The sequence below is a fragment of the Brachionichthys hirsutus genome, chromosome 19 (assembly GCF_040956055.1).
Source record: "Brachionichthys hirsutus isolate HB-005 chromosome 19, CSIRO-AGI_Bhir_v1, whole genome shotgun sequence".
In the NCBI taxonomy this organism is placed as follows: Eukaryota; Metazoa; Chordata; class Actinopteri; order Lophiiformes; family Brachionichthyidae; genus Brachionichthys; species Brachionichthys hirsutus.
The window spans coordinates 4,270,988-4,338,693 of NC_090915.1; the positions used below are offsets into that span (position 1 = coordinate 4,270,988).

The 67,706-nt window shown below is 44.0% G+C and overlaps 9 protein-coding genes across 11 annotated transcripts in view; 2 read left to right on the top strand and 7 right to left on the bottom strand.

Annotated features, from left to right (window-relative positions):
• Positions 1-2,252, bottom strand: part of fgfr1b (fibroblast growth factor receptor 1b) — a 6,220-nt gene extending 3,968 nt beyond the window's left edge. Inside the window, exons 1-3 of the mRNA XM_068752660.1 lie at positions 2,141-2,252; positions 149-241; positions 1-62 (exon numbers count right to left, since the gene is read on the bottom strand). The exon at positions 1-62 is cut by the window's left edge and continues 111 nt beyond it. Of these exons, the coding sequence (XP_068608761.1) occupies positions 1-62; positions 149-241; positions 2,141-2,252 (267 nt within the window). The remainder of the gene's footprint in view (positions 63-148; positions 242-2,140) is intronic.
• A 3,996-nt stretch (positions 2,253-6,248) lies between these two features.
• LOC137908151 (sodium- and chloride-dependent GABA transporter 3-like) lies at positions 6,249-13,110 on the bottom strand. 2 transcript variants are annotated; one of them, XM_068752505.1, is made up of 14 exons: positions 12,954-13,110; positions 12,708-12,842; positions 11,914-12,051; positions 11,636-11,726; positions 11,390-11,522; positions 11,183-11,317; positions 9,776-9,879; positions 8,715-8,839; positions 8,536-8,648; positions 8,316-8,453; positions 8,119-8,221; positions 7,299-7,399; positions 6,619-6,771; positions 6,249-6,371 (listed from the first exon to the last, which is right to left on the bottom strand). In XM_068752505.1, the coding sequence occupies exons 1-14, from the start codon at positions 13,108-13,110 to the stop codon at positions 6,249-6,251; spliced, it is 1,749 nt and encodes a 582-aa protein (XP_068608606.1). The 2 variants fall into 2 exon arrangements, with proteins under 2 accessions (XP_068608606.1, XP_068608605.1); XM_068752504.1 differs by having other exon boundaries at positions 6,249-6,356; positions 6,592-6,771.
• Positions 13,111-15,120: 2,010 nt separating this feature from the next.
• LOC137908656 (sodium- and chloride-dependent GABA transporter 3-like) lies at positions 15,121-21,151 on the bottom strand. Of its 2 annotated transcripts, none has more exons than XM_068753077.1 (14): positions 20,995-21,151; positions 20,749-20,883; positions 20,054-20,191; positions 19,774-19,864; positions 19,466-19,598; positions 19,252-19,386; positions 18,688-18,791; positions 17,623-17,747; positions 17,444-17,556; positions 17,224-17,361; positions 17,027-17,129; positions 16,208-16,308; positions 15,513-15,680; positions 15,121-15,228 (listed from the first exon to the last, which is right to left on the bottom strand). In XM_068753077.1, the coding sequence occupies exons 1-14, from the start codon at positions 21,149-21,151 to the stop codon at positions 15,121-15,123; spliced, it is 1,749 nt and encodes a 582-aa protein (XP_068609178.1). The 2 variants fall into 2 exon arrangements, with proteins under 2 accessions (XP_068609178.1, XP_068609177.1); XM_068753076.1 differs by having other exon boundaries at positions 15,501-15,680.
• A 9,924-nt stretch (positions 21,152-31,075) lies between these two features.
• Positions 31,076-35,113, top strand: LOC137908175 (sodium- and chloride-dependent GABA transporter 3-like). The gene is made up of 14 exons (XM_068752532.1): positions 31,076-31,232; positions 31,344-31,478; positions 31,773-31,910; positions 32,064-32,154; positions 32,281-32,413; positions 32,485-32,619; positions 32,864-32,967; positions 33,311-33,435; positions 33,514-33,626; positions 33,708-33,845; positions 33,928-34,030; positions 34,200-34,300; positions 34,707-34,877; positions 35,009-35,113. The coding sequence occupies exons 1-14, from the start codon at positions 31,076-31,078 to the stop codon at positions 35,111-35,113; spliced, it is 1,749 nt and encodes a 582-aa protein (XP_068608633.1).
• A 574-nt stretch (positions 35,114-35,687) lies between these two features.
• LOC137908450 (sodium- and chloride-dependent GABA transporter 3-like) lies at positions 35,688-40,294 on the bottom strand. The gene is made up of 13 exons (XM_068752855.1): positions 40,138-40,294; positions 39,925-40,059; positions 39,391-39,528; positions 39,200-39,284; positions 38,822-38,954; positions 38,608-38,742; positions 38,162-38,265; positions 37,823-38,060; positions 37,595-37,732; positions 37,403-37,505; positions 37,224-37,324; positions 36,420-36,590; positions 35,688-36,171 (listed from the first exon to the last, which is right to left on the bottom strand). Exons 1-13 carry the CDS (start codon positions 40,292-40,294, stop codon positions 36,064-36,066), a joined length of 1,746 nt encoding a protein of 581 aa, XP_068608956.1. The 3' UTR covers positions 35,688-36,063.
• Positions 40,295-45,608: 5,314 nt separating this feature from the next.
• Positions 45,609-48,693, bottom strand: kctd9b (potassium channel tetramerization domain containing 9b). The gene is made up of 12 exons (XM_068752909.1): positions 48,471-48,693; positions 48,170-48,291; positions 48,052-48,095; positions 47,885-47,978; positions 47,741-47,799; positions 47,529-47,657; positions 47,379-47,446; positions 46,852-46,947; positions 46,626-46,775; positions 46,441-46,546; positions 46,205-46,338; positions 45,609-46,122 (listed from the first exon to the last, which is right to left on the bottom strand). The coding sequence occupies exons 1-12, from the start codon at positions 48,516-48,518 to the stop codon at positions 46,006-46,008; spliced, it is 1,167 nt and encodes a 388-aa protein (XP_068609010.1). The 5' UTR covers positions 48,519-48,693; the 3' UTR covers positions 45,609-46,005.
• Positions 48,694-48,909: 216 nt separating this feature from the next.
• On the bottom strand, positions 48,910-52,660 carry marchf5l (membrane-associated ring finger (C3HC4) 5, like). The gene is made up of 7 exons (XM_068752875.1): positions 52,566-52,660; positions 51,629-51,699; positions 51,335-51,537; positions 51,083-51,213; positions 50,829-51,000; positions 50,125-50,291; positions 48,910-50,007 (listed from the first exon to the last, which is right to left on the bottom strand). The coding sequence occupies exons 2-7, from the start codon at positions 51,655-51,657 to the stop codon at positions 49,843-49,845; spliced, it is 867 nt and encodes a 288-aa protein (XP_068608976.1). The 5' UTR covers positions 51,658-51,699; positions 52,566-52,660; the 3' UTR covers positions 48,910-49,842.
• Positions 52,661-53,172: 512 nt separating this feature from the next.
• actr1b (actin related protein 1B) lies at positions 53,173-57,714 on the top strand. The gene is made up of 11 exons (XM_068752529.1): positions 53,173-53,335; positions 54,578-54,642; positions 54,745-54,820; positions 54,922-55,047; positions 55,142-55,266; positions 55,347-55,563; positions 55,649-55,741; positions 55,824-55,998; positions 56,228-56,289; positions 56,398-56,438; positions 56,561-57,714. Exons 1-11 carry the CDS (start codon positions 53,288-53,290, stop codon positions 56,661-56,663), a joined length of 1,131 nt encoding a protein of 376 aa, XP_068608630.1. The 5' UTR covers positions 53,173-53,287; the 3' UTR covers positions 56,664-57,714.
• Positions 57,715-62,415: 4,701 nt separating this feature from the next.
• npy8ar (neuropeptide Y receptor Y8a) lies at positions 62,416-65,656 on the bottom strand. The gene is made up of 4 exons (XM_068752886.1): positions 65,348-65,656; positions 64,936-65,177; positions 63,626-63,772; positions 62,416-62,866 (listed from the first exon to the last, which is right to left on the bottom strand). The coding sequence occupies exons 1-4, from the start codon at positions 65,654-65,656 to the stop codon at positions 62,416-62,418; spliced, it is 1,149 nt and encodes a 382-aa protein (XP_068608987.1).
• Positions 65,657-67,706: the final 2,050 nt, after the last annotated feature.

Consider the following 67,706-nt stretch of genomic DNA (forward strand, 5'->3'; position numbering starts at 1 on the left):
GGCAGGAACGGCGTGGAGGTGCTTCTCCATCTTCTCTGGCATCACCCACTGAGGCGCCAGCTCTAACAAAGCAAACATCACCATGTTGCATCCTGTCGTGTTTGAATTGAGATTTAAAAGCAGCGACGGAGAGAAACCGGAGCCTTACGGTGGAGCTTCTCGTTGCTTGTCGACAGCTCATTGGACAGTTTGTTTTCCTCTGACGAAGACTCGTCGTCTTCTTCATCTTCGGAGGATTTAACTGCAACAGAGGACCGTTTTCTAAGACGTGAAAAGGCTTCTCAAACAGAACGGGCCGGCCCGTTCTTTCCAGCGGACAATGAAACCAGTGTGTGGTTTAACCTCTGACCTCTGACCCCGGCTCAGTGAATGAGGCTTTAAGCCTTCCTCCTCCACAGTTCAGCGCTTCACGCACCAAACAGCGACTGAAGGACAGAGACCTCCTCAGTGCCCGCCCTCGACAGTAACACCACGCGAACACAGACTTCTACACTTCTGGACATTCTGTGAAGCCAAACTTTTGAACCTCTTTGACCGACACGAAAGGGAGTCAAATTAAAGTCTGTTTAGAAAGAGGGTAGACGAGTTCAAGTACCGGTATCTGGGAGTACTATTTGAGTCAAATCCAACTTTCAAAAACCACGTAAATCAAATCTCCAATATTATCTAATTTAATTTGGCAAACATTAAACATATTAAACTTTAAACAAAACAACAACACAAAATGTAGCTCTTGTGCTAACTCTGGCGTTTGTCGAAACTGTATGCATCGATTAATATGCATAGTCCTAAATCAAATCAACAATAAACAAACAAACAAACGCACTATGAATGCATCGCAACAGCTTTTAATCACTGATCGCTTTTCACGTGACAGGCAAAAGAGAGCTGAGCAGCACCTAAATTAACTTGCACATCCATTTCTAAGTGCAACCATCTGGTGAGGAGGAACGCCCCCCCCCCCAACCCTTCGAGGTTTGCATTCACCAAATTTTATGGTGCAAAAACTACGTCCGAGACACACGAAGCTCTCTTAAACTCCTAAACTCTGTGCTGTGGTGCTGAGAAAAACACACAGTGACAAATGTGCAGTTTCTGTTAAACACATCAAACAGGATATAAAAAGATCAGCATGCCTGGTTAGACAGAATCCGTGGCCCTTACTGGAATACTTATCCGGTTTTCTCCTCAGACGGCAGAGGGTTTGATTTCCAGAGACGCAACATTCATTTCGAGACATCAGAGAGGTGTTTACCAAAAAGCAGCAGAGGATAAATACGACTGTTTACTGGAGAGACAAACAAGAATTTACAGGCTTAAAAAAAACAACGAACTCCCGTCGACTCGCTCTCAGGTGGAGTCCAGATGGTTGAAATCAAACAGGGCAAACATTGAAGGTAGAGGACAGCGTGTCAATGTCTTCTCTGAGGCGTTCACGCCGTGTTCCTGCTTCTGGACAGGATGCAGACCTCCCCCCCCCCCCCACCCACCCAAACCCGAGAGCCAGACCTTGGTGACGCCATGAAAAAAAAAAAATCCCTTCAACAGAGTCTCGCATGCCTCTGAGCCAAACACAGCCGAACGTTGAAAAAGTCACTTTCCCATTAAAGAAACGCGCTCACTGGAAACCTTCTGAAGCGTTTATGTGAAAAGGCAGAGACCACAGACATGAAAGAGACCTCGAACAAAGAGAGGAGGGACGGCTCCAACCAGACGCACCAGCAGCGCCAGTAGCCGAGGTCGACCTCCATCGACCCAAGCGGGTCAACGAACAATTAAACGTCGTCTGTTCCGCTCTGCCGCAGCTGAAATTGTTCTTTGATTTTTAGAAAGTTAACCTACGTCGATGAAAGCATCAAGTATTCTACCGCTTGTGCTTAATCGGGAAAATGAAAGCGTTCACGCATTCAGACAACGTCTAGAATACATTCATTCAAATGTCACTTTAGATAAAGCAAAGCAACAGAACTCCAGATTCGAGGAGCAGAACGCAGAATCTTTGGCCGGTTCTTTTCATGATTGATCAACTCTTCGTTTCAGCACCAGTCTGACTAAAACAACCACCAACACCAAACATCTCGAGAGCACTCGATCCCAAATGAACTCCTGCGGCGCATGCGTGCATTGTGATGCATCGTACCCGTGTCTGTGTCTTCTGAGGCATGAGGTCTGGATCGGGTCAGAGGGAACCAGACCAAGAGAACCAGGAGTACGCAGGGCAGCAGAAGACGGGAGCAGCGCGATGAAGACATCGCGTCTAAACACACTGCAGAGAAACACACAACGATATCAGATTACTCTTCGGTTTCACATTTGTTTGTTTACCACATTATTCCACCTTTAATGGACTATTTCTTTTTCAATGTTTCTATTTATATGCTGATGAGATGCCCCGGTTTAAGGATACGTCTCGGCTCACTTTATCACATTGTAATAAGTCACCAAACAAACAAACTGGTTTGGTGTAGTGCAAGTTGACACCGGCACGACACGGACACCAGTGGCTGCTGGGTAAAAACAATACGACCCCCCCCCCCACCACCACGGGAAAGCATTTGCTATGCCTCCAGCCGTTAATCACACACCAACGTGAACGACCATTTGCTGCCTGTAATCACGGAGGTGTGAAAGTCTTCTGCTAAATGCATTATCATTGTATGGGAACTGAAGAGGGACACATTTAGGCTGGCAGCACTGGAAACGCAGTCATTTCTTCATTGCTCATTATAGAACAGAAATAATTCACATTTGAGATTAAGATAACAGAGAATCTAAATCTTTACTCATTGTGGAAACACAGAAGACAAAAGAAAAGCAGGAAATAATAAGATTTGAGAAAAAACTGCTGAATTCCTCACCGACAGACAGAACCAAAATAAAAAATGTCAACACTTATGTTTCTTGATCAATAATATCAGCCCCGTCTTTTTCACAACTGCTTACTTTCCTGGGGAGAAATTGGTTTAAGTAATACTCAAAAATCTCACAAGACTGTTTTAACTACTCAATAGCACCAATAAAATCCTCAACTGTTGACAAGCCGGTGAAAAAAACCCGCAGCTACCGACTCATTAAGGGAGATAATTAACTGCCTGATGATGTCACGGCGTTGTTGACGCCCCACTTTAAACCTTTCGTGCAGGGATCGTCTCTCCGTGAAACGAAGGCAGGGCTGCTGCAGATGTGCTAGCATTAGCTGTAAGGCTGGCTGCAGATGTGCAAACGTTAGCAGCTGCAGGGAAATGATCTTTCAACCTATAAAACATGTTCAGTTTCCCTCTTTTCGGATCCGACTCCATCACAGACGTTACAGCGAACGATGAACAGCGTAGCCACATACTCTCACGCGGGTGAGCTCTGCAGGAAACACGGCACCGATCGATCAGAATCATTACTGGATCGCAGACACGATTCAGTCTGCACATGTTAAAGCACACAGTACCGTTACACTGCGAGACAAAGATGGAGACTAACATGTTTAACCGTCTCGACATGCGTCTCTGGAATGAGCCTGCTCCTCCGCATCACATTTCACTTCCCCTCCGTGTTGAAGCCTCACCTACACAACAGATTCTGCAGCGGGCTGGCAGCGCCGAATAGTTGTCATACTAACACACCGACGACCAATCCGACGCCCCCACGTCTGAGCTGGAAAACAACATAGAGCGAGGGCCAAACAGGAAGGAGCCGTGCTGATCGGACGGTAAACCTCGGTGGAGTTTATGTAACAACAAGAAAAAGAAACGGGAGCTGAAGGGAGAGGAGAAGGCTTTAGGATGAACAGGATGTGCTACTGGCTCGGAGCCCAGTGGGAGTCAACGCCACATTTAATGGCGGCGTTTTAACGGCCTACAGGCGGAATACCATCAGAACACTGAGAACTGGAGCAGCTCCATTAACCAAGGCTGAGCGGAGCCTCATGCTGGGTCTTCAGCACCAACTTATTCACAATGAACAACTGGAAAATACAGCGTTGAACACATACGGGGGGGTGTTTATATTAAAGGGCGAAACATTCAGACATAATATAGTTACAAGTAAAAGTATGCATTTTCATAAATTATACTTTGATGACAAGCACTCTCCTCTTTAGCCTGAAAGATACGGCGTCAATGGATTCAAAATCCTGACTCGATTTACCACAGGACAGTTTTCCACTTCACCAAAGTCCATCGTAAATGAGCTCTGGGACGGCAGCAGCATTTCTGGATCTGGTTTTTTAAAATATGATTTCCTCTGTCATTTGTGGAAACGGCAACAATCCCATGTTCACAGCTGAAGTGCTCCTGAGCCCATGCAGAAACGTCCGTTTCTAAATCTGTGCCGTCTGAGCGCCCGAAGATGATGGAAACCCAAGATTTGTTTTGGGCCTTTGTCCCCTTGCGTAAAGATTCTCTAAATCCTTTAATGATATTGTGACTGTAGACAATGGAACCACCAAATTCCTTACAGTTTTACATTGAGAAACGCGTTCTTGAATTGCTGCAATGGTTCCGAGCGGTGAACCTCAGAAAGACCGGATGCTTTTATTTTTTCATTCCCAGACTTGTTACCAACCTGTTGAAAGATTTCTCTTCATGTATTTATTTTATTATCCTTCTGCCGATCCATCTAGAAACTTATATACTCTTTTACACATAACATTTACAAAGCAGAACGCGTTTCCCTCAAATACTCATAGGACACGTTTTACTGTAAGCAACTAATAAAAAAATTTTTCAAACTGCATTTTATGCATACGTGTTGCTAGTGATACGTGCAAACATATTCTAAACAAATTTGCAGGACTGTCACTCGTAATGGAGTGTTTTAGGGCTAGTTTTACCGAAGTAATTAATATAAAATAATACACAGCTGCGGACAGATGTGCAGTCATTTTTTCCTTTTGATGATGCAACGTTAAATGAAGTTTACTTGGAGTACTTGTGTACTTTTACCTCAGCAACGTCTTTGTTATTTTCTATATGAAGTATGTTTTATATTATTTGCACTTAGCTTAACTTTGACAAACTTCAGCGATGTTAGCTAAAAGGCGCTGAATGCGTCTACTGGAAAAATAACTCCTGTCCCATACAATAACAAATAAGTCATTAAAACCACAACAACAACAAATATAAGTACGTGAAAAATATCATTTAACGTTAAAAAGGACTTACCGGTATCCGTTCGGGCCAGAATTAGCTGTGTTATCCGAGTTGAATCAAGTGTATCTTGATTGTAAATATTAGCTTTCCAGGACGCTCCGTTAGCCTCGAGCGCGTTAGCCGCGATGCATCCCGGGGTTTAGACTGTCAGGACACGGATCAGCTTCTGCCTCAGGCGTGCGTCTGCAGGTTTGCTGCTTTAAACATCTCGCACACGGTTAAATCTCTTAAAAGCATCCCACCGAGCGAACAGAAAAGCTGGAGATATTACTCCCAACTCGCTCCTGGAGGGTCCGACGTTGGAACTATGCACCTCCCCTTCTTCTTCTGTGATTTCTGAGCAGCTCGTTGTCGGTATTGTCTCCGTAAACACAGAAGACACGCCTCCAGGCGGGCGTTTCTTTCTATGCACCAGTCAGTCACCCGCCCCCTCCTCCTCATTAGTACCCCCACACAACAGTTATTTACCCTCCCTCTTCATTAATACCCCGGTATCTGGTCATTGACTCTTCAAAGTAACCATGTGTTTTTACCTCCCTCATATTTGTTTGGCAGGAAATACAAGGCCCAGAAACAAAGTCTGAGGAAAGTGTTTTTATTTGGTTTGGTTAAAGTTTAGAAGATATTCAGTTGGTTTTCTAATGCTACAAAAAACCCGTTCAGTGAATCCAGATGCCAGAAACACGATTCTGTCCGTCTTCTTTAATCCAGAGCCGTAAGACATAAAGAAGATCCACAGAAATCACAAAGAAGACATTTCTACAAAAAAATATTCTGTCCATGTTTCATCATGTATTTTACAAACTACCAAGTATTTGAGTAACTAAACCAAAGTGCAAAGTTAAAACTGTCTTAACAATAATGGAGATAACTGAAACATTAAGAAGGAAAAATGTAATTTTTCAAAGTGGAATTCCCTCAAACCGTAATATCTGTGGAGCACATAACTATCAAGGCACGACGTCACTTACGTTACAGGACCCATGTTAGATCACTGAAATAATAAAATAAAAAAATTAGATAGTTAAAAAACTTCCCTTTTTCCATATCTGCGCTAAAATTTGAGTACTGGTATGTCGTTAAATGTAACTTTGAGGGTCGCAACTAAGTCGTCACCGCAGATGGCGCCAGTTCAACAGACATTTCCTCCTCTCCCATGTTTTTCCTCTGCAAGGAAGGATCAGCAGCAGGACGACAAAGGACAGACAAATGCTGAAAGACAAATGACTTTTTTTTTTTTTTTTATCATGGACCACTCATAATCTTTGAGATATACAGACAGTCGAGTTTGGTGTAGTGATAACCCCCCCCCCCCCCATTAAAATGCCTGCGTAAGAACCCAACCCACCCATGAACAATTACACTACACGAGTACGGAGCGCAGTACCCAGTAGTACTGCCTGACCATTGAAAGAGACCAAATGGTTGATTATATTATATTTGAGACCCGAGTGTTCACCTTTGCTGTCCTCACTGTCACAAGGATCTTTCCAGCCGCCCACAGCGGCACCATGACAACGGACGACAGCATGATGGCCCATCCCAGCGCGTACGCCCAGTCGGGGTAAACGTACCAGCCATTGAACTTAAGGTGCTGGTACTCAACCAGGTACAGGATGAAGGAAATCTGCCAATTGTGGAAAGAAAAGAGCTGCAGTCGTTGTTCACAAGAAAAGTTGTAGAATGTTTGGTGATCTCTTAATTATCATAATCATATCATGATTGGCTATAATTCCAGAGGCAATCGGCTAATAGCATAGCTAATATTTAATTAGTTCTTAATTGTTCTTCTTACATACTATTGTTTGACTGTACTTGTACTGCTCTAACATTCTATCTAATAAATATATTCATCAATCGGCTAATAGCATAGCTAATATTTAATTAGCCCACAGCTTTGCTCGTGTAAAGAGTTGAATGAACATGCACCTTTAAGACTCATTTATGTCTGAGTAACACCGACCTTGCTTTAATTAGAGAAAGCTGCAGACACAGCAGCCTGTGGCTTGTGTGGCTACAACTGACATGATGAATGGACGTATGTGGACAGTAACATATTTATCCTTTGACATTTAGGAAAATCTTTTCCCATGTGGACACGTTACTCGTGTAACACGGCAGGACAACCAGGCTTTCTGTGAAATCCTGACTCACCAGTGACAGCAGAGGAATGACGTATTTCCAACACAGTTTGAAGTAAACATTTGGTCTATGTCCTGTCATGTCCTCAATGATGTCAATAACACGATCAGCACCTGGTAAAAAACAAAATCCATGAACTGTACATAAACCTTGTAACATTAGTCATATACAAATTATTAACATTATTGTAATAAATATTATATATATATATTGAATCTAAATGCAGCTAGTCTAACCTTCTTTCTCAAAGGACCCCGCAATGTGCTGGCGATGCTTCCGGGGTGTACCCCGCCTCTTACCCATAGAGAAGCTGGGATAGGCTTCCAACAACATCTGTTACCCGCAAGGCGGATAACGCGGACATTTAAATGTTTGTATTTGCACGCCTACAGGCCGTTTATACTGCACCTATTTGTACGTATTCCCCTCATCGTGACAGCAATTCCTTGTCGCTAAACACACACTTTTACATTTCCGAAAGCCCGCCTTTACTCCAAGTCATCGTTAAATGAATACGTTGTTAAGTGAGAACCACTCGTATTTAAATCTGGCACAGTTTTACGCTGGAGGCCATTCCTGGTGCAACCCTCAGTATTTATCCGGGCTTGGGAAAGGCTCAAGGGGGACACTGTGCTGTTCTACGCTACCTCCTGCAAACCATGCTAACCAACCTAAACAAAGATATCTAAATAAGTCAAAATGAAACCACTGCAAATAGCAATATTTATGTTTTTTACCTTTTATCGTGACTCTTGTGGAAATTGTTTTGAAGAAATAACTTTTTTAAACAGGTTATATAATGAAATTGAGACGTAATAATTTTTTTACTTACCAAAACCCCAGGAAAGCGCCAGACACTCACATAGAGCCATGAAATACTGACAAAATCTTGTAGTTCCGTAATAATCAAATAGCTGAAAGATGTAAATCCCTCCCTATAGCAGGAAGAATTTTACATATTTATAACATATTTATAACATTCATGGATCATAATTACTGTAATATGGAATTGAGAACATTTTTACTCACGTCTGTGACCAACATCAGATGTAAGATGAAGAAGACCAAGCAGATAATGAAGACAAAGATTTCGTGTCTACCAGTTTTCCGAAACAGCTTCGGAAACAAATCCATTATTGAGGTGATCAAGCATTCGACTGTCACAAACTGAGATTGAATGTAATGCAGCACAGTTAGTTTCAATGAACTGCTATTGAATGAATGAATAATATAAATTTAAATATCTTACATGTGTGTCGGCGCTGAGGAAAAGGAGCATCAGGAAAAAACAGACAGTCCAGAACTGTGGCAAAGGCATCAGAGCAGTTGCCTGAGGGTAAGCTATGAAGGCCAAGCCTGGACCTGTGGACAGGAACTAATCAAGACACAGAATGGCTGTTTGTGAATAAATAAATACTCTCAGCGTACCTGACTGAACCACTGTGTCGACAGACACGCCCTGCGAGTGAGCCATGAATCCCAGAACAGAAAATATGACAAATCCTGCAACAAAACTGGTCCCACTGTTCAGCAAGCTAATCCAGAAGCAGTCCCTGGAGGACACAAGAAGACAACAGGCCCTTGTTAAAAAGAGGGTATGTAAAGAATCCAAAAACATATTGCCAGGGAACAGCAGTTTTTGGTACCAGTAGGTGGCGCCATACCCCCTGGCATGGTGGCAATTATTGTATCGGACCATTGCGATAAAGAAACTTGCATTATTCCCTTTGATTGCTCCTTGTCTATAATCCTGTCGGCAATTTTCTTGGACAGTTGGATTGCGGATAGTGTCCTCTTTCGGAATGTCAGAACTCCTGAGGATGTGGCTGCGCTAGCTTCAAGAGGCCAACATTTTAAAAGCATGCACTGGAATGGTGAAATTGGTGGATTGTTGCCTTAAATGTGTTCAAATGCACAATCACATATGGAACATGACCTCGTTCCTGTGTTTTGAATGGAGAACTGGAGAGTTGGTTTGAGTTTGTAAGAGTCTGAGGAATGATTGGAAAACGAAACATGAACCGGACAAGGAGTTCGGTTCTATGTTGGATCAAGTTCTGGGTCGTGGCCGAAAGAATGAGACTGTGAGTATTGCTTCATGTTTGTTGAATACATTTAATCTTTGATCAAATACATGTACTGAAACTCCTGGAGCGAAGCCACCAAGATAAAAAGTCTCGTTAGGAGACTTTATTTCAAGACCCCTCCCCTCCCACCAATCTCAGTAGGTCTCTAGTTGTATTAAGTTGTGTCATGCAGCCCCATTTGTCTGTATACTATACTGTATATAAATCCAAGATAAGCTTGTCCTACAATTCCACATTAGCATCCCATTGAAGATGTAGTGATCTGGAGAATGCTGATGGACGTCGGCTGTTGCAACACAATGTGACACAAATCTCTCACCCAAGTTGAGCATTTTGAAGTCATGCAGCCTTTTCCTCAAAGCTAACACACAACACTGGTTAGAATATTTGCATTTTACTTACTTGTAACAGTTGTTGTTGTAATCATTATAGCTTCCCAGGACCGTTAGGGACCCGGCTGTCAGGCTGTATGAGAACATGATTTGAGATCCTGCCTCTATCCAGACCTGGAAGAGGAGAGAGAAGATCTTGTTCTATTTACTGACAATAGAGTCCACGTTTCACTTTCATCACATTCATTTATCATGCTTTATAAAATATATAATGGTCATTTATTTTCAGAAGGAGGGATTGTATTGCGGAGATCGGACGAATGAAGGTCAACGATGCCACGCAGAAGACAACCGCTTCTTAGCCAATGGCGCAAACTCAACAGTCACCGCATATCCATCCTAGCATTAGCCCTTTATTGCTAAACATATCATATTTGATACACATGGCCTTTCGAGATTTTGAGACTTCTACTTCAGAAGTTTGATTTAATTATTTTTTCCAAAAAAGCTGATAGATACAAATCAACACATGCATCTGCATTTTCCATGAAAAAAAGATCACTTCTATAAAAATGTATGTTTTTTTTTGACAAATTCGTCAGAAGTTCCCATTAAGACCTTATTTTGCAAAAATTTGAGTGTTCTGATGATTACTTCATGGGGCAGGCTTTAAAGGGTTAAATTAATGCTCTACCGAAAAATGAGAAGTCACCCTTTATTTATTCCTCCAATGGTGATGGGGGAATGGTGATTTCTAATACATATATTTCGTGGACAACCAGCATGTCCCAGTTAAGTGTAGGTTTTTTGTCGGCAGTGTTTTTGTGTTTTCGCTTTCGGATGCCTGCCCGTCACTAGATTTTTCTGTTGGGGATAATTTTTGATTAAGGCGTTTAAGTTTCATTCAGTCTCCTTGTCTGTATTTTGTGGGTCGAGAACTTGTATGCCATACCTGACAGCAGATAGCCACTGATGTATGCAGAGGCTTACAAGTCCCCACTGAGCTCTTTGGGGTGGCCGTGCCTCACGGGGTAGAGTGGCTGTCTACATGTTGGAAAGTTGGTGATTCAAATTGTTCCTTCCTGTTTATATTTCAAAGTGTCCTTGAGCAAGATATTGAGCCGCTGGGTGCTGCTGGCAGTGCTGTCTGCAACTCCTCATGGATTGGTCAAATGCAGGGGAATACCTTTTGCTTGGCGACAAAAAAATGTAGCTTTTCTTTATTTATTAGATTTTTATTTATTAGTCTATTATGACAATTTCTCCATCTCCATCCATCTTTCAGTGAAATAATTTTCGTCACCCTGTTTCGGATGAATTACTGCCACGAAAACGTATGGAGGGACAGATGATGCATTGAAGTGGACAAATTAACGCTTTAAGATTTATTCTTTTTCATTTTTGTGTCAAACATTTCTTTCACAAATTCAAATTTGTTCAATTTGTTTTATGCTTCAAAACCAAATTGAATGTTCACCTTGACGTTAGCCAGCCGGTTTAGGTCTGGATACAGGTAGTAGTAGATCCCGTCCTGAGCACCAGGTAGAGTCGCTCCTCTGATGAGCAGGATGAGGAGCATCGCGTAGGGGAACGTCGCTGTGACATATGCTACCTAAAGAAAATGAACAGTAATATCCATTGGAGGTCATCTATGGTCAACCCTCATAATATGTTTTCTCTGGACCTTTCCAGAGGATCTGACACTTTTCCAGATGCTGAAGTAGCAGAACACCCAGCAGGCCAGAAGACACAAGGCCAGCTCCCACCTCACACGGCCCAGCTCCTCGATGCCTCCGGACATTCCCAACACCCGCCGTCTGAGGAGAGGGCAAATGTAAATAGGGGCAGATGAGATTAAACCTTATTCTAGGCTCTGACCTAGCTGTGAATAATTAGATTAGATTCATTCAAGAAAAACATTTGAACTTACTCCCAGAACTCGATGGCAGCAGAGGTGGCGTTCTTCAGTACAGTCGCATTTGATGAGTTAGAATACAAGTTGAGAAGACTCAAACAGTCATCTGGGGGAACAAAGGCAAGCTGATTTGTACATTTTTAGCCATGATTTCTACTTATCAGAGACAAAAATGTATCGCCCCCTGCCTGTTAATTCAATTTACCTCGAATTGAAATAAAGAAAAAAACAACCTGAAACTTATAATGGTACGATTTTCTTCTGCTCTAAATTTAACTTATCATGCTTCATACCTGTATTCCAGGTGTTCTCACAGGAAGCCCAGGGGAGCTGGGAGCTGAAGGAGAACACTAGGTAGAAGAGAGCCCAGGCTTGAATTATAATGAAGCCTAAGTCATATATTTTGATAATAACATATCCGTAGCCAACTCCTGAAAAACAAATAAAACAACGTTTGCAAACATTTGAAATGTGTTAGCGTGTCTTTCAACCAGTTATTCATTCTGAATAGATAAAATATGACAATGGAGACCCAGAATTATCAAGCAGCAGAATAGTTTCCCAAAATAATAAAAATAAAAATTACAAATAATAATAAAAATCCAAAACTTTGATTTATTTTTGTTGATTTACTTTGCAGTTTGAACTGTTTTGTGCCAACTCCTCAAAAAATATATATAAATCAATCAGAGATTGCAGACCCTCGCCTCCATGTGCCCTATCTCGCAATGTTAAAGAATCCTTAAATAAATTCTAGAATCTGGATCCAGATCCGGATCAACGCCATTCTCGGGGAGGACCGAGCCACAGACAGAACCTCGCAATACCCTAGCCTCCCCTTCGGCGAGGGTAATGAGTAAGCAAATGGTTATCATTTGAATAAGTCTATGAGCCTTATGTTCAGAACTAGTTGAGAAAGACAAGATAACCAGCGACGCCTCGATATAAAATAAGTAATACAGACAGTCCTCAGTTACCGATGTTCTCATTAACAACGACTCAGAGTATGTGTTTAGCGATTGATCAAATTCACCAGAGTCTTCTGATAAAAGTTCATGAAACTGAATGCATCAACACAGTCTCTCACCTTGTGCCAGAGGACATAGCGTTGTCCAGCAGGTGACAAATCCTTCTTGGGTGTATTGCCCGATGGCGGTCTCCAGTAGGAACAGAGGGACCCCAAACAATAAAGCAAACAGACCATATGGTACCAGAAAGGCACCTAAACACATGCTTGACTGTTAATGACAAATTATTTCAGGGATATCTTTCATCATTACCACCATAAATATATCACTTCATGATATACTGTAGAAATAATGATTACACTCGCCTCCACCATTCTTGTAGCACAGGTAAGGAAATCTCCACACGTTGCCCAGGCCGACAACATATCCTGCAACGACCAGGAGATATTCTGTTTTACTGGCCCACTGTCCTCTGTCCTCCGTCCTCCTCTGCCGGTCCTCCTTTCTTCTTTGTCTGTTCATCTCGACTTCAAGGTTCCAATGGGAGCCACAGCTAATATAGGAGGGAGGGACTAATTCCACTCACTTTTTAACTCTACTCTACTGAAGTAGCAGAACCCCCACCCAGCCAGAAAACACCCAGCCCTGTTCCTCAATGCCTCCAGGCAATACCGACTGAAGAAGAAGAAGTATTTTATACATGTCTTTTGCGCATGCAAGCACACAGTACACACACAACCAAATTTAATCAAAATCTGACATTTTATTATTTTGTCTATTTCTATTTTGTACATTTTTGAAAGACACGATCAAGAAGGATGCTGGCAATGTCCGCTGATGGTTGCAGCTGTGGCTCAATGTTGGCATGATGAGTAGAGATATTTAAGTGTCAGACTGTTACAGGTATAAAATCATTTGGATGTCAACATTTGAACTTACTCCCTAAACCCGATGGCAGCAGAGGTGTATCTATAACCTCTGAGGTTATAGATACATTTGGTTGATTCCATTCAACCTTCCACAAAGCCGGATGACGTAAACATCAATGACATTAATATCCACCCACACAATGTTTATTAGAGAAACCGTTGAATGAGAAATAATTAACATTGTGCACAAATCCAAAATGTAAAAAAAATCGACAGACAATGTTGACTTATGAGAAGATACATGGACGTAGTGAGGGAGGACATGAGAGTGGCTGGTGTTGGGGAGGACGATGCAAAGGACAGGGTGAAGTGGAGAAGGTTGATTAGCTGTGTTGTCCCCTCATGGGACAAGGTGAAAGTATGGTAGTATTAGTAGTAGTAGATGACATAGTTTATGATGCCCAGGAACAAAGTTCAGATACATCATGTATTAATTTGTCACCACAAAACGCACCATGGGTGCATGTTTATTATCTTTACATGTATAAACTGCTCCAGCTTTTAGGGTTGCCAGTATGAGCGTTAGCTGTGTTTTATGCTTTTTTGGGGGGGAGGGGGGGAGTCAGTTCCGTGTTTGTATTGTATTGTTTCTTTCTTTCCGCTCCTTCAGCTCATCTACCGGCAGAGTTCAAAAGACCAACTGACTCTCACGAATTAGGCCGGAACCAGAGCAATTAACTTGTATTTAACTTATGATGAAACAAACCAACAAACTTGCTCAACTGTCAGTTTGTGCGGGCATAACCGGGACTTGAGCTGGTAATGTGGACTGTTTCATTGATGATGTGGTTTGTAGCAATACTTTTGTATTATAAAATATTCCAATTATAGAATGATTTGGAATAACATTATAGCCCAGGCTTGAATTAAGATATTGGTTGAGACGTTAATGCAGAGCCCTCCACAAGGTTATTAGGAAACTGGTTCAGTAGTTTATACATGAAAAAATACAATTAAATAAATAAATAAATGAGAAAAAAAAGGTTACACAAAAACGAGACATAACGATGAAGACATTTCTAAAAATATTCTTGTTAGGTTTGTGACACTGCAAACGAGAGAAAGTCAGAACCAAGCCCCAAAGATTCCACACCATTAAACATTTACTTGACTTCAACAGTATTTTGTGACATTTACTTTCTCCCAACAAGGGAGAACGGAAGCTGCTTGCTAGCTTCGTCCTCGATTCTCAGGGAAACAGTTCTCTCCCAGCTGGTTTTATTTGCAGATAAGAATGTGTATGTACGTGCGTAAATCACCCAGACATGAAGACTCCAACCTTGAGCAGGTAGCTCTTTCTCATAACACAAAGTGTTCACTTCTTCAGTCTAGTCAGCATATAACAGATATACGATTGTCACATACTTTATTAATATATTGAGTATGATTATGAAGGAAATGATCAGAATGGCATTAAAAAGAACCATGAAATAACTAATCCTACTGATTGGTGAATTAATGATAAACACATGCGACGTCATAATAACGTTGCAACGTAGATACGACCTCACCTACGTTACAGGACCCATGTTAGATCACTCAAATAATAAAAATAAAAATAAAAATTTGAGTATGTCGTTAAATGTAACTTTGAGGGTCGCAACTAAGTCGTCACCGCCGATGGCGCCAGTTCAACGGACATTTCCTCCTCTCCCATGTTTTTCCTCTGCAAGGCAGGATCAGCAGCAGGACGACAAAGGACAGACAAATGCTGAAAGACAAAAGACATTTTTTTTTTTTTTTATCATGGACCACTCATAATCTTTGAGATATACAGACAGTCGAGTTTGGTGTAGTGATAACCATAATTCAACCCCCTGCTCAAAACAACAGTTATCCCCCCCCCCCCCCCCATTAAAATGCCTGCGTAAGAACCCAACCCACCCATGAACTATCACACTACACGAGTACAGAGCGCAGTACCCAGTAGTACTGCCTGACCATTGAAAGAGACCAAATGGTTGATTATATTATATTTGAGACCCGAGTGTTCACCTTTGCTGTCCTCACTGTCACAAGGATCTTTCCAGCTGCCCACAGTGGCACCATGACAACGGACGACAGCATGATGGCCCATCCCAGCGCGTACGCCCAGTCGGGGTAAACGTACCAGTCATTGAACTTAAGGTGCTGGTACTCAACCAGGTACAGGATGAAGGAAATCTGGCAATTGTGGAAAGAAAAGAGCTGCAGTCGTTGTTCACAAGAAAAGTTGTAGAATGTTTGGTGATCTCTTAATTATCATAATCATATCATGATTGGCTATAATTCCAGAGACAATGGGCTAACAGCATAACTAATATTTAATTAGTTCTTAATTGTTCTTCTTACATACTATTGTTTGACTGTACTTGTACTGCTCTAACATTCTATCTAATAAATATATTCATCAATCGGCTAATAGCATAGCTAATATTTAATTAGCCCACGGCTTTGCTCGTGTAAAGAGTTGAATGAACATGCACCTTTAAGACTCATTTATGTCTGAGTAACACCGACCTTGCTTTAATTAGAGAAAGCTGCAGACACAGCAGCCTGTGGCTTGTGTGGCTACAACTGACATGATGAATGGACGTATGTGGACAGTAACATATTTATCCTTTGACATTTAGGAAAATCTTTTCCCATGTGGACACGTTACTCGTGTAACAAGGCAGGACAACCAGGCTTTCTGTGAAATCCTGACTCACCAGTGACAGCAGAGGAATGACGTATTTCCAACACAGTTTGAAGTAAACATTTGGTCTATGTCCTGTCATGTCCTCAATGATGTCAATAACACGATCAGCACCTGGTAAAAAACAAAATCCATGAACTGTATATAAACCTTGTAACATTAGTCATATACAAATTATTAACATTATTGTAATAAATATTATATATATATTGAATCTAAATGCAGCTAGTCTAACCTTCTTTCTCAAAGGACCCCGCAATGTGCTGGCGATGCTTCCGGGGTGTACCCCGCCTCTTACCCATAGAGAAGCTGGGATAGGCTTCCAACAACATCTGTTACCCGCAAGGCGGATAACGCGGACATTTAAATGTTTGTATTTGCACGCCTACAGGCCGTTTATACTGCACATATTTGTACGTATTCCCCTCATCGTGACAGCAATTCCTTGTCGCTAAACACACACTTTTACATTTCCGAAAGCCCGCCTTTACTCCAAGTCATCGTTAAATGAATACGTTGTTAAGTGAGAACCACTCGTATTTAAATCTGGCACAGTTTTACGCTGGAGGCCATTCCTGGTGCAACCCTCAGTATTTATCCGGGCTTGGGAAAGGCTCAAGGGGGACACTGTGCTGTTCTACGCTACCTCCTGCAAACCATGCTAACCAACCTAAACAAAGATATCTAAATAAGTCAAAATGAAACCACTGCAAATAGCAATATTTATGTTTTCTTACCTTTCATCGTGAGTCTTGTGGAAATTGTTTTGAAGAAATAACTTTTTTATACAGGTTATATAATGAAATTGAGACGTAATAATTTTTTTCCTTACCAAAACCCCAGGAAAGCGCCAGACACTCACATAGAGCCATGAAATACTGACAAAATCTTGTAACTCCGTAATAATCAAATAGCTGAAAGATGTAAATCCCTCCCTATAGCAGGAAGAATTTTAAATATTTACAACATATTTATAACATTTATGGATCATAATTACTGTAATATGGAATTGAGAACATTTTTACTCACGTCTGTGACCAACATCAGATGTAAGATGAAGAAGACCAAGCAGATAATGAAGACAAAGATTTCGTGTCTACCAGTTTTCCGAAACAGCTTCGGAAACAAATCCATTATTGAGGTGATCAAGCATTCGACTGTCACAAACTGAGATTGAATGTAATGCAGCACAGTTAGTTTCAATGAACTGCTATTGAATGAATGAATAATATAAATTTAAATATCTTACATGTGTGTCTGCGCTGAGGAAAAGGAGCATCAGGAAAAAACAGACAGTCCAGAACTGTGGCAAAGGCATCAGAGCAGTTGCCTGAGGGTAAGCTATGAAGGCCAAGCCTGGACCTGTGGACAGGAACTAATCAAGACACAGAATGGCTGTTTGTGAATAAATAAATTCCCTCAGCGTACCTGACTGAACCACTGTGTCGACAGACACGCCCTGCAAGTGAGCCATAAATCCAAGTACAGAAAATATGACAAATCCTGCAACAAAACTGGTCCCACTGTTCAGCAAGCTAATCCAGAAGCAGTCCCTGGAGGACACAAGAAGACAACAGGCCCTTGTTAAAAAGAGGGAATGTAAAGAATCCAAAAACATATTGCCAGGGAAGAGCAGTTTTTGGTACCAGTAGGTGGCGCCATACCCCCTGGCATGGTGGCAATTATTGTATCGGACCATTGCGATAAAGAAACTTGCATTATTCCCTTTGATTGCTCCTTGTCTATAATCCTGTCGGCAATTTTCATGGACAGTTGGATTGCGGATAGTGTCCTCTTTCGGAATGTCAGAACTCCTGAGGATGTGGCTGCATTAGCTTCAAGAGGCCAACATTTTTAAAGCATGCACTGGAATGGTGAAATTGGTGGATTGTTGCCTTAAATGTGTTCAAATGCACAATCACATATGGAACATGACCTCATTCCTGTGTTTTGAATGAAGGAGAACTGGAGAGTTGGTTTGAGTTTGTAAGAGTCTGAGGAATGATTGGAATACGAAACATGAACCGGACAAGGAGTTCGGTTCTATGTTGGATCAAGTTCTGGGTCGTGGCCGAAAGAATGAGACTGTGAGTATTGCTTCATGTTTGTTGAAGACATTTCATCTTTGATCAAATACATGTACTGAAACTCCTGGAGCGAAGCCACCAAGATAAAAAGTCTCGTTAGGAGACTTTATTTCAAGACCCCTCCCCTCCCACCCAATCTCAGTAGGTCTCTAGTTGTATTAAGTTGTGTCATGCAGCCCCATTTGTCTGTATACTATACTGTATATAAATCCAAGATAAGCTTGTCCTACAATTCCACATTAGCATCCCATTGAAGATGTAGTGATCTGGAGAATGCTGATGGACGTCGGCTGTTGCAACACAATGTGACACAAATCTCTCACCCAAGTTGAGCATTTTGAAGTCATGCAGCCTTTTCCTCAAAGCTAACACACAACACTGGTTAGAATATTTGCATTTTACTTACTTGTAACAGTTGTTGTTGTAATCATTATAGCTTCCCAGGACCGTTAGGGACCCGGCTGTCAGGCTGTATGAGAACATGATTTGAGATCCTGCCTCTATCCAGACCTGGAAGAGGAGAGAGAAGATTTTGTTTTCAGAATGTTCCATTAAGACCTTATTTTCCAAAAATCTTAGTGTTCTGACAATTACTTCATGGGGTAGGCTTTAAAGTGTTAAATTAATGCTCTACCCAAAAATTAGAAGGAGAAGTCACCCTTGGCGATAAATTGTTTTTAGCTTCTTTTTTTTTATTCGATTTTTATTTATTAGTATATTATGACAATTTCTCAATCTCCGTCCATCTTTCAGTGAAATCATTTTCATCGCCCTCTATTGGATGAATTAATGCCACCAATACATATGGAGGAACTGATGATGCATTGAAGTGGACAAATTAGCGCTAATGGACAATAAACGATGGTGCATGGTGGAGAGCAGAACATGACTAGTTTTATTCTTTTTCATTTTTGTGTAAAACATTTCTTTGACAAATTCAAATTTGTTCAAAACCAAATTGAATGTTTACCTTGACGTTAGCCAGCCGGTTTAGGTCTGGATACAGGTAGTAGTAGATCCCGTCCTGAGCACCAGGTAGAGTCGCTCCTCTGATGAGCAGGATGAGGAGCATCGCGTAGGGGAACGTCGCTGTGACATATGCTACCTAGACAAAACAGGAAATCAACTGAAAGGTTCATTATAGGTCGTCGATGAACACGCCTGATTCTGCTTTTCCTCTGGACCTTTCCAGAGGATCTGACACTTTTCCAGATGCTGAAGTAGCAGAACACCCAGCAGGCCAGAAGACACAAGGCCAGCTCCCACTTCACACGGCCCAGCTCCTCGATGCCTCCGGACATTCCCAACACCCGCCGTCTGAGGAGAGGGCAAATGTAAAAAGGGACAGATGAGATTAAACCTTATTCTAGGCTCTAACCTAGCTGTGAATCATTGTTGTCAATGATTAGTGATATTTCTGTGTCAGACTATTACAGGCGTAAAATCCTTTAGATGTCACTGTTGGTCAAACAAGAAAAACATTTGAACTTACTCCCAGAACTCGATGGCAGCAGAGGTGGCGTTCTTCAGTACAGTCGCATTTGTTGAGTTAGAATCCAAGTTGAGAAGACTCAAACAGTCATCTGGGGGAACAAAGGCAAGCTGATTTGTACATTTTTAGCCACGATTTCTACTTATCAGAGACAAAAATGTATCACCCCCTGCCTGATAAATCAATTTACCTTGAATTGAAATAATTAAAGAAAAACACCCTTAAACTTATAATGGTACGATTGTTTTTTGCTCTAAATTTTACTTATAATGCTTCGTACCTGTATTCCAGGTGTTCTCACAGGAAGCCCAGGGGAGCTGGGAGCTGAAGGAGAACACCAGGTAGAAGAGAGCCCAGGCTTGAATTATAATGAAGCTTAAGTCAAACATTTTGATCATGATATGTCCATAGCCAACTCCTGAAAAACAAATATAAATCATGTTTAACATTCATTGAGTAAGCAAATGGTTATAATTTGAATAAGTCTGTGAGCCTTATGTTCAGAACTAGTTGAGAAAAACAAGATAACCAGCGACGCCTCGCAAGGCGGTCGCATAGGATCCTTGACTGGCTTTAGTTTTTGAGCGTTCATTGGATAAATCATTTTAAGGCAATTCTGAATTTTGGCCATCTTCTTTGTAGCATAAAATAAGTAGTACAGGCGGTCCTCACGTACTGACGTTCTCATTTAACGACAACTCAGAGTATGTGTTTAGCAATTCATCAAATATTCACAGGGATCGGTAGATTTGGGGTCTTCCAGTGCTTTAAGTGGCTCAAAGAAAGGAGATGGGACTCTCTTTTGCATGAGACAATATAAAAAATATATATTGTTTACACATGCATGCATAGCTCAATCTATTAGGAGCTTGCCTCGAAACAGGGTTAAAGAGGACAAGCATGCCGGCCCATTAAAAGCACCGGGGTCTTCTGATTAAAGTTCATGAAACTGAATGCATCAACACAGTCTCTCACCTTGTGCAAGAGGACATAACTTTGTCCAGCAGGTGACAAATCCTTCCTGGGTGTATTGCCCGATGGCGGTCTCCAGTAGGAACAGAGGGACCCCAAACAATAAAGCAAACAGACCATATGGTACCAGAAAGGCACCTAAACACATGCTTGACTGTTAATGACAAATTATTTCAGGGATATCTTTCATCATTACCACCATAAATATATCACTTCATGATATACTGTAGAAATAACGATTACACTCGCCTCCACCATTCTTGTAGCACAGGTAAGGAAATCTCCACACGTTGCCCAGGCCGACAACATTTCCTGCAACGACCAGGAGATATTCTGTTTTACTGGCCCACTGTCCTCTGTCCTCCGTCCTCCTCTGCCGGTCCTCCTTTCTTCTTTGTCTGTTCATCTCGACTTCACGGTTCCAATGGGAGCCACAGCTAATATAGGAGGGAAGGTCGAATTCCACCCACTTTTTAACTTTACTCTACTGAAGTAGCAGAACCCCCACCCAGCCAGAAAACACCCAGCCCTGTTCCTCAATGCCTCCAGGCAATACTGTTAGATAAATCTGCAAATGTGTTTATCATTAATTCACCAATGAGTAGCAGTAGTTATGTCATGGTTCTTTTAAGGCCATTTATCCTTCATAATCCTACTCAAGATATTCATAAAGTATGTGACAATCATACTTCTGTTAATATGCTGACTAGACTGAAGAAGTGAACACTTTGTGTCGTCTGGAAGAGCTATCTGCTCAAGGTTGGAGTCTTCATGTCTGGGTGATTTACGCACGTACACATTCTTATCTGCTAATAAAACCAGCTGGAGTGGAGCTGTTTCTCGGAGAATCGAGGACGAGGCTAGCAGCAGCCACTCTCCCTTGCTGGGAGAGTGGCTGGCACGGCTAGAGAGCAGCTCCATTCTCCCTTGCTGAAAGAAAGAATACTAGTCTCGTTTCTTACCGCAAGACATCAGGTTATTGGGTTGAATCTTTGGGGCTTGGTTCTGATTTTCTCTCTTTTACAGTGTCACAAACCTGACATTAAGTGGTCCTTCGAGCCGGATCCAATACACCCGTCTGCCGGTGGGCTGGCTTGGAAGGATTGATTGGAGCCGTGCACACTCTGATTTGCAAGACCCTTTTCCGGGGCCAATCCTTCACGGGCCAGTCCCTGGGGGATCGGGTTGACGGGATTCGAGCCAGAGAGCAGACCTGCCTGAAGGTGAGACACCCGGTATATTTCCTCGAGAAGGCGGGTAGGGACGGCGGTCCTATCGCGCGGAACGTTGTGTTTCTCCGTTCCTAACCAGGCGGGTAGGGATTAACAGCAGTCCTATCGTGCGGATGAGGTAATTTTCCATTGCGCCCAGCCAGGCGAATGAGGTATTTTCCATCACGCTGAAACGGTGTGTTTCCCGTTTCTAAACCCAGATAGGGATCAACATCAGTCCTGTCGGCGCGCGCAGAAACGGCGACGTTTCCCAACCGGTACTATTGTGCAGCACTATAATATAATATATATATATATATATATAAGATAAAAATAAAGTACAGATCTGCTTGACGTCATTAAATTTAGAATAAAATAAAGCATACAAATTTGTTGTTGCTGAATAAAAATAAAGTACAGATCTGCTTGTTGTTGTTAAAGTCTAGACTTAAAACTGTGTGTACGTGTCTGTGAATAAATGTTTCATGTGGATGAACGGAATGAGTCAAAGTTGTAACAGTAAAACAGCCTGAGACCTCATGGGATCACTGCACGGCTGGACGGTCTGGAACCTCACGGTGTCAACGCAAGACCGTCACTGGGGAAGACTTTGTGAACTCATTCATGAAGGTTAGTGGTGACCAGACTGGAGGGTCTAAAACGATATGCAACTCTGTGTTAGGACGCCGAGCGAGAAGCCGGAGCAAACAAAGGTTTGCTCTAGAAGATTGCATCTCGGGAGTTGCACTTCGCCCCATTAGGGGGATTCTCTCTGAGTTACGTCACGTGTGGAATTCTATATAGCAGGAAAGGTATTTAAGATAGAATAAGTAAACGCTAAAGAATAAATAACCTTTCTACTAAACCAAAATTAGAATAGAGGAATTTACCCATCTGCACCTCCACTCGGGAGGGGCATAAATAAAAAAGTAGCGCCCCACCGTTGTTGTCCGCCCACGTAACCAATGTCAAACCCAGACTAAATGCAAGAGAGAGAGGTGTTTAAACAAACAAAGCCGAAGTCTGATGAGGTTATTGATGACTTCAGAGCAGGACTAGAAAGAAATGTTTAAACAGAACACAGAACAGTGCCCTTTATGATGCTAATAATGAGGCCGGTCCGTACCGGCAACAATGAAAGAATGAGCTCCGTCTCAAAAACAAAACCTTTAACCCAGAAATCAGCCACTGGCTGACGAAGCATTCTGTCACCTTGCCAAATTTAACTCTGTCTGGATTTATTACATGGGGAAAACATGAAGAGTAAAGGGGAAGTGTTTTAGCGAGACAGACGTAGACCTTATCAGAGAGGTCGGGGTGCCAGAGGAGGGGGTGGAAGGAAGGTGTGAGATAGGACACCTATCTCACAAGTAGATAATCATGGAGGGAAGGACAGATAGGGAAAAATAAATCTATTTTTTTTTTTTAAAAGGTACATACACTACCAGGTCATTGATAGCACTGACATCAACTAGGACATTCACGTCTGCCTAAATCTGTCTACATATGGGCAGCAATATTGAGCCGTGGGCGTTGCCACGCCTCAAGAGGAGGGATGGTGGCACAAATGTCTTTGTGCCTTTAATCATTATAATATAAAAAAAACAAAAAAACTCCTGTGAGTGTTGTGGGTGCTATTCTTCTACTGCTTGCTTCCTTCGCTTTAACATGTCCCAGGTCTATGTTACTATGTTACATGCTAGGCTCAGAGGTTCAAGTTGATTGATGTAATATGATATGATACAATATGCGGGAACTAATTGTTTTCCTTTGCTCCACAAACTGCTCCACTGTACCGGAGTTTGGCACCCGCGGGTCACTCTGTTCCAGCCACTGAGGGCTGGGTGCCTCCTCCCACCGCCCGCGACCAGAAGACATCAATCACCATCACCATCAGACCAGAATTCATCGTCCACCTCAGGGTCCACTCCACTGAGGGTCCAGTGCCCCCCACCAGCCCACACTGCTCACTCGAGCATGATATGTGGGGCTAACAGACTGACCGATTGAATGCGCCACGTCAAACATGCTAAGAAGAAGAAAGAAGAAGAAAGAAGAAGAAAAAGACTTTCCTCCAAAGAGCATGCAACGCTCGATGTCTCAAGGCAGCGTGCCTCCCGTGAGAGGACGTCCCGTGGGAGACATCGTCAGGAACAAGGAAGAGAACGTGCTCTGATCCGTTGGAGGAGCGAAGACATATGCTTCAATTGTGGTCAGAGGGGACACCGGGTGAGGGAGTGACCGGAACCACTGAGGGACCGAGACCAGATGAGGGGTGATCAACAGCGGTGTCGTGGAGGGGGCGGGGGTCCCTCCTTCTCTGTGGCTGGCTCAGATTGACTGACTGACGGATTGCCCTCCGGTTCATGTGAGATGCAAACACAAACACACACACAGCTCAACTGATTTTTAAACTTAATGATGCAAAGAGATATGAGCTCAAACAGCAGCAATACACGTTAAAACACAAAGCTTATGAACAGCATCCTATTGTTCTGTTATTGATGAATGGGATTCATGTTTTGTGTGTAATTGATTCTGATGCTGTGACACACAAACCTCTATCTAGGCCTGTTAAAGGGACGCAGACTATTGAGGATACATGTTTTAGATTATCACAGAGTTTTTGATTTCTTCTTTATGTTCTGATAATTTTTGCTTGGTCAAGATTTCATGACGCCTTCTTTGAAATTACTCTTCTTTTGTGATTCCAATGGCGTTGCCATTCCGCGCATGCGCCATGATGTACATGTATAACTGATCACTGCACAACAATGGGGATTTTTTAATGGACTCGATGAAACAGCAGGTTTCATCACCTCATGATGTAGTTGCATTCTACAGCTTATGTTCCTGAGCAGAGATGAAGCCTTTGAATATACATTCCTTAAAGAGACTCTATTATGACCATAGATTGTTTTTAATTGTGTATGCCTGACTCCTCAGCAACCTGTATTTGCCAAAACTTTCTTCACTGGCAAGAAATCTGGATTTGGGGGCCCACGCTGGGCGCCCTTGAGGACGATTGGTCTGCCCCTGACGAGAGAATGGCGTCTCCCATTCTGAAGGATCTCAAAGCACCGTCTTTGTTTGATGTTTATTATTTCCTGTTTGTTCATCCTGTCTCAATTTCACAAGTGCATTAATTGGTTACTTTTACTTTTGCACAGAGAAGAGATTCAGTTGACTCATGGGTTTGACCATGTGTCAAAGGGGAGGAGATGTTGCTATTCTCAGGCTCATTGGTTCCAAAAAGAATATATATACACAAAAATATGATTTTGATGTGTGTTTAATTTTGATTGCATGACATAATGTTGGACGGACGCGTCCAATGACTTTTCCAATGACTTTTCCATTGACTTTTCCATTGACTTTTCCATTAACTTGCTCGTCTACCTCAGAGACGTTGTCAGCATCTGATGATGGACTTGGTGGAACGCTCACCTTGCTTTCGAATTTGGTTGAAGCACAAAGAAAAGTGCTTCAGCGATGGAGAAGATGACTTTCTCTGACAATGGTTCGACAATGATTCATGTGTTGCTAATAAAATGCTTTCAGAACTTCAGAACTCAGTGACAGACTCAAGTTGGAAATGAAGACACACTGCAGTTACCAGACACACTCTGGTGGTGCTGCAGAACAAAACAACGCCACACTCTGAAAGCCAGATGAACGAAGTTATGTTGGAATTATCCTGGATTAAATGTTTACCTTCTAACCCTAACCCACAGCATAATCTGTCGTCAACAAGTGAGGTGTTGGTTGGACGACCTCCGGACACTGGACTGGTTCCTTTGGCCAAGCACACTGTGGGATGATGCACTGACCCAATACTGCATAAATCTGACACAGGTACTGAGAGACCAAAGAGAGAGGATGTGTCTCCTTTCCAGCAGCAGCAGCAGCAGCAGCAGCAGCAGCAGCGGCGGCAGCAGCAGCAGCAGCAGATGCACCTGCCCGAACATCGGACCCAGAGACTTTGTGCGGGTAAAGAACACCCGACGAGTCCTGGGAACACCAACGGTGGCAGGCTTCCTTCCGAGTTCAGCTGATGACCCACACGGCTGAAAAGGTCGCCGAAGGAGCAACTGGGATGCACGCCACCCACTGCAGGTGCTACCACAACTAACAACGGTGTCCGGTGCAACGTGTGAGTAACCCTCGCACTCAAAAGATCACACCTCCGATCCCGAGCGACACTGCGCAGATTCAGAACTTCGCTGGCTGACAAGTAACATTGTTAGAAAACATTTTTAGCTGCTCCAGCGGTGCGTGCTAGTAACCACTTGCTGTAGGCCATAGATGAACGCCACCATAGTCTAATAGAAGAACCTGTCAGTCGACCCCTCAACACACACTCCTGACCGAAGAAGCTGTGCCAGAAGAAAAGGGTGATTGGTGAATAAAAACGCATCACTCCACCGACCCCGCAACACACACTCCTGATAGAAGAAAAGAGTGATTGGTGAATGAAAACGCATCACTCCACCGTGCACCAACCTCAGACTGTCGTTACCCCTCGGGGTCCCTTTGATTTGAGTTCCCTTGTGAAGCTGGTGATTTCAGCTTTTGTAGTGTGACAGAACAAGCTAAAGCAGTCTCTCCTACCGTACTGGGCAATATAAACTGTGACTTAAATAAACTTGAGGTTCTATGCTTTCACACACACTGATGAAGTCTGGCTGCAGGCCATGACTGTTTTGATTTCCAATCGGACAACGTAACATGCTAATAAGTGATTTTGACATGGGTAAAGGTCAAAGTATCATGTGTGCGTATGTTTTCCCTTGCATTAAAAAATCACTGCCTATTGTTTGCAAGTTGCTATTGCAGGTACGGATCTCACGGAACCTGATCCGTCCCGTATAGATACTTGAGAATGAGAATGCTACAGAAAGACATTTTAAGTTAAGTTAACATCACATGATGTTATGTTTATGTGTTCATTAATGATAAAAAGGGGGGAATTGTTAGATAAATCTGCAAATGTGTTTATCATTAATTCACCAATGAGTAGCAGTAGTTATGTCATGGTTCTTTTAAGGCCATTTATCCTTCATAATCCTACTCAAGATATTCATAAAGTATGTGACAATCATACTTCTGTTAATATGCTGACTAGACTGAAGAAGTGAACACTTTGTGTTGTCTGGAAGAGCTATCTGCTCAAGGTTGGAGTCTTCATGTCTGGGTGATTTACGCACGTACACATTCTTATCTGCTAATAAAACCAGCTGGAGTGGAGCTGTTTCTCGGAGAATCGAGGACGAGGCTAGCAGCAGCCACTCTCCCTTGCTGGGAGAGTCGATGGCACGGCTAGAGAACAGCTCCATTCTCCCTTGCTGAAAGAAAGAATACTAGTCTCGTTTCTTACCGCAAGACATCAGGTTATTGGGTTGAATCTTTGGGGCTTGGTTCTGATTTTCTCTCTTTTACAGTGTCACAAACCTGACAATACCGACTGAAGAAGAAGAAGAAGTATTTTATACATGTCTTTTGCGCATGCAAGCACACAGTACACACACAACCAAATTTAATTTACACCCTACAGTGGGCCCTTCTAAACAATCCACATTAAAGATTCAGAGAGGGTATAGGAACCAACCAACCACCTTCAGCAGTTTTGAGGGGGGTGCCTTGGAGGTAGACTGGCACCTCCTAAGTTATCAGTCCACTCTCCGTTTTTTTGTCTGGGTTGGGACTTGAACGGGGACCCTCCGGTTTCCAACCCAAGCCCCATCCGACTGAGCCACTGTCAGTCAGATGGGGCTGGGGGTAGAGGGCAAATTGAAAAAGGGGACACAAGATTAACCCTCATTCTCTCCAAGAGAGGAACTGAAGGCCCAGGTCCTCTTTATACATACCTTTTTGAGTGCCCCTCTGTAGCATACGACATTTCTGAAGCTGTCTTTGCGTTACTCAGTCACCAAAATGCCATTCCCAGTGTCGCTGCTCTGGCCTTGGTTTTGTCGGCGATGACTGTACTTTTCTTAGGTGGAGGTTTCACGCATGCCAGGTCCACCACACCAGCACCTATTGAAACGCGATACGAGGGTTAACTCCTCCCACCGGTCTCTGAGTCAGTGGAGGTTGCAGACCGTTTATTAAGCATAAAATCAGCTCAGTGCATAGGCTATTATCATGGCTTTGCTACTTATGTTATTAAATGTGCTTAACACCCTCAAAAGTTTAGTATGTAATATTTATTGAATATTTATTGACTGTTACAGGTATAAAATAATTTGGATGTCAACATTCAGGTCACAACATTCATCCCAGATCACCAAATACTCAACAACTTTTATTGGTAGTGATGACAGATATCCTTTATCCTGTACGTTACCATGGTCACACATATCATTGGACTGGGCTGCCTGCCTCAGAAGGTTTCAAGGACATCCTCACTGTGGTAGACAGGTTTTCAAAGATGGCTTATCTCATACCATTACCCAAAATATCCCCAGCCAAAGAAACTGCAGACATCATATTATTCCGTGTGGTCCACCTGCATGGGCTCCAGTGATTCCACCAGTGATGTGGTCTCCGACCATGGGCCACAGTTTAACTTTGGCTTCTGGTCCGAGTTTTGCAGTCTCCTTGGAGCCAAGGTCAGTCTGTTGTCTGGACAAGTTTGTCCATTTGCAAAAGCTGAGTCATTGTGTCCTGAGATTAGCTTTTATTCTGGTCAAAGCTTAACTCTCTCTGCTGCTGTTACGATATGTGTGAGGCCAGAGATGGCGGAGATATTTATTTAATGAATGACCAACTCAGTATACACAAATCTGAAGTCAAAGCTTCTAAGCTTGCAAGTAATAGACTAGGAATGTTTCTCGCTGAAGTCGTGCTACATGTAACAGTAATGACAAAATACAAAAAACATACAAGTACAGACACATCACAAAACAGTCAGCCAGAAAACAAAAATGGATAGTCAGATTATTCATTCATTGTCCCAACCGCTTATTCCGTTTTCGGGTCGCGGGCCAAGCTGGAGCCAATCCCAGCAGTCAATGGGCAAGAGGCAGGGGACACCCTGGACGAGCCGCCAGTTCATCGCAGGGCAACACAGAGACAGACAACCAGCCACACACACACTCACACACCTACACCTACGGGCAATTTAGTGCCACCAATCCACCTGAGCTGCATGTTTTTGGTGGTGGGAGGAAGCCGGAGAACCCGGAGAGAACCCACGCAGGCACGGGGAGAACATGCAAACTCCTCACAGAATGGCCACAAGTCGGAGACGAACCTGCGACCATCTTGCTGTGAGGCAACAGTGCTTACCACTGCGCCACCGGGCCGCCCGGTAGTCAGATTAAATAAATAAAAAAAACATCAGTGCAGGGAGGAGCTGCATGGGTGCATGTTTATTATCTTTTCATGTATAAACTGCTCCAGCTTTTAGGGTTGCAAGTATGAGAGTTAGACGTGTGTACGCCAAGGAGAACAATTACATTTAAAACATGTTGAATTATGATGTGACATCATTTTGAATTGACTTAATAGATATGTTATAGAATATTTATTTCTCCTCAGGGTCATTACTAACATTTTTAAAACCAATAAGTCCAATGTTATGCCACTGCCATCCCACTGTGAATTTTGCATTTGCCAAGCCTAATTTTGTACCATTTATTTTATTTGGCGTTATTTATTTACACTGTTGTTTTATATATATTGTGCCAACTGTTTTGATTGGCCTTATACATAATTTACTTATTTATTGTGCATTTGAATGTGCAAAAATCAAATGTTTGTGGGGTGGAGCCCCAAGAGACCCTAGCAATGCCACTGTATATATTAACACCTATTTTGTTTGTTTTTGTAATAAATTCATTTTGGAGCAGTCATGTGACATGGGACGTTGCGATGTGTGCCGTGACATTACTGAACTCACGTCAGTTAAATAAATGTTTTGCCCGCACTGACACAAATGTCAAACTCCGCCCATGAGAGCCAGAGCAATTAACTGGTCTTTAACTTATAATTAAACAAACCAGAAAACTTGTTCAACTGTCAGTTTGTGCGGGCATCATCGGGACTTGTGCAGGTAATGTCCTCTATGGACTGTTTCTGTGGTTCATTGATTATGTGGTTTGTAGCACTATTTTTGTATTATAAAATATTTCAATTATAGAATGATTTGCAATAATATCAGAATCAGAATAAGAATCAGAAAAACTTTATTATCCCAGTGAGGGGCAATTCGTTTCACAGCCAGCAGAGACACACCGCAATTCAGTCAACGCACAAGCAAAACATAAAAAGTGCACAAGTGGAATAAAAGCCGGTCATAAAAGGCCGTTGATAAAACCAATGGATGCAGGAAGAAATGACTTTTGCAATCTGTTTGTCCTGCACTTTGGTACCATGTACTGACGGCCTGTATTCAGAGGACAGCGGGTGCCAATTATTTAGAAAATTACTCAATACATATATACCGTATTTTCCGGACTATAAGTCGCACCTGAGTATAAGTTGCAGGACCAGCCAAACTATGTAAAAAAAAAAAGTGCAACTTACAGTCTGGAAAATACAGCTTACATATATTTATATTTATATTTATATGTATATGTATAACTCAGTGTGCGTCCATACAGTTGATTGAGAGCTTTCCCTCGTATAATTACCCTCGCCGAAGAGGAGGCGAGGGTATTGCAATTGGGTGCGTTTGCTTGTTTGTCTGTCCGAGCGCATAACTCAAAAACTAGTTACCCAATCAACTTGAAATTTTTACACAAGCAAGGTTCTATCCGTGGCTTGGTACTCCCCGAGAATGGCGTTGATCCAGATCTGGATCCAGATTCTAGAATTATTTTTACATCTGGAATTGTGCCTCTGCTGTAAACTGCCACTTTAAGAGGGAGGGACACGAATGGCATGATGGGAAAAAGAGTCCAGAATGTGTCTTGTAGAGCAGCAAGCTAGAGCAGGTTTGGCCCCTCTGATCCGGAAGCCCTGTTTACTGTCTCACAAGATCGAATAGTCTTTTGGAGGCGAGGGTCTGCAATCTCTGTTGTCGTTTTCTAGTTTGAATATGTTTAAACTGCTTAGCAGAATTGGTTCCACCCTCCTATATTAACTGTGGCTCCCATTGGAACCTTGAAGTTGAGATGAACAGACAAAGAAGAAAGGAGGTCTGGCAGAGGAGGACGGAGGACAGAGGACAGTGGGCCAGTAAAACAGAATATCTCCTGGTCGTTGCAGGACAGGTTGTCGGCCTGGGCAACGTGTGGAGATTTCCTTACCTGTGCTACAAGAATGGTGGAGGCGAGTGTAATCGTTATTTCTACAGTATATCATGAAGTGATATATTTATGGTGGTAATGGTGAAAGATATCCCTGAAATCATTTGTCATTAACGGTCAAGCATGTGTTTAGGTGCCTTTCTGGTACCATATGGTCTGTTTGCTTTATTGTTTGGGGTCCCTCTGTTCCTACTGGAGACCGCCATCGGGCAATACACCCAGGAAGGATTTGTCACCTGCTGGACGAAGTTATGTCCTCTGGCACAAGGTGAGATACTTATTTACATGACTTCTTTTGTTTATTTGTTTGTTTTTGTTTATCTAGAAAACTATTTCTCTGTTTTTGCCTGGTTGGAGCACAAAACAGTTCAAACTTCAAAAAACAAATCAAAAATTTGGATTTAATTTATTATTTGTAATTTGTATATGTATTATTTTGGGAAAATAGTCTGCTGCTTGAGAATTCTGGGTCTCCATTGTCATATTTTATGCATTCAGACTGGTTGGAAGACATGCTAACACACTTCAAATATTTGCAAACATTGTTTTATTTGTTTTTCAGGAGTTGGATATGGACATATTATTATGAAAATGTTTGACTTAAGCTTCATTATAATTCAAGCCTGGGCTCTCTTCTACCTGGTGTTCTCCTTCAGCTCCCAGCTCCCCTGGGCTTCCTGTGAGAACACCTGGAATACAGGTAAACAGGTTGTGAATTTAACATAAGGGGAGAACAGGTACTGTTGTACCATTAGTTTGTAGTAGCTGTGCAGTTTGTAGATATATATATGAATATACAATATATATATTGTGTATATATATGAAGTTTTTTTTTTGTTGTTCCCTAAACTAGGCAACTGTTTAAGTCTTCAGATTTTGAATTCTAACTCAACAAATCAGACCAGGCTGGAGAATGCCACCTCTGCTGCTGTTGAATTCTGGGAGTAAGTTCTAATTATAATCATCATATTTACAAGATTAGCAAGGTAAAGAATCAATTAATTAATCACCAGTGATATGGGCTATTTTTTATGTCACATGTAGATGTATTAAATGTGTCCTGTTCTCAGACGGCGGGTGTTGGGAATGTCCGGAGGCATCGAGGAGCTGGGCCGTGTGAGGTGGGAGCTGGCCTTGTGTCTTTTGGCCTGCTGGGTGTTCTGCTACTTCAGCATCTGGAAAAGTGTCAGATCCTCTGGAAAGGTCCAGAGGAAACATAAAATCAGAAACATATCACAAATACTTTTGTATACTACTGTAAAATACTTTTTTAGGTAGCATATGTCACAGCAACGTTCCCCTACGCGATGCTCCTCATCCTGCTCATCAGAGGAGCGACTCTACCTGGTGCTCAGGACGGGATCTACTACTACCTGTATCCAGACCTAAACCGGCTGGCTAACCTCCAGGTGGACATTTTTATTTCCCTCCAATAATAAAATTATAAAAATGTACGATTTCAATCATGATGATTCCTGAAATGAAAACTCAGTCATCATCTGCTCAGCATGTTAAAGTCAGGTGACATTTTTGAAAGCTTATTCAAGCTCCTTTGTATAACATGCTGATCCCAAATGATCATGATCTCAAATGATGGATCCATCATTCTATTATTAGACTATATATTCCGTCTTCTTACATCTTAAACTACAGGTTTGGATAGAAGCCGGATCTCAAGTAATGTTCTCCTACAGCCTGTCTATCGGGACGCTGCCTGTCCTGGCCAGCTATAATGAGTACAACAACAACTGTTACAAGTGAGAATAACACAGATGTTACTACAACTTTCACAGTACAACCATTCGAATATTTTTTTTTCTCTTTTTCTTTTCTAACTTGTCTGCGTTTGTGCTCAACAGTGACAACGTACATATCGTCAGTGACTGTTAGAGTTCTATGCAATTTTATTCTTATAGTGATTGTGGCCGTCACCTGCCCTCTTGGCAGACGAGCCTATTCATAATTAGTTTTATTACCTGCTTTCCGCCGTAGAGGGCTGTGCACACCAAAGTGAACATACAACATGGACAAACAAAAAGTGTGTTGGACTGGTTTTTAAAAGTTTTACACCATTGTTCTGTGTCCTCCCGTGTCCTCCAGAGACTGTTTCTGGCTCTGCCTGCTGAACAGTGGGACCAGTTTCGTCGCTGGGTTTGCCGTCTTCTCCGTCCTTGGGTTCATGGCCCAGTCGCAGGGCGTGACCGTCGACACGGTGGTCGATTCAGGTACACGTTAAGATTTACAGAATCATGCTGCTCGGAGACAAAGAACGTTCAATATTTTTGTGTGATTAACCCCTTCAGGTCCAGGCTTGGCCTTCATAGCTTACCCTCAGGCCGCCGCTCTGATGCCTTTGCCACAGTTCTGGACTGTCTGTTTTTTTCTGATGCTGCTTTTCCTCAGCGTCGACACCCATGTAAGACATTTTCTTTCTCATTATCGATTGATTTATTACCAATAAAACATTTAATGTTGTTTCATTCTCTTTTATTCTCAGTTTGTTACAGTGGAATGTTTAATCACCTCCATAACGGACTTCTTTCCGAATCTATTTCATAAAAAGGGAAGGAATGAAATCTTCGTCTTAGTCATATGCTTGGTCTTTTTCCTCATGCATCTGATGCTGGTCACTGAGGTGAGTTCAATATTCCCTTAAGTGTGTTCCATTAATTATAGTCACACAACGTTTATGCTGCTCAAATCTCTTTCTGTTGCAGGGAGGAATTTACATCTTCCAGCTCTTTGATTATTATGGTGCGACCAGAGCGTGCAACTATTTCATGGCTTTCTTCCAGTGTCTAGCGCTGTCCTGGGGTTTTGGTAAGCAAAGTGAAAGATTATATTTCATTTTCATTACGTGATCTGGATAAAAAACATTTTTTTTTGTTTAGTTTGGCATGAAATGTTTTCTTTTATTACAGTGCCACTGACTTTATCTCCAATCTTTAGTTCTCGTATTAAACTGTGTTTCCATATGAATTTCTACCAGGTGCTGATCGCATTTTTAACATCATCGAGGACATGGCAGGACAGAGACCAAATGTTTTCTTCAAACTGTGCTGGAAATGCATCATTCCTGCTGTGTCACTGGTGAGTCAGAAAGAGTTTAAAGAAATCAATAAATAAGCATATTGCTCTATTAACAAGATTAAAGGCTCATTTATTTATTTGTTTGTTTGGTAAACCGGGCCTCGGCTTAGAGACAGTGTCTCTGAGAAAAAGGCAGGAGGCGGAGCTAGAAGTGGCGGAGGTGAAGATGCTGAGGTTCTCCTTGGGAGGGACCAGGTTGGATAGGATGGGAAATAAGACAATAAGAGGGACAGTGAAGGTTAGATGGTTTGGAGATAAGGTCAGAGAGGACAGACTTTGATGGTTTGGACATGTCCAGAGGAGAGACGGGGACTATATCGGTAGAAGAAATAAATGAGCATTACGAGTCTAAAGCCATGCTGCCAGCCGATGACGACCTTAACTGTTTTTCCCTCTAAAACCACAGATTTCCTTCATCCTGTACCTGGTTGAGTACCAGCACCTTAAGTTCAATGGCTGGTACGTTTACCCCGACTGGGCGTACGCGCTGGGATGGACCATGATGCTGTCGTCTGTGCTCATGGTGCCGCTGTGGGCGGCTGGAAAGATCCTTGTGACAGTGAGGACGTCCACACAGGTGAGAATGTACGATCACCTTTAAGCAGCTCTAGGTCGCTGAAAAATATTTAAGCTTTCCATATCTGGAACAAATTATTTTATTTCCATGCTGAAATGTGCTATACATTTAAACTTATCCTGCTTTTCCAGCATTTGTCTGCCCTGTGCCATCCGGCTGAAGATCCTGCTTTGCAGAGGACAAAAATGGGAGAGGAAACGTCTGTTGAGCTGGTGACACACGGAGTGGCAACTTAGTGTGACCTGTAAAATCAGAGGGACACACTAATATTTGATTAAAGATATGGATGCCTTCCTCTGGAATCACACAGCGTGTGACCCTCTGACCTCCGCCCTCCTTTCGTCTGTTCATCTCGACTTCAAGGTTCCAATGGTTAATATAGGAGGGAGGGACTAATTCCACCCACTTTTTAACCTTCTAGTTTAAACAATGATGGATTTCCATTGAGTCAGTCTACTCTACAGAAGCACATTATAAGCAGGTTATTAGATGCACTTTATAAAATGATGCAAAAATTAATTGTGTGTGTGTAGAAATTATTTTATCATTTATAAATGGCCAACCTTCTTGAATTGCTCAACTACAAGTATTCCTTGAAAACTAGCAATACTGCCCCCCACAGTAAAATGTACTGCTTCATTTAGTCTATTTCACCAAGCTTCTCTTAAAACATTTACATTTTCTTAAGAAATGAAGAGAGATCTTGACAAATGGCTGTTTTTGTAAAATGAGAAAAAACAAACTCTCTTATTTTTAATAAAGCTAAAAAAAAGTCCTGGAGAAACATAATAATATCATTTAAGTGGGACATAATTTATTTCTTCCATGTTTGACACATTTGTTTGTATTTGGTAACTTGTTTATTAATTTCAATCATAAATACAATAAATGAAAAATTCAACTGTAGTTTAATCTCACATTTGTAAAGTTACATTCTATGGAATACAATTTCCATTTCCAAGTCCGTCTTATCATTCTAATAATCATAATGAAAATAATAATGCTAAAGGTAATATAATAGTAATAATGCATGTTTGAATTGCATGCAGGCCGCCACAGAGAACATTGAAAATCTTTATTGAATCTCCACCCACACAGCATTTAAAGAATATTCATGCCAGAGTTTCTGTAGATTGCATACACAGTCCAACATTCAGACACGTACAATGTAAGTGTGCAGCTCACACTAAGGTGTTGCTACAGATGTTCTCAGTTCAACAGATGTTGCGTCTTCTCCTGTTATCTTCCTCTGCGCGGTGGGATATTCAGCAGGGCGACAAAGGGCGGAAAAAAACTGGAAAACAGCAGCACAAAGGTTTGTCATTTCAGCCCGTAGTCCCTGCTAAACCGAATAAAGGATTCCAGTCCTGAGAAGTTCTCAGAAATATAATTTCCTGTTAATGTGTTTATGGACCCGCGCGACCTCTTGGGCCTTTGAAATATAGCGATTTCCTGGATGAACCTCCACGGGCAATGCTCATTATAAAATTCCATTAATTCCGAAAGCCTCGCAGTTGCAAAAAGTTGTCTTTAAGCACTCACCTGTGTGGACGTCCTCACTGTCACAAGCATCTTTCCTGCCGCCCACAGCGGCACCATGAGCACGGACGACAGCATCATGGCCCATCCCAGCGCGTACGCCCAGTCGGGGTAAACGTACCAGCCATTGAACTTCAGGTGCTTGTAGTCAACCAGGTACAGGATGAAGGAAATCTGTGAAGGTAGAGCGGAAGAAGGAGTCGAGTTTGATGCTTGGGTAATTCCTTATTTCAGGAATAACCCCCCCCCAACTCCTGTCACTCCACGTGCCTCCCGACAAAAAGGTATGTCAATTATACAGAATTGTGTTAAATGTACTTTTATTATGCTTTTGTTTTTTTGTACTATTTACACTATTATGTGTTATCTGTTGTTTAGATACACGTATTTACATAGTAATATGTACGGAACGGATTAATCCAGTTTTGATTATTTCTTATTGGACATGTAGATTTGCTTTTCCAACAAATCGGTTTTAGAACAGTATTAGGAAGCATGACAGGAAATGTCTTTTGTGGAGTCTAAGGTGATATTTCTCCTAAAACAACGAACCATCCCATGTCACAGTCCTTCGCTCATGTTACATGATGACAACCTCGTCCAGCATCTCCAAATTCGGAAGCTAAAATATCTTAGCCTGTGGAATAATCTGCTCCAACGAAAGGGTGCATGTAAGAAAATGAGCATTGAAGGACACACTGATTGAAAATGCCTTGCGTTTTTGTACAGGAAGGAAGAATAAATGAGTATTTACTCATGATCAGAGCAATACAATGAACCTGTCAGGGAAAAATCTTTCAGGCTCACCAGTGACAGCAGAGGAATGATGTATTTCCAACACAGTTTGTAGAAGACATGTGGTTTTTGCCCTGTCATGTCCTCCATGCTTTTCAAAAAACGATCAGCACCTGGTAAAATGTAATGTAAAAAATAGCCTCATGACTGATGAAACTTTTTGTTGTTGTTGTTGTTGGTTATCTGCTTACCAAAACCCCAGGCCAGCGCCAAACACTCAGCTAGAGCTGTGAAATACTGGCAAACTCTGGTAATGGCATAATAATCAAAAAGCTGGAAGATGTAAATCCCTCCCTGCAACGAGAAGAGATGCGAGTAGAGGAAACCTTTCCTGACAATAATGAATTTAATACACCGCTATGCATTTTATTTTTTTTACTCACTTCAGTGACCAGCATCAGCTGTGCAATGAAGAAGACCAAACACATGCACAAGACAAAGATCTCATGCCTTCCACTTTTACGAAACAGCTTCGGGCACAGATCCACGATTGAGGAGATCAAACACTCGACTGACACAAACTGAGGACGAATGGGACGGCAGTTATTCGTGCGGCTGCCTTGACGACGAATCAACACAAAATATGAAATCTTTTTTTTTTTTTTTCTTACATGCGTGTCGACGCCCAGGAAAAGGAGCATCAGGAAAAAACAGACAGTCCAGAACTGTGGCAAAGGCATCAGAGCTGTTGCCTGCGAGTAAGCTATGAAGGCCAAGCCTGGACCTGAATCGACCACCGTGTCGACGGTCACGCCCTGCGACTGGGCCATGAACCCAAGGACGGAGAAGACGGCGAACCCGGCGACGAAACTGGTCCCACTGTTCAGCAGGCAGAGCCAGAAACAGTCCCTGGAGGACACGGGAAAGGCAAAGACAAGGCAGAGACGCGTCCCTCAAGGAATATTGTCTCTTACAACATTTGAAAGTGGTGACATCAGAATTATACCTACTTGTAACAGTTGTTGTTGTAATCATTATAGCTGCCCAGGACGGTTAGCGCTCCTGCGGTTAAACTATAAGAGAACATGACTTGAGATCCCGCCTCTATCCAGACCTGCAATATAAGAAAAATATTAGAGCGATATTGGAGTCCGAGTTTAATTTCAATTCTTCAATTCTGAGGCTCCTTGTCAAGAGAAGCCCTGATCAGGAGGTCTCATTCAGAAATGACTATCCCACTGATAGCCGCCGACAAGGAACAGCGTGAGACAGCGAGAGAGCATCATCGACCCGGAGCAGAAGGATTTCACACTCCTCATTCCATCTGGGCTGGGACTTGAACCCTTGAGCCGACGGCTCTCTCCCAACCCAAGCCCCCCCCCCCCCCCCCCCCCCCCCAATCAGAGTGCTTAAAAATGTAATTATGTTTCTTGGAAACAAATAAAGAAAAGTCCACCTGGAGGTTAGCCAGCCGGTTTAGGTCTGGATACAGGTAGTAGTAGATCCCGTCCTGAGCACCAGGTAGAGTCGCTCCTCTGATGAGCAGGATGAGGAGCATCGCGTAGGGGAACGTTGCTGTGACATATGCTACCTAAAGAAAACAGGAAATCAACTGAAAGGTTCATTAGAGGTCATTGATGAACACGCCTGATTCTGCTTTTCTTCTGGACCTTTCCAGAGGATCTGACACTTTTCCAGATGCAGAAGTAGGAAAAGACCCAGCAGGCCAGAAGACACAAGGCCAGCTCCCACCTCACACGGCCCAGCTCCTCGATGCCTTGGGACATTCCCAACGCCCGCCGTCTGAGGAGAGGACAATAATGGGTGGTAGCGCAGTGATGTGAGGAAGCCTTGCTTTATGCTCCCATTCTAGTCGTGTCATTGTTAATTCACTTCAAAGATTTGACGAAATGTTTTGGGAATTCTTCAGATTTTGATTATGATTTAGGACTCACGTAAAAAAAAAAAAACGTGCTGTATAAAAACTATTGCAGCTATAAAATAATTTGGATATCAATATCAGGCAATTGAGCGTGCTTTAAACTTACTCCCAGAATTCAACAGCAGCAGAGGTGGAGTTCGTCAGAATGCTTTCATTTGTGGAGTTTGAAGTCTGAAGACTCAAACAGTTCGCTGGTTGAACACAAACAGCTGATAGTCAGCAAACTGAGCCAAATGAAAGCGTGATAATACCAGAGCACCATTATTTGCTCTAAATTCAACTCCACATCCTGTTTACCTGTATTCCAGGGGTTCTCGCAGGTGACCCAGGGCAGCTGGGAGCTGAAGGAGAACACCAGGTAGAAGAGCGTCCAGGCTTGAATTAAAATGTAGCTTGAGTCAAACACTCTGACTACAATTTGTCCGTATCCAATTCCTGTAAAAATAAAAATAAAAATAAATAATAATAATGATATTTACTTTTTATTGGATTTTTAAAAATGGTAATTCCCTGTCCACATGGATATAATGATTTAGGGGGTTTCCTTTTGGTACCCCAGCCAACTTTCAGGCCCAGCCCCAAAAGAGGTTTTAGAACATGCTGAGAGAGAGAGAGAGAGAGAGAGAGAGAGAGGGAGGGAGAGCTAGTTGTGGCAGGTTGCTCAAAGGTTTCTGTTTGACAGGTCCCTGTAGCCATCTCATCTCAACGTGAACACACACACAGAGTTATTGGGCAAAGATTATTATTAAATTTTATCTGTCACGTACATTTGTGGTCCTCTCATGATTGACGTTCATGTTGATATTGAACTTTTCCAACACAGTGTCTCACCTTGTGCCAGAGGACACAACTTTGTCCAGCAGGTTGCAAATCCTTCCCGGGTGTATTGCCCGATGGCGGTCTCCAGTAGGAACAGAGGGACCCCAAACAATAAAGCAAACAGACCATAAGGTACCAGAAAGGCACCTAAACACATGCTTGACTGGGTTATTGATACATTTACCAGTATAAATACATCACTGCATGAGATTACATTCTACTTGCCTCCACCATTCTTGTAGCACAGGTAAGGAAATCTCCACACGTTGCCCAGGCCGACAACCTGTCCTGCAACGACCAGGAGATATTCTGTTTTACTGGCCCACTGTCCTCTGTCCTCCGTCCTCCTCTGCCGGTCCTCCTTTCTTCTTTGTCTGTTCATCTCGACTTCAAGGTTCCCATGGGAGCCACAGTTAATATAGGAGGGAGTGACTAATTCCACCCACTCGCTTAATTTACATGAGACAATACTCCTAACACTAAGATTTGTTTTGTATCCAGTCAGGTATACGGATCGCTCTCATAATTTAATAATAATAATAATAATAAGGGCATCTTAACTTGTACGCAGTCCACATATGTGTACATGTATAGAACATTATATCATTCTATTGTTTAAAATTCCTCTTTGGGTTTCCTCTTCCTTTTGCCGCCCCCTCTGGACTTACCTCCAGTGTCGTGCTTTTGGGTTCATAATCATGAAACCCGTTTTGTTATTCAAATTAATACAATTCTGTTGCGCTTTTTCAGTATTTCCACACTGTCTGGTTCCCAGTAACATTTTGAATGTCAGATCACTAATTATGCTCAAGTGCCCCGTTATTGAGTTCAGGTTGGCCCCAGAATGTCGCAGCAAATGGGATTGAGGAAGAAAAGCAGCGCGAGGCAGAGGAGAGTGCAAGATCGAGATCCAGGCCCCCCACCCATACATGACTTAATCCATAATCATCGGCCAATAATCAACGCCGGCAAAATAAACAGTAGCCTCCTCGGTAGAAGTAATTAAAAGAAGAGAAAGAAAGGGATGAAATGAAGAGGTAAATAAGAAACACTGGGAATCACCATGGCAACAAACATGGTTTAAGGACAACTCTTGAGGTCACAGCAGACTTCTGCAGTACGACTTCCTCTTCAGTGGGAAACCTCAGCCATTAAAGCATGCGACCGCCACACTGAGACCTTTACTGGCCCACTGTCCACTGTCCTCTGTCCTCAGTCCTCTGTCCTCAGTCCTCTGTCCTCCTCTGCCCGTTCGTATCGACGTCAGCGTGTCACATGGGTGACCTATTATAAGAGGGTTTGATTAAATCCACCCAAATGTTACACCTGTTGGATTAAACTTTAACAGCGTTGAAATAACATCGATGTTACGAAATCATAATGCAAACGTAAAAAATAATAATAACAAGAATTATAATGCATTACAATTATTGAATCCAAAGAAAGGCTCATCACACGCTCAGACAGCCTCCACTGTGGATCCATTGTCTGGTGTGTGTATAAAGTGTGTTTAAGGTGTCAGAACTTATTGTTGGGTGTTGCTGGAGTCTCAATGCATCAAATGATTCTCCTGCTTTTCCTCCCAGAACAAGATGAAGTACTAATTTTCATGAATAAATAACAGTAAGACATCAGAAAAGAAAAACCTAAAACCTTAACTGAAGTAAGGAAAACATTGACTGTGTTTTTACTCTAATTAGCCCATAATGATCCTCAGAGACGGTTGAAGCACGCAAACACGCACAAACCGGCTGATCCAAGCACACAAGGCATATTGATCGTGTCCATGGTTTCCTTATTTAAGCACCATTTATCTTTTGTAAGAATTATTGCTAGATATATTTTTCACTTTCATGTGATTTTTGGGCATCATCTCTTGAGTCTTATGACGCCATGTTGGAAACCCTGGTTTAAATGATCTTGTCCTATTTGTTTAGATAATATAGACCAATCACACGCCTGTGCTTCATGTAAAGAACGTCTCAAACAAGAAGTTCCACTTCCACTAAAATGCAAAAAAAACCTAAAAGCAGGTGGGATTTCTTCATATATGTAATACTAAAAATAACACTGAGGTGAATGAAACAGGGACATGCTGAGTGTTGCAATGGTTGAACCTGCTGCAGATTTCGGCTGATTCGTGGCTGAAAACATTCCTGTGTTTGGAGTGAATGGAACGGACAGGGACGGAATCAGAACCGAATGGAAGCTGAGTCAGCATTTTCTTCGCTGAAACCAATCCCTGTTGAAATGTGCTGCTGTCCTCAGGATTTGTGGTTCAGTAAGTGTTGCCTTTCACAGTCCCGTGGTCAAAAGTCTTTCCGCAGCTTCACAAGTGGATTTCTGCAACTGATTTACAGCCGAATAAAAATCGGGACTGTTTAATGCGTGACCTCCAGAGGAGGCTGCCGGAACCACACATGATCGCTTTCGGCCGCTCACAAAGAAAACATCATTCCAACAACCTTAATGGTTAACACCTTGCTAGCTGAAAGACGATGATGATGATGCATCATCATCAAGCAAGGCCTACATGGCGACGCTTTGCTGGAAAGTGATTTGAGATCACTTTAGCAATAATTTGGTGGTTTATGAAAAAAAAGTAATCTTTTTAAAGCTGAGGAAAAAGACTTTCTCAGTTAATTATAAGATAACATTTCGTGTCATATTGCAAACTGCCACACGATAAGACGACACTCAAAAACCTGAATGTCAGCTTTTCACTAAGTCTTTATTTTTCCCCATTATTCACATTTCTACAAATGTTCATCGGTTTTTTTTTGCTTCATTAATTCCTCATTCCTAATTTCTGCTTATTCAGGCAGTTTAGAATCAGCACTTAAATGCCTTCTTTTCTTTCTGTAGAATCACTTCAAAAGCTGATCTGCGGATGTCATGAACAGGAACTGCAGAAGTCACCCCCCTCCACCCCGGCTCACGGACTTCTCAGTCATCCCTCGTATCGGACTGGACTAACTTCAAGATGGATACAGCATTCACAATATGTTTGGTCAATTTCATAAGGCTGCAGATCAACCACCATTGCTCATCACCTCAGGACTCATGAATCAGTTATGCTAAGCTTGATTTAGCTTCTGCAGCTGCAGCTGTCTTCCAGACTTCTCCAGCAGAGCAGAGTCATTATTTCGGTCAGTCCTTTAGGAGCATTGAGCAGATGTCTCTGTGAACCACAGCAGCCCCAGCCCCAGCGCTAACTGCTGACCCTGTTAAACCACACACTGTAAGAGCAGTCTGGATCCACCCAAGCCTGGAGCCAGAGCCAGAGCCAAACCCGAGACTCTGACAGACCAAAGCAGAGCCAGGACATACCAGGCCAATTAAAAAAAACAACAACACATTCCCAGTCACCAAATTCTGATTTAAGATGTAAACACAGCTGCTTTTCTCATGCATTTAATTTTTTATTTTTTTAAGCAAATGAGTTTTTAAACATTTAACATATGGATTTAACATTTATGGAACATATTCCCAGGAAATTACTCTCTGATAGGTTTTTGGGTCCAGTTCAGCTGGAAAGTCCAAAAACCCATGTTTGCAAAATTTGGAGCAATATCTACTATGTCCAAGCTACGTCCGACCAACGTTTCGTCCTCTCCCTGGTGTCCCGTGTCTTTGTCTGTTCTGGCAAACAGTATGTGGGTTTTTTTATATTCCAGGTTGAGGCTGCAGCTGCAGGAAGCTTGTTGCCATGCGGGTTGGAGTGTTTCATGCCGAAGGCTTCCATGACAATAGGTGACTGACATTTGTGGTCAAATTATGTTGGTCGTTGACTAATTGCAGGTGAAAGTATTTCCGTGTCAATGTACTGATCCTTGACTGATATTTGAATATAAACAACATTAGTAGATTGTTAATGTGACAATGGAGACCTGCGGACATGAAAATTAATGAATGAGTGAATTAGTTTTCTTTCTATACTTGCACAAGAATAGGCCATTTACGCTGTACATATCTACGTACTCACTCAGAACTTCACTGCCAGTGCGAAACACACACTTTTAAAATGAATTAAAGCCTGTCGGAACTCTGAGTCGTCAAGTTCGTGGTTAAGTGACGATCGCCTGTAAATTAAACATGCCATTTTTACCCCCCCCCCTGCCCTGGGTGCAGCCAGGTATACGTTGTTGGCTTGGTGAAAAGTTAGCCAGTTTAGGTTATTAGTTCTCAACCATATGCATTTTTGTAGAGTCCTTGTTTTGGAGTTGTTGAAGAGGCATCTACAGGACAGTCAACAAATGGTGCATGATTTTATTCTGCAGCTGTTCCCATGTATGAGTCCTCCAAAAAACCTATAAGTAGACTAATGTAAAATAAACTCCTGTTTTGCAGGCGTAAACAGAAAGCATCATCCTGCACGCAGCCCCCCCATTAGAGACAGAAACCACAAACTCAGGAATGTGGGCTCCACATGGGATGATTTATTTTTGCCTGGAGAAATATTTCTTCATTGAGCTAAGAAACCCACATCCCACACACACATCCACACCCGCCCACATAAAGGATGGAGCGGTAAATTCATAAAATAAAGTCCACGTCTTGACATTTAGCATGGGTGCCATTAGAGCAAAGCGCTTTCTCAAAGTCGTGAATCAGCAGAATTCATTAGAACTTCAGAGGAATCTGCGATTGGCCGGTTATTAATGCCTGCTGGGGAGTCAGCCCTTACCTGGGCGGAGCGAACTGGACCACTGGTCCACTCCACTCCGCTCAGGTGTGCCCTGGACCTACCCTGTTGCCCCTGCTCCATCTCATTCCCGTAGTGGGATTCGATACCAGGGCCATTTTGCCCCCCTCAACAATGCTGACAACCATGCCACCGTGGAGGTGAGGAAACTTGCCCTGTTATTACAAAGTAATTACTATGTAATAAGTTGATATTACAGAACATCGGAACATTAACTTTCTGGCCGTATGTGACCATCATTAAAAATAAAAGGGGGGCTACTCATGTTGTATGGAAAGGAAAATAAGTAAATTTTATTTTGGGTCTCTGGTATTGTTCAGGGGGCCAGGCCAAATGTAGAAATGGGCCGGATCCGGCCCGTGGGCCGTAGTTTGGGAACCCCTGTTGTGAACAGTCTGTGAGGGTTTTTGGACCCCCCCCGCCTCCCGGTAAACACAGAGAACAAAACTCCATCGTTTTCCCATAGAAGGCTCGGGTCCACAGGTGTGTTTACACGTTCATGCGTTTACCGTAAAGCCAGAAGCCATGTGTGCAGAAATAATCCAGAGGTTGCCTGGAGACAGATCAACATCTCCAGAGGACAAACAGGATGCTAGACGGGTCAGGATCCAGATCTGGAGGTCATCATTCTATATTTGTCAATGCTTCCCCTAAAAACGGTGAATGAAATCAGCTCTCAAAAAATACTCGCCAATAAATCCAGTGTATCCTTCTGTATATTTAAAACTACAGGAAAATAGTGGCACCGGCCACTAACACTGGGGAAACACTGCCCTCTGTCGGATCCCTAGCGTACAACACCCACCTTTAATTCAAGAAACAGGTGGAGCAAGTATAAATTCAGATGAAGAAAACGGAGACAAGCAGGAAGAGCAACCTTCACCATTAAAAAAAACGATCAGAGACCCTCATCAGGACAAAGGATGTGTAAGAAAGGAGGCCGGAGAAAGTTAGAAGAAAAACATTTATTAAGTATTATAAAATACTTCAGCAGATAAGACGGTTCAGCACCTTCACGTTTTAGACCAGTATATTATGCAACGGCTGCCAAAAATAGAAGTTCGACGTTATCTTCTAAAACCAAAACTACAGCAAACGATGCAAGAAACAGAGACGGTCCCTGCTTAATGGGTTTTCAAAACATCTGGAGGTACATGAAGAAAACACCCGTCAGATGTAAAAGGAAGGAGTTGGTTCAATGCCACACACAAATTATAATACAGTTAGAACAACTCTTTAGAAAAAAAAAAGAGCCAAACGTGGTACAAGCGCTTTGCTCACTAGCAGCCGGTCACAGGATGCCGACAAAGAAAAAATCTCACTTTAAGTCTCCAAAACTTGACTTTTCTTATGTGGGAGTGAACGCTGGGTGGGGGGAGGCTGCGGTTTCACCGCACGCTCTGGGACATGTGCAGCGGCGTCAGCATCTCCTCAAAGATGGCTCCCTTCACGTTGGAGCCCCTCAGGTTCGCCTCCTGAAGGTCGCACCCCGATAAGTCACAGTTCTAGAGAAAACACACGACGCCCGAATGTAACGTGGAGTCAGACTTTAAGTGTGTGTGTGCGTGTATATGTGTGCGTCCTCACCTCCAGGTCTGTGCCCGCCAGCGTGGCTCCTCTCAGATTACAATTCTTCAGTTTGGCATTTTTCAGTGTCGCGACCCTCAAATTGATCCCGGTCATCTGACTGCCCTCCATGTCCACGCCCTTCAGGTTGGCCCCTGCACGCACACACACACACACACACACACACACACACGAGCTCAACATACAATTCACTTGCTCAGGTGTGCCTGAAGGAGGCATGCGATTGGCTGCTTCACCCTCCAGGTTGGCTTTGATCCCAGCCGGATCTTCGAAGTTGCATCCTCTGAGTGACGCTCCCTCGGCGTTGGTGCACAGCATCTTCACGCCCTGCAGGTTGGCGGCCTGACATGGACACGCCCACTCACTCAAGTGACAATAAAAACCCTTTTGAATCGTTTCCAGCGCGGACGCAGCGACTCACATCGAGACACGCCACGGACAGGTCGGCTCTATCCAGGTTGGCCCCACTCAGGTTGGCGTGGCTCAGGTTGGCGCCTCGCAGGTTGGCCATCTTGAAGTTGATGTAGCGCAGATCCAGGCGCGAAAGATCTGCCCCGTTAAAGTTCAGACCCTTTGGGAATAAAACACGAGCACGTTTATGAGAGGTGTGTGTGTGTGTGTGTGTGGAGGGGTGGGGGGGGGCGTACCTGACACCGCAGCTCTGACTTGGTCGTCGTAGCCAATAGGAACCTGATGAACTCCTTGCGGGTCAGAGGGGAGTGGTCATCGGGGGGCTGAGAGGACTTCAAACAGAGAAACGTTTATTTAGCACAGCAGGATGTGTGTGTGTGTGTGTTTGGTTGGCTAGCATTAGCAATAACATTAGATTACACCACATCTGTCGCCAAGGCGACGCTTGTTTCCCTAGGAGTTCAACACTCCAACCTTTGAGCAAGGCACGCGACATCATCACACAGCTCATTCGCAGGCTGGATTGTTTTACGCCCAGATTATGAGACATCGTCTGATTGGCCGATGGATTGGCCACGCCCAGCTCCGAAGCCGAGCAGGCTGGGCTTTTTAGACCCCATTTAAGAAGTCAGAGACCATCTTGAGCCGGTTTCAGCCCCAGACCTCTAATCTTCTGCTGAAGACAGAACCGCGAGACTCCGGAACCTCCAGAGGGGGAACCGGCGACCAGATCCGTCTCCGGACCCCCGGAAAGCTCTCTCACCTTTACCAGGGCCTCCAGCTGCTCGGCGAGCTCTTCAATCCCAAAGAAGCGAGCCTCCTCCAGCACGCCTTGCACAGGAACACGTGAAGATGAAGCAGACGTGTCGATCTAAACAGCCGTTCTGCACCGGCGCCGGAACGCCCGCCCTACCCAGCGGGTTGATGCCCTCGTTGACGACGAGCCGGCCGTGTCTCAGGTAATTCAGGATCGGCTCAAAGTAGTCCGGACTGCGGTCTATCAGGTACGCCCCCCGGGCGTCCCGCTTGTTCCCCCAAACATCTGAGAGAGCAGAGGCAACGTCAGCGGCGAGCGTCATGAAAAAGCGAGAGCATGGCGAGGTCAAGCTGGGGGCGGGGCTTCACCTTTCTCTCTGAACATGTGAGCCAGCATGCTCTCCGGCTGTTTACTGACCAGCGTGCTCCTGAAGAAATAAAGAAACGAAACACTTTAGAGGAACCTGCGAGACTGACGGACGGCGTCTCGACGGCGGCGAGGGTCGCATTCACCTCGTCGTGGTGAAGCGGCGTCCGCCGACGTTAAGCGTCAGCCAATCGGTGTGAGTCTGGCCCTTCTCAGAGCCGCCGACGTCTTCCAGAGGATCTGCACAGGGGACAGAGATTCATTTCTAGAGCCCATTTTGGGGACGGAATATTCTCTTTCCTCACAAACTCACCCTCAAGCGAGTCCTCCTCTGATATGTACAGCACGTCGTCATCTCTACGGGAACAGACAGACATTAAAACTGGACATTTTGTACCAGTAATGGCGGTGGAGACAAACTGGTTTCAGACCTGATTAGGGCTATGTCGTCTATGAGGCCGCCGTTCCCATTATAGACGCTAGAGGCTCTTATTCCCAGTTTGGAAGCGGCCGCAGACAGTAAATCCTCCATGGATCCATACACGGCCACCACCTGTACGATAGCACCGGCAGGTAACGCACACCGAGCAAGCACCGTCCGCCAAAACAACGCGCCTAGCATTAGCTTGTAGCATTAGCTAACGTGAGCTAAGATAAACTAGCCACTGTTGTTTAGCACGGATACAGAACGCGAAGCGACATTTCCCCCCGTTTCGTCTGTCCGTAAATTACCTTCCCGTTGGTGGAGGTTCCGTTAACGAACAGTGTGACTCGCTTCATGGTGCGGTCGGTTGAATTGTCGTCCGTTAATCAGATTTAGCCATTAAAAACGCATCCCCCTGCTTGTCTCCTTCCTTCACTCTTCAACTCCGTCGAAAACACACAGGAAGGGGAACTAGCCAATCAGCTACTCGGATCAGAACGCAGCAGCCAATCATTATGCAGAGTGGGCGGAACCACCACAACAATGAATACTAATAATAAAGTACTGTACTAGTACCACCAACTACAATAAAAATACTAATACAAACACCTTAGGTTACTTTTAATTATACTATGTCTGTTTGGTTAGATCACAAATAGAAGACGCAATCCTAGATGCACCCTAATCTGAGTACGGTATCTTTATTTTTTAAAGAGAAGATTAGATCGACAAGGGTGTGTGTGGTTGTTATTGTCATACAAGAATACCCCAATTATTTTAGAAACAGTTTTATTTAATAACAAATGAAATGAAATAATGTGACAGGTAAGATGACCTGAAACACTTTTGATATTTTTTTTTATCTCCACCACGTTTAAATGCATGTTTTTTTGTTTTTGCATTAAAGGCTTCAAATCAACAATTGCATCTCAAACTTTGTTTGCTTTAAGCTGTGCCATTAAAAAACCCAAAAAAACAAATTACTGCACGCAGCCAAACAACAAGCTGGTATTCGACTCTGGCTAGTTCTGGGACCTGCGGGGAGGATTTCACATTGCACTCAGTCAACTGTTTAACTCAGCCGGCTGGTTTGCTCGCTTGTAGCATTTGACCCGAATATTACAGTTCAGTGTTTTGGCAGACGGCACGACCTTGACTGTGTAAAGTGCTTCTAATACGACATGACGGGAATATGTTAATATTTAGAATCAATGTTTCATCATAAGACAGAATGACAGGCGAGTACAAGTAACTCCAAAAGTCCCGTCTTTGTTGGGCCAATTAAATTCCACAATACCGGGTCAATCAGAATGCCCGCCGCACTGGATGCACGCGGGGAATCGTGCAGCGAGTCAGGGAGGTCGAACCCATTCATGAAAACACAGGCAGGATGGAACCGCGAATGTGAAGTCAGTCCTTGCAGTTCTCCCGCCGCCACCGTGTGCGATGGAAGCAAGTGAAGACGTATCGGCAGTTTTTTTCGCACACACTCAACGGCAGCTCGGCTGTAGTTGAAGTATCGCAGGCTGAAAACTCCATCCTGTTCAGGTTATTGATATTCTGCAGGTTTATCATGCCAACTACATCTGCTATCCAAAACGCTCGGTTCACCTGAGTTTAAAAGATCATTGTCCTCTGGTACAATCCATTCTTCTCTCTCCCCACGCCGCTGTAATCGAACTATTCGTCGCCGCTGTCCTCTGTGTCGTCCTCTCCGCTTTCACCCTGCCCGTCTGGGCTTCTCTCCGGGTAGTTGAGGATGTGTCTGTTGGCCTGGATGATGTACTGCTGCTGCCTGAAATAGATCTTCAGGGCTCCCTTCATCAACACAAAAGCAATACCACCCTGCGGAGAGAAAGAGAGAGAGAGAGATCAGAGGATGGGGTCAGCGTTAAAACGTCGGAAAACAGAATCGTCCCAGGCATCGGATAAGCGACTAACGGGACATGAGCGCCGCCTCACCAGCGCGGTGCGCTGCAGGTTGGACGACACGAGTCCAAACAGCAGCCGTCCCACAACATTGGCGACGGAGGGAAAGACGAGAGCTCCACACAGAGTCCTGGACACAGAGCGGTGGTCTCCCGGAACAGTGCCGTCCATCGGGATCCGGGGCAGATGATGATTGCGACCTGGGGACACACACACACACACACGCGCATATCAACCACTCGCTGTTCTAAAGAAGTTATGACATCATACCAACCATTGCCAGCAACATGTGATCATTATCGTCACGTTTCGATCTACTTATTATTACTAGACTACGGAGACTTGTTTATTCTCATGCTCCACCTTCAAACATCATTGAATCACTTCATCCTCCTCCTCATCGCCGAGGAGGCCTTGTTCTTTGTTTGTACGGTGGTAACCAGGACTACATTAATTCATGACACCGGGTGGACAGATGGGGTCAGCGGGGTTTTTTTTGTGTTTGGTGGTTTCTTGAACCTTCTTTTTTCACCATTGAGTGTATTTTTTTCAGCATTTCCACAACTGTGTCAGAAAATAGTCACGTAATTGTGATGTAAACACAATCACCTGCTCAATCTTCGTTTCTGTCTCGTTTCTCTTCATCGGCGAAAACAAAGGATTATGGCTGCCGTGCTATTTATTCATTTACTTTTTTTTTTTCCAGATTAGCCGTTAGCACCGCCGCGAGTCACTACCTGGTAGCAGTTTCTGCCTGTAGGAATATTTCTGCCACAGTCTCACTATGCAGTCCTCCCATCGGATCATCTTCCCCAGGACCAGCGCCACAGGAATGGTGGGGAGACCCATCAGAAGGAACAGAGGGTCCGCTCGCTCCATCACGCTGAGACCCTTCTTATGGCCCACGACCTGCAGAAGAACACATGCGGAGGTGAACGCTGGGGGGGGGGGGGGGGGTCACACTCTCCGTTGTTGAGCTGTGTCTGGCGACCTGCATGACAGTCACGGCTCCGTACGTGACGGCCGACCAGTAGACGGTCCCGATCACCACCCCGACTGAAGCAAAGGGACTGGCCCGAGACAAGGCTTGGTCTATCTGCTGGAGGAAATACACCAGCGGGCCTGAGGAGGAGACGAAGACACATGGAGAAGTTGCTAGTATCGCTGAGGCTCCTGCTAACCCGGACCACTGAAGGAGGACTGCATTAAAAATGTCGCTTCCCGCTTGTTAGCATTAATTTACCCATCTTGGGGAAGGTGATGTGGTATTCAGTGCCGCACTGCGGACAGCTCACGGTGCCTCCAATGTTCCCCTTCAGCTTCTCATCCAGCCAGCGCTGCAGGCAGGACTGGTGGATCCATTTGGTGCAGCCTTTACATCTGCAGGGACTCACCCACTCGGCACTGCGGTCGTCTCGCTCCGTGGCAAAGCACACCCAGCAGTGCCTGGAGAGAAGACGGAAGCAGCGTCACGTTGCAAAGCGTCTGACTGACCAAAACACGTCACACACAGGTAAGTCCTGAAAGGTGTTCTTACTTCTCAGGCTGCTCCTCAGTGAAGGCCATGGCTCTGAACGGGTTCTGCTCTCCCAGACGCTAACATGAAGCCTGCAGCAGAGACTCGGAATGAGCATAAGGGGACGTCGAAGAGTCAATCACACACACACACATACACACACGAATAACATTTCAGTCTCATTTAGGAGGACCGCAGGAGCGGCGGCACAACGTTCGTCTTATCCCGACAAAGAAAAGCTTTTCTTCCAGGTTGAGGCAGATGACACTCAGAACGCCACCTAAATTATGTCATATTCGAGCTTTTTGCATGTAAAACATTTGATTACGTGATAAAACACTGTTATAGAGACAGCTTTACAAGAACAGTTCGTTACAACCACGACTGAAACGGGGACTTAACTATTCTTACAGTAACATGAAACAAAAATAAGCTAAAGTAAACGCTCGAAGATGACATCAACACCAGACTACACAAAGTACGTACAAGTACACGCTCTGTAGACAGCTCTTCACGTGTAAAAAAAAATTGATTGTGAGGGTTCTGTACAAGAACTACTTCACCAGACCCAGTTAGCACCAAGGCTAACCGGTAGCAATGTGAGGGTCAGCTATTCTATTTTATTTCTAAACTGTGTGTCTTGAATCCTGGACAGCCATTACTGCTAAAGGGGAGGCAGGAACCGAAAGAGGACCTGGTAGTATGTGTCACCTTCTGACTCAATAGCAGTAGCAGTAATACTTTTATTCCTGTCTATTAAGTTTTATGTATTTGCTGATTGTAACCCTAAATTAGCCTGTTCTGGCCCGACGTACATGCTAACGCTAACAGGAAAAATGTTACTTTATATTTATGCCTGAGAACGACAAGTGATCCAGGTTAACCGATAATACAGGTGTCCCTTTCGTCTGTCAGTAGATAAACCGTGACCCGATAACGAAATAACGACACCACGTACCAGGAAAAAATCAAGAATATATCCAAATTTGAAATAATTTCGCTATTTAATCGTACTTCTACGCTGTATTTTTTGCTGATCGGTGACTCTTCATTACCAGGAAGAGACGCGAGGACGGAAGCTTTCTGATTGGTCGGCGCTTTGTGACGGACAGTGTTGCGTTCAAAGTTGCGGGAAAGTTTAAAATATGTCTTTCGAGTTTAAAACATTTCGTCATATCAGAAGCGACATATCATATTATTGTATTTTAATTTTAATTATATTTTTATATTATTGTATTTTTAATTTATGCCGAAAACTGAAATAAAAAATAAAAATGGCTACTTGGAAAAAAGTCATCGACCATTAAAAAGAAACTGTAAAAATAAATTGGTCCTTCTCTATTAAAATACGCTTTTGTTTTACACTGGTTTGACAAGAGCGCTTATCTTGCTCGTTGACAGGCTGGACACGCGTGGCTTTCCGTCGAAACTATGATTGGTTCACTTTCCTGTCAGTCTGAGTTTTGCTAAATATGATTGGTCAATGTTCCTGTCAGTCAAATGAATGCCGCGTTGATGTTGTTGTGGCGGAGAGGCGGTTCCAGCTGTCGGCAGCAGCAGCAGAGGAGCGGCAGCGGCGAGACGGCACAGCGCACCGTGACAGGCAGTTCTTTTACATGCTTAAAACACTAAGCGAATACACGCACGGATCGATAGAAACATATTTGACCAAAGTCCGTCATGGAATCCTATGACATCTTGGCTAACCAACCGGTTGTGATCGATAATGTGAGTATGATGATGATGTCATTTCATCCACACCCAACCCGAGGCCGCTAGCTGAGAGTGTTTGCTAGCCGTTAGCTTGGTTAGCTATTGTGTTGTGGCTAACGCGCTGGGCGTCGACCACAGTCCTTAAATGTGAAATAGGCAACACCTTTGATTTACCTGACACGCTACGGACGTTGCTTAAGTTACTGGTGCGGTCGGAGCACCTTGATTTATCCTCCCCAAATCAAGCTTTTTGCTAGCTTAAAGCACTAACCGGTTAGCTAAGATCCAAATCTGTCATTATAGATTACAGCTAGCATATCGCGTTGAACTGGCAATTAAAGTTATATTAATATAGCAGCATACAAACTATTAGCATCGCAATATGTTGCATAAACAGCGTCTTCGCTTTGAGCAGGATGTAGACACACTGGTTATAGCCCATGTAGTTACAATAGGGTTAGCATAGCTGCTGCTTTTGTCTATTTTGACGTCTTTATTTCGTGTATTTTGCTATGAAACATAATAATATAGGGTTCAAAGCATAGAGAGAAGCGAAGTCTGATTTTATAATAGTCAATTATTTGATACGGTATAAGGTATTTTCATTAGAAACTGCAGCCACACGTCAGTAGTTGGTCAACATATTTTAGTGAATAAAGTGTAATTAAAAAGGGTTGCACTGGCATTACAGACATGCTAATTGTTGATCAGGCCACAGAATTGGGTATTTAGTGCTTTAGTGTCGTGTTGCATCGCTCATCTAAAAGTCAGGTTCGATTATTTGTTTAGCAAGATTAAAAATCACACAGATTTTCAAACAAATTAACTCAGTCGAACAGATCAAAACAAAAATGGTAAGAACAAGTAACGAATGAGTTTCACAAGTATATTTAGAAATAATATGGACAATGCATGAAAGTATGCAGGGGGGGGGGGGGTAATTGTAAATACTGTACACACAGAAATTACAAATTGGACCAGGAAAACCTCAGAAGAAACAGGAATTTACTGGAGATTAATGTTGATGATCTGAGCTGGAGGCAAAAGATGACGCCAGAGTTAAGGGGCTGCCACTGACTCCACCGGTCCACCCAAAGTACCGGTTTGATGCCCGAGCACAAAGTAGTAGTAGAGATCGAAGTGATCGGGTTCGGTGGAGCTGCTCGTGTCTTTGCGGGTGATTCACGCTGACCTCAGGCGCCGTCTCATGACTGCTGCAGCCCAAACAAACTCTGTGATGTTGAATGTCTTCTTCAGGGATCGGGGGTTATCAAAGCGGGTTTCGCAGGCGACCAGATCCCAAAGTACTGCTTCCCAAACTAGTAAGCGAGACTCGACCCCGTCTCACCGCACTCGCGTGACTTTTAGGGTTGCGCTTGCAGAAAACATTTTCGTTCCTCTCACACTTCCGTTTGCGATTATAGCGTTGGGCGTCCCAAACATGTGCGTGTGATGGCAGGAGCTCTGGAGGGAGACCTCTTCATTGGACCCAAGGCAGAGGTGACACACACACACACACACACACACACATTATATTTAGGGTTTCTTAATCATTGCTTCGGCATCAATCGCAAATTTGATTTGCATCCTTCTGGTCTCAGGAGCACAGAGGCTTGTTGTCGGTCCGCTACCCGATGGAGCACGGCATAGTGAACGACTGGAACGACATGGAGAGGATCTGGCAGTACGTTTATTCCAAAGAGCAACTGCAGACCTTCTCCGAGGAGGTGAGCGCGCCTCTCTCCCTGCACGATGATGATGATGATGATGATGACGACGGGCAGGTTGGTGATCTTGTTCTCCACGCGTCTGCGTTTCAAGCATCCTGTGCTGCTCACCGAAGCTCCTCTCAACCCCAGCAAGAACAGGGAGAAGGCGGCGGAGGTCTTCTTTGAGACCTTCAACGTTCCGGCGCTCTTCATCTCCATGCAGGCCGTCCTCAGCTTGTAGGCGAACGCCTTTTACGCTCGCCTGATTGGCTGTTCACGCCAAGCTTTACTTACCTGTGCCTCTGTTCGCACGCAAGGTATGCCACGGGGCGCACCACCGGCGTCGTGCTCGATTCGGGGGACGGCGTCACTCACGTCGTGCCCATCTACGAGGGCTTCGCCATCCCGCACTCCATCATGCGCGTGGACATCGCCGGGCGGGACGTTTCGCGGTACCTCCGTCTGCTGCTGCGCAAAGAGGGCTACAACTTCAACACGTCGGCGGAGTTTGAGGTCGTTCGCACCGTCAAAGAGGTAAGAGCGGGAGGGGCCGGTAACGGATTGGGAGCGTGGGGGGAGGAGCTACCTCGTCTCATCGAATGCGTCTTGACTTTTGCAGAGGGCGTGCTATCTATCGCTCAACCCGCAAAAGGACGAGACTTTAGAAACGGAGAAGGCTCAGTACGTCCTCCCCGACGGAAGCACGTTAAATGTGAGTCCGTCGCGCAGCTCTGGAAGCGTTCTGGAACGATTGCACACATTCTTTTCCTGACCCCTGACCCGCCCCTTTCCAGATCGGTCCGGCACGATTCCGCGCTCCAGAGCTGCTCTTCAGGCCCGACCTGATTGGAGAAGAAAGCTCGGGGATCCACGAGGTCCTGGCGTACGCCATCCAGAAGTCTGACATGGACCTCCGACGCACGCTGTTCTCCACCATAGTCTTATGTGGAGGATCGACACTCATCAAAGGTTGGTGTCCCGTGATGGCGCAGTGGTCGGCGCTCGCTGGGCGGAGCAGCTGCTTCCATCCGGACCACGATTGATTCACCTTAAAGCAATCGGTGCTAAATGTTGGTAGCATACGGGACGCCGTTCACCTCAGACTCAGAGTTTACGCAATCGAGATGCTAATGCTAAGTCGATGGCGACGGCGCTTTGGTTCCCCGCCTGCGGCTCATTCGCCGCTCTTCTCTTCCAGGATTCGGGGAACGACTACTGACTGAAGTCAAGAAGCTGGCGCCCAAAGACGTGAAGATCAAGGTGGGGGGGGGGGCTCAGGTTCTTCTGACTGACCTGTGACGTGTTTTTAGCAGTTTCTCTCTTTGATCGAGGTTTTTGTGACCCGCGGTTTCTTTTGCTCCCGTCCAGATTTCTGCTCCCCAGGAGAGGCTCTACTCCACATGGATTGGGTGAGTGTCCTGGTTCGGTTCTGGCATTAATATCCCCGAGTGGCCCAAACACATCTGAGGGTCTGATCATTTCGAACTTCTCGTCTGATGTGTGATCATTTCTGTCTCTGTCCTCCCTGCAGCGGCTCCATCTTGGCTTCATTGGACACCTTTAAAAAGATGTGGGTGTCGAAGCGGGAATATGAAGAAGACAGAGCGCGTGCCATTCACAGGAAGACCTTCTAGTCGGGGGGCCGTCGGCCCCCAGAACTGCCCTCAAATGCCCACCCCCCCCCCCCCCTCTCATCATACTGTTGGAGACTCCTGCACCTGTTTTACCCCTCCCCCTGGAGAAACTCACGTTTATGTGAGCTCATTTTCCTCCTTACCTCCTCCTTTCATTCTCCCCTTCTGCTGTAGGGTGACCCCCCCACCCCTCCAAACGCTCGCGCACAGAGGGCCGTCAGGGCGTCTGGGAGGGCAGCGATTAGCTCTCTGGGCTCTCCTGCAGTCGGCCCACCCTGAGGTTTTGCCCTAAAAAAGCCCTGCAAGGTGTAGAAAATCATCAATAAGCCCTGAATGTTTTTTTTTTTTTGTTACTTTTGAAGTTTCCATTCCAGAAAGAAGATTTTTTATGTAATGTCCATTTTGTATACTTTTTTTTTTTCTCCACCCCTGAAGTACTTTAGAAGCAGCTCTGGTGTCAACGAGCAGAAAACAGCTTTCTACATGTTTAAATGTTCTGACGTTTATTCGTAAACAAGTCGGCTGATTAAAACGGTCGAAAAATGCTTTATTTTATTTAAATCATCCAACTTTGGCTTTCCAGCAGTCGAGAAGCACTGACGGGAGAAATATGGTCGTTTTTTCAGTCGTGGGTCTGATTGAGGTCATCGTAAAGTCGACGGAAGGAACGAGAGTTTGTAACGGGCTCGCTGTCGGGTTTTCTTCCTGCAAGCGTCGTGACACTCCAGGCTGACATTCGTCGATGATAGACGTCACCGTGGTTACGGCCATTGTTTCAATCGTGGCAGATGTGCTGCTCGCCTTGATCAAAGTCTTTTATTTTTTTTGTCCACGCCCGTGTCCGCCTTACTCCGGAGCGTCCAACGTCGTCTTTCTGGTTGTTTTTAAGAAAGGAAAGACATCATCCGTGGAAAGCTTGTTGAAACCATCCATCGCAAAACAAAAAAACAAAACCCGGAATAACAGACTAAAAATGTACAATAATGTTTATTCGAGTGTTTGCTTTTACTTTTGGTAAATTCAGTATAATAAATAAGTTAATGACTGCTGCTCCCGTTGTCTTGTTTTTTGTCAGCTCTATATAATATGGGGTTAAATAGGGGATAAATTCACAGGCCCAACATTAAATACTGCATTCATGAAGATATAAATCTACAGACGAGCATCCCTCTTTGATGAGAATAATATTATCTGCAGTACGTTTGTTCACAAGCAGATGTCAGTGTCCGCTTCAACTGAACCAATCATGCCTCGCCTGTTAAATTACCTGTGAAAGGTAAAGAAACAGGTGGAGCAAATCCTTTTTATTGCTGGTGTGAAATTCAGCCTGATGTGGTCCAACATGAAATATGTCTGAGCTCCAGAATGGGAAGGAGAGGATGAAACAAGGAACTTCATTTAAAGATGTGCTCGGTGGGGCTCAAGAATCTTCTCTTTAAATTGCTCTCACTCCGTGTTGACATGACAACATAGCAAAACGTGTGCTGGTTCTAGTTATGCCAATTTGGAAGCGAACAGACAAACTCTTTTGACCCAGGAACCCTCTGAGCCTCATAAGCTTTTAAACTTTATCCACACAAGTTATATATCTATTGTGATTATATTGCATATAACATATTATTATGTTCAGCAGTGCTGAAATCAGTTTGCATTTTCCGGCCCCGGATACAGGTGATGCTGAGTGGCTGTTTAAGCCTCCTATCAGGCTGCAGCTCTTTTCTGCTTGGTCCATTCGATCTATTAATACTACTGGTAGTGATAATAATACCAGTACAGCTTTTATTCCATGGATGGATCACAGTATTGATTTGTATCGTTTCCAAATTATTGTCTTCCTGATAAAACATTACGTTGCCACATTCCCTCACAGTTAGTTTAATTCAAACTATGGCTCCATGAATTATGGATGAGTTATCAGATTTAAAAAAAAACTCCAGAGGTTGCCTGCAGGTGAAAATGTGTCATAAAGAAATCATCAGGCGTGGAGACGGCGCTGAGGAAGCCATTTAGTCAGTCCCACGTTGTTTAACAGTGTTTCCTATTTGATCCTGGGACGACACTCTCTTGTCTTTCCACCTGAGATGTGCCCCTGAAATCCAGCAGCTCTGGAGGTGCAGGAGACGGCGACAGCATCCTTAGACGAACGAGTGCTGCTGTGGAAACCAAAGGTTTTCATCCTGCTGAGGGACAGTTAATCTCAAGTAGCAGTCGCGGACGACGTGAAGGACAAGCGTTTTCTGGGAGTGAATCAGCTCAAAGAGGGTTTAAAGTGCGGCGAGGAACACCGGCTGCATTATTCTGAGGACATCGAGTCACTTTATGTAACAGAAAAAAATCAGATCTAAATGTAAAAACATACATTTTTATCTTGCGACCTTAAGATACATCAATTTCTCCTGCTTGCACATTCATTGTTCGTGTCCTTTCACTGACTCGATGGTGGAATAAACGCCTCCTCAAACATTATTAAAAAGCGTAATTGTTTGCACCGGGATTTAAACACAAAGAATTGAATGATAACGCATGAACGGAGCATTTGGGACACTGTTGGCACTAATGGAGGCCAAAAGTACAAGCAAACACTGCAGTACTGTATTGTTTCCCCTTATCAGTCAGATGTTGATTCTCACATTTCTCTTGTGTAATAATCTGGATTCCAGATTGAAGGTTTTACTCTTGGCTATTTGATAATCCAGTGGCGTTACCTTCACCCAATGCTAAAACAAATTGAGGCCTTTTTCCGACAGAGGTTTTTTGTTTTTGCTCATTCTGGGACTGTTCCACTGTACGAACCTGGAGTGTTCAGATAGTCAATGGTTAATGAATTTAAGCAGCTGTGCATTGTGAGTAAATATGACAGACAGCGCCGACATACAGCTAGTTTCTGCTGCGAGGTGATGCCATCAATAAGTAATTAATAGATTTTCATTACCTGCATCCCATCAGCTATTAATAAGACCCTGATCAGCATCCATCCATTAGACCAATCACACGACTGTTCCTTACTTCATGCTTTGCGCCACGTAACAAGTAAAAAGGAGTCAGACATGATCCACATGATCATAATCTGTAAAGTTTAGACTTTTCGGCTTAGATTTTTTTTAAACATAGGGATATGTGAACCAGTGTTGGCGTGTGTTTGTGTGTGTGTGTGTGTTTCTCCACAGGTAACCAAGGAAACGAGGGAGGGGGTGAGGTAGTGCATCCTGTTTTTGTGTTATCTTGCTTTCTCCTTTCAGGCAGCAGCACTTTGACTTTGAATGAAGCGTTTTGTCTCTCAGCTTAAACGTGTCTCGTGATTCCACCAACCGAGCTGTGTTCAGCGTCACACTACCTGCTCATTATGTTATCACCAAAGGCTGAACTACAGACACTTTTTTAAGTCTTTAGATTATGTATTTGTGACACAATTCGAAGCCTAGAATGTATTTTTAGCCGTGGATGCTCGTTCTGCCATCAGGGAGCCACGAGGGTTCATTACGACTCCCGAGAAGCATTTCAAAAATGAACATCTGACTCCGGTACTCCAGAAAGCTCGAGTGTATACCGCTGATGGGAACTTTTTAGAATGCATTGACAGAAGACTTCAGGAGAGCAGCAGCTCCCAGTGGCCTCATGGATCCCTGGTGTCATGGCAACAGCGGTGATGGCTGGAGTTTGAGATGTTGAATCACCTAAAAAAAAAAGAAGCAGCTGACCCAAACATGAAGGTTCATTCATTATCGACTGACTTTATGCTCATGGAAAGTCCGTTCAAGTGTTTTTTTTTCTGGAGCATCACAGTGAAACTGTTTTTCACATTTCTTCTAAAGCTTGAAATATTTTTATCCTACACTTGCATATTCATTGCCATAGACTCGCTGCAGTACCTACATCTGCACCGCTGCAGGTGCATTCATTAGAGCAATGGGTAATTTAATCAGCGTGTGATGAGCAGGCAGGAAGTCAGCGTGCAGCCAGAAGCCTGGAGCCACTCAGGAGTGAAACCTGGGGCATTCATATTCATACTGAAAGCTGATTAGATGTTAAAATGAGATGGAGTTATCGTCTGAAGACTCACATGTTCACAAGTCAGTAAAGAAACCCATCCAAATGTTATGTAGGACTAACAGAATCAAAATTAAAAGTAAGATGGAAAATAAATCATTATTCTACTAACTAGAAAAAGACATTTGCATTTGATTTATATTTATACTGTTGAATCTGGGAAGTAAAGGGAAACAACTGTGAGCATGTTTAAAGACTCGGAATCTGCTTTTAGAGATGATGTCTAATTCAAATAAAATGTAATTTAATCCCTGCGTCTTTGGTAAAGACACAGGGATCACATTTTGGAAGGTTTTTACCTGCGACTCTTTGATCTCTGTTCAATCTTCTACGCTTCAATAGTTTCTGAGTATTTGGACCGTTACTACATCTGGTTCAAAAAAGTAACGCAGAGTGTCAGATGTTTATATATTTATTGTTCAGTCATTTGAAATAGGAAAAAAAAACAGGTTTATAAATGTTCTTGGTATATTCATGTTCACTGTCTGTAATGAAAGCGTTCATCACAAACCAGTTATATTGTACACTCGTTAAGCAGCCTTTTTTAATTTCACCTAAGATGCTTGCTAAGGCGTGCTAATCAACAGTTCATTTTAATAGCATTTACAATGTACAACGTTACGCGTGAAACACACACACACACACACACATCAACAAGTTGTTGACAATACCTTTTTTAGGTTCATGTTTATCCTTTGGTGTTTTCTTACGCCGACATTTGCCAATTTTCAAAAAAACTAAAATGAAGGAATTTACATTTGTATATCTGGCTAACTTGCACCCTATAATAAGTATTATTACTATGCTTATACAGCTTGTCCTTACTTAACAGTACTCGACATTACGAAGGGATTTCCGAAATTTAAAAGTATGCGTTGAGCGACAAGGAATCGCTGTTACGACGAGCAGAATGCACTGGCTGCAGAGTTGTGAGTGAGTACGTACATAAGTACAGTATAAATGGACTATACTCATACAAATATTTTTTCAACCACATAAAAAGTCGGCCAAGTTGTCGGTCAACGGGGGTTTTGCTCAAATGAAGAGCCAGTTCTCTTAATTCTTCATGACTTTTAAACAAAAAGTGCCATCACAAATGGAGGGAATTCATATCATTGTTGCTGACAATTGTTATTTTATTATATTTTTTCAACAGAATGGGCTTTAAACACAAGCTTTTAGCCGGACATCATGTATGTCCTTATCAAGTGCATTTATGACCCTTTTACAATCATGACATGTTTTCAACCAGTTCTCTGGTTTGCTGCAGCTTAGCTTAAATGCAAAAATCAGCTGTAATAAGAGAGACAAAAACGAATGAATTTAACCTGCGCTATCTGTATTATTGATTTTCAGTCATAGCATTCAAGACTCTTAAACCCAAATCAGCATAACGGTAGCTGGTGCTGAGCTAATGGTACTAGCTGGTGCTGAGATAATAAAAAAAAAAAACACACAATGAAGTTTGACAGTAAGTCTTTCACATCTATCCACAATGAACTCATCGCGAAACACTTTAGCGTTCCCCCCTTGTGTCATTTTCCATGCCATGTTCCAGATCTCAGGCAACCTCAGTTGACCTTCACCCTCATCCTTCCCCGCCGCTCGACTCCGGTGAAATGAGCTGCTTCACTCTGGCAGGACAGTTCAGGAAGGGAAGTGTATTTTTACTTCCGAGAGCTCTCACGCGGTTCCAGACACTCGATCAGGTGTTTGCCGGTATTCTTTTCAACAGTATTGCTGAGCTCATCTCGGTCCGCGGCGAGTGAACGTTCACCGATCCCATCCTGTTGAGGGAGGTGGCCTTCGTCGTGCCCTCGCTGCCCACGGTGGAGAGAGGGAAGCTCTCGTAGCTTTCTGCAGCCCGGCTGCCGCACTGACACCGCTGCAGGGTCGCCCTCAGCTCCCTCTGGAAGTTGCTGTTGAGGAAGCCGTACACCACGGGGTTGATGCAGGTGGAGGCCATCGCCGTCAGGTGGCACGCGGAGAAGATGGCATCGTGCTGGCAGTCGGGCAGGGCCTGGTGGTGCCAGTCGAAAAGGGTGTTGAAGACATTCAGCGGCAGCCAGCACAGGGCGAATGCTATGACGATAGCCAACAGCATCACATTGATCCTCTGGGCTCCACGAGTCCTCCTGCTGCGCTCCAACATGTCCCTGCACGAAACAGTATGACGCCCATTGTCAGGCAGTTCTCTGAAATATCACACCAGATCTCCGGCACAGGCGTTGGATGTATAAATAGACTGCTGCAAAAGAAAAGTCAATGAGCCCAATGCATGAATAATAGCTCATGTCTCAGATTGCACAAAGCAAAAGATTAGTTTTTCATTTGTGGCCCATTTGTGGTCAGTATCTCATGCAGATGACCCTCAACATTTCATCACACCCTCCGGAACTTCTGTCTAATTTTGTGTAAAAGGTTTAATTCATCTTTCACGGCGCAAAAGTTGTGCACCTTAAAATGCGATCATTCCTGACTGGAAGCAGAAACCTGTTTGCAAACGGGCGGCCCTGTGGCGCAGTGGTAAGCGCTGTTGCCTCACACAGGGAGGTTGTGGGTTCTAATCCGACTTGTGGCCTTTCTGTGAGAAGTTTGCATGTTCTCCCCGTGTCCGTGTGGGTTCTCTCTCTCTCTCTCCGGGTTCCTCCCACCACCAAAAACGTGCAGTTTAGGTGGATTGGTTACACTAACTGGCAGCTTGTCCAGGGTGTGCCCCGCCTCTCGCCCATTGACTGCTGAGATAGGCTCCAGCTTGGCCCGCGGCCCGATAATGGACAAAGCGGTTGGAAAATGAACGAATGAAATGTTTGCACACGCGATTTGAGACCCGCTTTGAGACCCAAATCGATGCCGTCTTGATATCACAAGTAGATCGGCTAAAGGTGGCGATGGCGAGGCGGCGGCTGTTTGACCTGCGTCGTTTCAGGCGCAGGAAGATCCGGAGGTAGCAGAGGAGCACCAGCAGCAGCGGCAGGCAGTACTGGAAGAGCAGCAGCGAGGTGGTGTAGGCGAGGCGGTGCTTGTCCGACGGCCACAGCTCCATGCAGATCAGATGGTCCCTGAAATCAGGCAAGAGAGGAGTGGGAGTGTTCCCTGCTGTCTGGAACGATGAGCTGATATCACAATTCATATCCTTTAAGATGCGTTTACACACGAATGCACAATACAGGCGGCACTTTCATTCATTCATCACACCGCAGTGTGTTACTCCACTAATTGTTCTTTTATATTAAATGATACGTTGCGGTTCCTTTGATGCCATTAATCACATCGCATCTCCCGGATAGAGATAATACTGCAAGTAGTACTACATTGGTTCTTTCCTGCTCCAGGTTCTACCCCTCCGCCAATATCCGTGGAACAGCGCAGCTGACAATGCAGAAGAAAGCGGATTATAATTCCCAGATAATAAAAGCCTTTTTTCCCCCCAAAATCTAAGCGCTTCTCTTCCAAATCACACTCCCATCCCTCCTGCAAGTTTTACATCAATCTGTCAAATCACCATTTACTTTTGCAGCATACAGCCAATCAGGTTTGAGCATATATCTGGTCTCGCCACGCATGTCGATAACCGGAGGTTATGTAATCGATTGTTTGTCCGTCATTAAATCCCTCCTTTGGTGTTTTACATTCATAAAGAAAACACAACTTCTTTAAAAGGCGTATTCATTTTGTTACATTTCCATTTCCCACTGTGATTTCGAATTGAATCATTTCCAGGATTCCCATCCATGTGCACCCCTCTGGCGAATTCGCTCGTTATCAATCATCGAAACGCGTTTCGAAATTCAGCAGCGACGGCCTTTGTCGCAGCCGAAACGACGCCGCGAGCGCCGCAACAGCGACGCAGGAATGATGAAATGTTTGTCAAGGCGCCACGGATATTCTGTATACCACATCTGGTAGCGAGGAAACGAAGACAGACTGAAATAAAAGGCGCTCATATTCAACGGATGAACCGCGGCAGCAAACATTTTCAATCGGGTGCATCAAGGCCAAAAACCCAATGATTATAGAGACTGTAAAAGCAGAGAGGGGGGTGATGAGGAACAAGATTGAATGTCATTTTCATAATTGAATCAAAGCAGGAGGATGATACGAGGCCATCATGAATCCCTATTAGCATTAACCTGCTGACAGAAGCGGTTTGTCAGCTGGTTTCATGAGCGGCTTTACACAAACCTGTCTGGGCTGACTGGTCTTAACAGACACTCGAGCTCACCTGAAGGGATTGGCGGGCAGGCTGATGTTCTGGAAGGGGTCGTTGGTGAGGATGTTGAAGGAGAGGAAGGGCAGAGAGATGAAGCACGCCACCAGCCACGTCAGCCCGACGGCGAGGTAGGAGTGTCCCGCGGCGGGAGACCAGCCGGTGGGGTGGAGGATCAGCTGGTGCCGCTCCAGAGCGATGAGCACCAGGGAGAAGACGGAGACCGTCACCGACATGCACTGAACGAAGGGCGTCACCTGATGGGGAGAGCGGTCGGAAAATGAGCTCACCTGCTGGACATTTATGTGGGGACTCGACCCCAGAGCCTAATCCTGCAGGTCGCAGCCCCGCAGGGCGGTTTGCCCTAACCCTAACCCTAATCTGGGTGGAGTAGATCAATCAAACCCGTTTACACCTGATCACTGACCTTGCACAGGGCCTCCCCCAGCACCCAGCGGTCCATCAGCGTGTATATGACCGTAACCGGGAGACACACGACGCACATGAGGATGTCGGAGCACGACAGGTTGGCGATCAGTATGTTGGTGACGTTTCGCAGCTCCTGCTGCCTGGCGATGATGAACACCAGGCCCGCGTTGCCGAGCAGCCCGACCGCGATGACGGCGCTGTACGCCACGATCAGAAAGGTGGCCCCGCCTACGGAGGGCGGGCACTGAGGGGCGTCGGCCCAGTTGGAGGCCTCCCAGACACTGAGGAACCTGCTATCATTGGACATGGCAGGGAGAGGAGGGGGGGGGAGGGAAAGGGGTGATGCGAGGTGGTGGGGGGGGGGGGGGGGGTACAGCGTGTCAGGAGTCAGGGGTCGGCAGGACCAAGCAAAGCGGAGAGGCTCTTTGTCTTTGTCTGCAGACGGGGAGCAGGAGCAAAGATCCAAATATAGATGTCTTGTTTTCCATGAATATGCGAGCGTCCCGGCGAATCAGCGTTTCCCTGGGAAGGACAGAAAACAACGCTGAGGACAAGGAAACACGAGACAAAGGCATCGACAGAGGAAACCGAGAACAGACAGACGAGACCGGTAACACCTTCTGCTGTCGCTCTCATTTTCTCTCTCGTCTTCAGAACGCCATTATCCACCGTCGCTCATTAACATAATCTATTGTTGGTTTGATGTCAAAATTATCCAGATCACCAAGGAGGCGCTCAATCTGTGTGTGTGTGTGTGTGTGTAATAAGCATTTATTTATGAGTTTCGCATCTTCAATGGGAAAGTCTAAAATCAGCCTCAAGAGGCCGCTTGCATCAAATCCTCAGATCATTTCCACTGACGCGAGGAAAGACAGCAGCGATCAGAGACATCAAACTGGATGAACCAAAAACACCCTTTGCACCTTCCTCTACGGACCCGAGTGCAACCAGGACTTGTGTGTGTGGCGCTACCAGCATGAATTCACACCTCCACCCAAAAAAACTTTAAAGGAAATCCAAATAATGCATCTATGCAGTATTCAGCAACAGTAGCAATGCTGAGAGATGTAACGCAAGGAAACCCCAAGCGCCAACTGAACGGTTTGATCGGTATTTCCATCCTGCTGACACCATCTTCTTCTTCATCAGCAACACACAGGAACACGGATGCAACCGATTGACTATAATAACATACACGAACTTGTGTATAACCGGTCGACAGCCACCCAGTCGCTGACACCTTTTTATTTTTGGGCCCCAGAGAATGGAACACACTCACAGGTGTTCTAGCACATGCACAATGACTCACTGGCGTCATTCACCCGTGCGCTGAAAACGCCTACAAAAATGCTCGCCACCTGCCGTGACGTCGATGCCGCACAGGAATGCAAACACATTCAGGCACTGTGGCGATGTCTACTGACCCGAATGAGCGCGACTGTGCATCGTTTAAACCAGTCCCAGGTGTTACACGACATTTTCTCTTCTTCACTCATTTCTCGCAGGAACCCGATCAGCGGGAAAACCGTCTCGATGCAGAGCTGAAAGTTTTCTCCGACGATGGTTTTGTAGTTTGAAATCTGCTGCTTGCGATCACTGAAATGGCATGGATCCAATGTTTAAGCATTTTTCCACTCTTGACGTTCAGCAGAGGGAGAAAAGCTGGAAATGCATGAAAGATTATATATATATAAAGGAAAGTATGTGTTTTCTAGACTTGTATCCTATTTACACAAAAAGCAATAAAACAACTTCCACAAAACCTTTTTGTGAGTCAAATAAGTAAAACAGACATGCCGAGTTATTCTGCCTTTGATTTATGACTGAGCTTGTTTTTCTATTTAAAGTCCCAATTATATTTGATAGGCTTTGTTTTTTTTTGTGCGTGTCTCATGATTTCTCCAGCGTGCAAAGATGAGCAGAGATGTAATGAAAAGAGTGTGGCTTAATGAGCATTTGATGAACAGAACATTGGGTCTGGTTGGACTGCAGGCGGCTCCGCGTCACAACAAAGCGGTGCCGAACAGAAAACAGGGAACAAAAGGGACGTGAAAAATACTTCATATTTCAGATTCAGGCTGCTTAACTTCGGATGGAACCAAAACCGAGTCTTTACGCAGAGAACAGAAATGTTTTGCAGACGCGCATGAAAATGCATCGGGATGGAAATCTGGAGTGTGAAGCTCCGAAGATGAATGCAATCATTGATCTGAAATTAATTCAAAACAGCGTCCAAGGACATTCAAAACATTGTGTTGTCTGTGTTGTCTCATCAAAGACAAGACAGCCAGTGGTTGCACAAGTAGTCCAGGTTACCGTTACCGATGATGAAGATTAAGTGATGCATGGGGCAGACA

Bases quoted from the DNA above. Each gene is read 5' to 3' on its own strand.
- LOC137908151 (XM_068752504.1), bottom strand. From the start codon at position 13,110: ATGAACAGACAAAGAAGAAAGGAGGACCGGCAGAGGAGGACGGAGGAC. The intron at 11,727-11,913 runs GTATGAAGCATG...TTGTTCCCCCAG, and splicing joins TGAGAACACCTGGAATACAG to ATGACTGTTTGAGTCTTCTC. The intron at 8,454-8,535 runs GTAAGATATTTA...ATTCAATCTCAG, and splicing joins TCCTCAGCGCCGACACACAT to TTTGTGACAGTCGAATGCTT.
- LOC137908656 (XM_068753076.1), bottom strand. From the start codon at position 21,151: ATGAACAGACAAAGAAGAAAGGAGGACCGGCAGAGGAGGACGGAGGAC. The intron at 18,792-19,251 runs GTAAACATTCAA...CTCCTCTTCCAG, and splicing joins ACCGGCTGGCTAACGTCAAG to GTCTGGATAGAGGCAGGATC. The intron at 17,130-17,223 runs GTGAGTAAAAAT...TTCCTGCTATAG, and splicing joins ATCTGATGTTGGTCACAGAC to GGAGGGATTTACATCTTTCA.
- LOC137908175 (XM_068752532.1), top strand. From the start codon at position 31,076: ATGAACAGACAAAGAAGAAAGGAGGTCTGGCAGAGGAGGACGGAGGAC. The intron at 33,627-33,707 runs GTAAGACATTTT...TTTTATTCTCAG, and splicing joins TCCTCAGCGTCGACACCCAT to TTTGTTACAGTGGAATGTTT. The intron at 34,878-35,008 runs GTGAGAATGTAC...CTGCTTTTCCAG, and splicing joins CAGTGAGGACGTCCACACAG to CATTTGTCTGCCCTGTGCCA.
- LOC137908450 (XM_068752855.1), bottom strand. From the start codon at position 40,294: ATGAACAGACAAAGAAGAAAGGAGGACCGGCAGAGGAGGACGGAGGAC. The intron at 37,506-37,594 runs GTGAGTAAAAAA...TTCTCGTTGCAG, and splicing joins AGCTGATGCTGGTCACTGAA to GGAGGGATTTACATCTTCCA. The intron at 37,325-37,402 runs GTAAGCAGATAA...ACATTTTACCAG, and splicing joins GGCGCTGGCCTGGGGTTTTG to GTGCTGATCGTTTTTTGAAA.
- kctd9b (XM_068752909.1), bottom strand. From the start codon at position 48,518: ATGAAGCGAGTCACACTGTTCGTTAACGGAACCTCCACCAACGGGAAG. The intron at 47,800-47,884 runs GTGAATGCGACC...TTATTTCTTCAG, and splicing joins CGCCGCTTCACCACGACGAG to GAGCACGCTGGTCAGTAAAC. The intron at 47,658-47,740 runs GTGAAGCCCCGC...CTGCTCTCTCAG, and splicing joins TCACATGTTCAGAGAGAAAG to ATGTTTGGGGGAACAAGCGG.
- marchf5l (XM_068752875.1), bottom strand. From the start codon at position 51,657: ATGGCCTTCACTGAGGAGCAGCCTGAGAA. The intron at 51,001-51,082 runs GTCGCCAGACAC...GTTCTTCTGCAG, and splicing joins GAGCCGTGACTGTCATGCAG to GTCGTGGGCCATAAGAAGGG. The intron at 50,292-50,828 runs GTAGTGACTCGC...GTGTGTCCCCAG, and splicing joins CAGGCAGAAACTGCTACCAG to GTCGCAATCATCATCTGCCC.
- actr1b (XM_068752529.1), top strand. From the start codon at position 53,288: ATGGAATCCTATGACATCTTGGCTAACCAACCGGTTGTGATCGATAAT. The intron at 55,742-55,823 runs GTGAGTCCGTCG...GCCCCTTTCCAG, and splicing joins CCGACGGAAGCACGTTAAAT to ATCGGTCCGGCACGATTCCG. The intron at 55,999-56,227 runs GTTGGTGTCCCG...CTTCTCTTCCAG, and splicing joins AGGATCGACACTCATCAAAG to GATTCGGGGAACGACTACTG.
- npy8ar (XM_068752886.1), bottom strand. From the start codon at position 65,656: ATGTCCAATGATAGCAGGTTCCTCAGTGTCTGGGAGGCCTCCAACTGG. The intron at 65,178-65,347 runs GTCAGTGATCAG...TCTCCCCATCAG, and splicing joins TGGGGGAGGCCCTGTGCAAG to GTGACGCCCTTCGTTCAGTG. The intron at 62,867-63,625 runs GTCAAACAGCCG...TGTTTCGTGCAG, and splicing joins CTGCGCCTGAAACGACGCAG to GGACATGTTGGAGCGCAGCA.